This window comes from Homalodisca vitripennis, chromosome 2 (assembly GCF_021130785.1).
Source record: "Homalodisca vitripennis isolate AUS2020 chromosome 2, UT_GWSS_2.1, whole genome shotgun sequence".
Lineage (NCBI taxonomy): Eukaryota > Metazoa > Arthropoda > Insecta > Hemiptera > Cicadellidae > Homalodisca > Homalodisca vitripennis.
In genome coordinates this window covers 108,855,428-108,920,933 of record NC_060208.1, presented here as the reverse complement: position 1 = coordinate 108,920,933, position 65,506 = coordinate 108,855,428, and the positions used below count along the sequence as shown (strand labels likewise).

Genomic DNA, 65,506 nt, shown 5'->3' with positions numbered 1-65,506 from the left:
AGTAATGTAAACTATATTTTGGCTCTTGTTTTACAGTAATAGTAGAGTTTATTAATTTATGGTTAGGTGTAAGAGAGGACTTAATAGTCCTAACCTCGCCAATTGAATATGTTTTACGTTGTATTCAATAAAGACATTTTTCATTTCATTTCATTTCATCCTCCTATGTAAGTATACTGCCATCAAATTGTATAAACATTTGCCTTTGCACATTAATAGTCTTTATGTGAATAATTTTAAATTTTATATAAGAATTTTTTACGGTTAGTTGTTTTTTCTCTATTAACGAATAGTTAGCTTAACATTTTGTTATTTTCATATTTGACTCTGCATGTACAATATGTGTAACTATTAGTTTTAAAATTGTTATAGTTGGCGTAATTTTTTATAATATGCCTTAGACTTTTGACGTGTTCTGTACAATATATTATTGTTAATTGAATACACGAATTCTGATTCTGCTCTCTTTCACAGTTGGCTCAAAAACAAAAGATAGTACGGGGCTCTGCCTTCTATACTCCGCTGCTCAATATAAAAGGTCAATACTCATTAAACAAGTATTCATCGAGTTATACAGCCGAACTAATAGCAATTTTAAAAGGAATTGAATGTATAAATAATTTAGACTTCACTTTTTTTGTAATACGAGGGCTGTTTTTTTAAATAAGGGCCGTTCTCCCGTACACGGTAGTAGTTCGCGTTCCTGCCGTAACGAGCGTGCGCCCCGCCTCCCGGCATTCCTAGCGAACAACTTCATGTCAGTTGCAGCTCTGTAGCTAACCTGTATGCATTACTGTGGATCTTTAAAATGTTTAAGATTATCGAATCACCCGCCGCGTGTGAGATTCGGTCAGTGATACGATTTTTGACTGCAAGAAACATGTCGGCTGCTGACATTCACCGTCAGCTTTGTGAGGTGTATGGTGCCAAGGCAATGAGTGAAGGTAAAGTGCGGAAATGGGTCCGAGAATTTAAAGATGGCCGCGAAAATGTCCACGATGAAGATCGCTCAGGCCGGCCATCAGTAATCACGGGAGATTTGGTTACTGCAGTTGACGCAAAAATTCATGAGGACCGACGGTTCACAATAACCACTCTCTCTATGGAATTTCCTCAAGTGTCCAGGTCAGTACTGTACAAAATTATGTCAGAAAACCTAAACTTTAAAAAATTGTGCTCAAGATGGGTACCCAAACTCCTCACTGAGGATCACAAAAAAAGAGAATAAGCAGTTTTTTGACTTTCTTGACCCGCTACGACGAGGAAGGAGACGACATGTTGAGTCGAATTGTCACAGGAGATGAAACATGGGTATCCCATATCACTCCTGAATCAAAGCACAGGTCCATGGAATGGCGGCACACAACATCTCCAGTCAAAGTCAAAGCCAAGCAAACGCTGTCGCGGCGCAAAGTTATGGCAACTGTGTTCTGGGACAGGCGCGGTGTTTTGCTAGTGGACTTTATGCCGCGAGGAATGACGATTAACTCAGAAGCCTACTGCGCAACCCTGGCCAGTCTCCGACGCGCCATTCAGAACAAAAGACGCGGCATGCTGACAAAGGGAATTCTGCTCCTCCACGACAATGCAAGGCCTCACACCGCTGCTCGGACACAGGAAATGATCGACTCTTTTGGCTGGGAAGTTTTGAATCATCCGCCGTACAGCCCCGACCTTGCTCCGAGCGATTTCCACCTTTTTCGGTACTTGAAAAATCATCTTGGCGGGAAGCGCTACAATGACGACGAAGAAGTCAAGACGGCCGTGAACTCCTGGTTGTCAGAGCAGGCGGCAAATTTCTTTGAAGAGGAATTTCAAAACTTAGTTTTAAGATATGATAAGTGCCTTAAAAAACAAGGCAACTATGTAGAAAAATAAAAAAAGTATGTAGATTCTGAAAATAAATGTATTTTGAAAAAAATAATTGTTGTTTATTTAAAAGAAAAACGGCCCTTACTTAAAAAACAGCCCTCGTATTAACAGACGCGCAGGTAGCAGTAAGAACTATAGAAAACAGCTTCGAATAATTATTATAACGAAATCTAATATTCTAAATATTAGAATCGAAGAAACATATCGCTCTACAGTGGATTCCAAGTCATATAAGTATTGCAGGCAATGAAAAAATATAAATTAGCAAAAGAAGCAATCAAAGATGGTACTAAAATTTAACAATAATTGCGTATTTTACATAGACGATTTCAAAGCATACCAAAAGCAATTACAGGTATACGTCTCATAATGCAACAACGATCTGCTATTCACATCTGGGATTTCGTAGACAAAACAGTGTGTTTATATTGAGTGTTTTCTAATCTTGCGTTTAGTGTTTATATTTTTAGTTATTTTTTGTTTTAAAATAGTATTTTGGTACCTTAGTATTATTCGGAGGCCACTATTTTTAGAAGGGTTTTTCTTACCAGGGCCCTAAATAACTAAATTATTATAAATAAAAAAAACTTTATCACAGATTACTGTGAAAATCACTTGTCATTATTACGATCGGTCCAGTTGTTTCTGCCTCCCGAAAGGAAGCGGTCAGCGAGAAGTAGGCCACTATGTCACCATCTATTTCTTGTTATTACGCGATATAAGTACGTTTATATTAGGTTATCATAAGTATTTTACTAGTTGTGCCAAAGTCATTAAGATAGTCGTTATGAGCGCACACCAAGATTTCATAGCTAGAATGGACAAAATTAAAATTCATTCTTTTAAAATTGGTAAAATAAAGGTGCTCATCATGATAAAAATAATTCCGTTACTAAAACAGGAAATAAGCTGATAGGTGAGAGCATAACGGGTACGGCAGCAAATGCTCTTATTAACTTGTCACACCTAGCTAAATTCAGTGTTTTTATTCCTGCTAACCGGGTAGAGATGATAGAAGATGTGAATATTAAACCCGATCATTAATATTAAAATTAATACTACAAAATAATACAATTTTGACATACCTAAATTTTGCAGAATGCAGAATGTCCTATTCCAATCAATGATGTTTTAAAGCTACGTTTTCCTAGACGCGCATTATACAACGCTGCGTATTTTCCTGCGCCGCGCATCTAAATGCGTTGTCGACATTCTGTGATCGCAGGAATTAAGTGTCTTCCTAGACGCGCAATATCGGGGCGCAGTGCAGCAGCCTGGTCCCAACCTCAAGTCATGTCGGACTATATACATGTGCGTGCCGCAGCTTTAATTCTTCTTCAAGAAGCCACTATAGACATGGAACTAGACTGTGCAGTTTTACATACGTTAATACCTAGCAGAGAATCATGCAGAGAAATGTTCAAAGAAAGAGATCACGAGGGAGCTTACACTATTTTAGTTAAAAGACATTTGCTTACTGATGACGTTAAATTTAAAGAATATTTTAGACTTACGCGTGGACAGTTTCACACATTACTGACCTCATACGTGAAGATGTAACCGTGCAGCCTTCTAATCGTGTGAAAAATCCCTTAACTGCTGAGGTGAAATCCCCAAATGTGAGAGTAGTATCACCTAATTCTTCCGGTAGCCTTTTTTACAACTTTAAAAATTTCTTTTCAACGGTTCTTTTTGCATTAGTCGATGCAAACTGTAAGTTCCTTATGGTGGATGTTGGTGCTTATGGCAACGAAGGAGATGCAGGAATATTCCAAAAATCAAAAATGGGCAAACTTATCAATGAAGGTACGGCACCACATCCAAAAACACTGCCTTCTGCGGATATGAAGCTTCCACATGTCATAGTAGGGGATGAAGCGTTCAGGTTAGACAGACATGTTATGAAACCTTATCCTCACAAACAGTCCCTAGAAGATAGGTATAAAAGACAATATAACTACGTTTTAAGCAGATGTAGAAGAGTCACGTAGAATGCTTTTGGCATTATGTGTTCAATTTTTAGAATATTCTTCACGCCTATCAACTTGAAACCAGACACCGTAGACTTAGTAATATTTGTATGTTGTTGCCTTCACAACATGTTAAGGGGTGACTTTTTGGCCTGTAATCCCCCTAACTCTGAAGATGTAGCCAATGTTAAGTGGGAGATGCCTGACAAGAACATGATACTTATAGCCTGGGTTGGTGGTTTCGCTAAAAGTGAAGGGTTTCAAGTAAGGAGCAGATTCACAGAGTATTTCAATTCTCAGTTCTATAAACAAAGATTAAGTACTGTACTGTCTGCCAAGAAGACAAGAAAAACAAAATAACTGATGTTTAAAACGAAAAATTGCAATTGCACCCATGATAAGTACAATGTTAAACTCGAATTATTTAATGCGGGCCCATTTGTTTAGATTTATTCTGTTTAAACGAACTTGGAAGTTTGAAAACATTGTTCTTATGATGAGAATCGCATTTCAACACAACTCAACAGTTCCGGATAATGAATTCTTAAAATTATGCCAGTTTTTAGAATCTATATGTGTGCATTTGTTTGTAATTTATAACAATTATTAATACAGTAACTGTATGTAGAACTTATAAACAAATATTTCTTAGATAGTTTCTTCCCTAATAACTCCCACTCCTTGTCCTTCTTCAACACACTCTTGTATTCTTTTTGTTGTAAACTCCACAATATAGGTCTTTCTTGAACTTCAAACACTAAAAGTTCTTCTTCCTCGGAAAACTTAGCCGATTTAGCACTGGACGGGATGGTCTCCATGGTGTTGCGCGGCGCAATGAAGGTGACTGACTGCTCTCGGAGCAGTGGTGTGGCGTCGTAGCGCGGCGCCGTATATCGCGCCGACGCAGTGACGCGCCTAGGAAAACAATTCCACTTAATTCTGTACAAACCAGTGCTCGGTTACGCGACGCAGTTAGATGCGCGGCGCAGGACAATACGCGGCGCTGTATAATGCGCGTCTAGGAAAACGTAGCTTTAGACTTAAGAATACATCAGGTCGTATAGAAATACATTGTAGGTTATAACTACATTTCAAGGAAATTTATTGCCTAAAGAAATTAAATTAAACTATATGGTTTTACCAGTAAAACAGTATATCTATCCTGTTTTGATCTGTTTCCGTAGCTTAAAGCATGGTCACGCAGGAGTGAGGTGCTCAAAACCTATAATTAGTAAGATATGTACTAAACATATCAAGTCATTCAGGATAAAGAAGAGCCGAACTGTTTACATTGTAAGGGGAAACATAATGCTGATGGTAGACCATTCTTGAATATACGAAACAGAGGAATATCAAGGAAAGAATGTCTGATGTCAATGAAAACTATATAACTGTGCATAATTTCTATCCCAAATTATACATGGGTATTACTTTAAGCGGAAAACCCAGCTCGAATGTTCAAGCTACGCTTGGACGAAGACATTCTAATAGACATGACAAACAAGCAATGTTTACTGAGAAAACATATGTAATACTTTTGATGTTATTGACCACGAAGAGGAAGTTACTACATGCAATAAATTCTCTTTAAGAACACTGAAATACAAAGAAGCATCGAAACAGAAATCGTTGGACATGTCAAGACAGAGACTGAGGATCTCAAAACAACAATCATTGATAGCTGGCGACTGTATTTCACCACCCTCGCAAAATATCTTTACTATGACCCATGAAAATAATGCTGAATCACAAGAAGAAATAATAGCACGCTAGAGACTACATGATTTGCTAAATGATGCTGTATTTAAAATAAAGTATAGTCAGTGGGTGCAAGATGTCATACACCAGGTAGTGCATGATACAAAGTACAAAGTCATTGGACTGGGGACCTGTTACAGCACCTCTTAACAGCCCTTTTGTTGAGAGTGTAGCAATAAAAGTAATTTTGAAAGACTGTAACAAATATAATTATTTAGAATTATTATTGTGGAGTTGCAATATCAGCCAGTACGTTTGGAATGATGATTTTTAAGGCCGATAATAACTTGGAACTGATTTCAGGAGATTTCAATGCTCATCATATTAATTAGACTTGTGCACATCTTGCTCTAGAGGAAGACAGATTTCTAACATCATAAGTAACAATAACTTTCTTAAAATAAATCAAGGTACTCTCAGTACAGTACCTACACCATTTCGAAATTCAATTGCACTTGATCTGGCTTTTGCAATGCCGCTTTTGTTTAATACTATATCATCTCGGAAAGTGCAATCGGATTCATTTGGGAGAGATAATTTTCCATTTCATATTGACATTGATCGTACAATTATAAACAGTACGATGGGAATAATTTATGCCCATGGAGGCTACAATGGAGGAATGAGATGAAACACGAATGAGGAGTGCGGACTGGTGTAAATATTAGAAGTCCCTCAGTGATTTAATCCTATATGCTTCTGATTTGTCCGGATGATACTCATCTTCTTTTGAAACGATTTCAGAGTATATTAGAAACCACGATAAATGAAGCCATTCCAAAATCCAGTACAAATCCAGTAAATTCTCATACAGTTTTAGCCAAAAACAAGGTGGACAAATGAATGCGGAGAGGCAGTGGCTGTGAGAAGGCTTGCTTTAAAAAGATTTAGGTTAAATATTACGCCTGAAACTATGAGGCTTTTAGGTTGTATGCCAACAAAGCCAAAGAAGCTAAAAGACTAAAACATTGCCATGGGTAACGTTGTGTTCTAATTTATGTAATCAAAATATATCTGATGCCTGGAAAATTATTAGAAGTGTTCAGGGGAAATATACGCAATAGCCTCATTCCTATTCTGTATAATAAAGCTTTGGCAGAGGCTTTCATGGACAGCATTATGCCAGCCAGCATTACCGAATGTAACGAAATATGTATTCCAATCGTGACTAACTCCATCACAGAAACTGAAAGAATAAGTCAACTTTTTAGCATGAGGGAGCTGAAAATCATTCTTGCAAGTAAGAACAAGGACACATCGCCAGGTCAGATGATATTTTATACTGAATGATGAAACACTTGCCGGAGAAAGTAAGATACTATTCTTACAACTATATAAGAGTATTTTGAAATCTGAAGATGCCATGTTGCCCAAGGCTTTGAAGAATCATATAATTTTATTATTTTCTTTTAAATCAGATAGTAATAAATATTCGTCTGATGGATTAAGGCCTCTCACGTTGAGTTCCTGCCTAGCTAAGATCTTGAACAGGGATATTAAACCAGATTAAAATGATTTGGGGACTCTACTAATTTTATTCCATCGACTCAGAGTGGTTTTCTGAAAGGCAGAAGTTGTCAAGACCATTTAGTTACTTTCTCCACAGAAGTTAACTAAAAATATGAATAAATTTTCAATCGCTGCATCTCTTGATGTTACTAAAGTATACGATGATGCACATATTCCTACTCTTTTATCAAAACTATATACTATAAATATTCCAGCTGTTTATTAAAAACTTGTAACTCTGGCTGATGGTAAGAACGTCATTAAGCTCAAAGTGAGTGGAAAGGGAATACAGGGGGTTACATCTAGAGTTATACTGCAAGACAGTGTAATTAGCCCATTGTTATTTTATCTCTATCTCTGTATTGTGCACATATTAACAAGTTTATGAATGAAGGGAAAAGGTCACCTTAGTATACCGATGATATTATGCTTCTCACGGAGTAAATAGGAGAGCTTGTGAAATACTACTAGAAGCACGAGGGAATGATCGATTTGATACAGAATTTTGCATTGTGGTTATGTATTAAGGTCTTGAAAACCACACCCATATTTGCAATATATAATAAGACCTCAATGTTTCCTCTCAGATTAAGGAGACAACTAGCTGAAAAATAGCTGTAAAAATTAATTGTCATAGACTCTTATACCCGGCTTATGAAAACGTGCTTGAATTAAACGTGTTAGGAAATTACCATCCTTACTGGCAAAAAAAAAAAAAAAAAAAAAAAAAAAAAAAAAAACACCTTTGATTATACAATGTTTCAATAATATCCAAGAATATACATGAGTACTGTTTGGGGATAACTAAGCATTCTCATTATTCAAATTAATAAATCCTATTTTTTTAGACCGGCCAGACATTAAAAATGTACTACTTTGAAATGTTCAAATATCAGTATACAGAACTTTAACGAAGTATTAATATATTAGTTTGGTCGCGAAATTATATTATAAGACTTTTACATTTTCTAATTTCTACTAAAAGGGTAACCACAGTACAAATTAAATAGTACGTTAAGGTGACATGGGATATCTCGAAGCCTATTAGTCTAGAGCTAAGAACTAGAGAAGAAAAAATAGAACAGCTGCTGAAAACTCTATTTTCTTTTGGTTTAAATGGTTTTGTTTATGATTTACGATTATTTCTGTTCTGTCATAGTGATTGCTGAATTACTTGCTATGGTTAACTTTTATATTTGTGAAAACTGTACCTGATAAAGTAATAATGTGTTACTATCAATAAATTCGTTTATATTGTCCTGCCGATTATTTTAACACAGGCTATTACAAGCAAATACGAATTCAAGAAATAAGTGAAAAATTGAAACATGTACTGCATTAAGGTTATTCATTTTATTGGCATTTTCATGTTGCTATACGTTCTTGAAAATGAGGTAAGCATATTTGCCTGGTAAAAAATGTAATTATAAACTTATAATAAAGTAACTCGAGGTATAGTATGATAAGTGGACCCGGTGTTTTATACCAATTGATTGTACTTAATATTGTATCGAATATGCTTTATAATCATATCAACATATCTAGTCATTATCACAATCATATTTTCAATTAAAATAACGGTACTTTGGGATTATACCGACCACACCCAGACATGAATCGTTATTTCACATTTCGTTTCTACTGATTACTAGATTAGCGTAGAACAATATTTCGTCAATATAAAACAGGAATTGTCTTATCGCAAACACCTCCCCATCCTCAGACAGAGGTCAAAGTCGAGCGTCTAGTAGATAACGTGATTGCAGAGTCTCGCCGCCCGTTCAGCTGGTGCATCGCTTTGTTGTACTTCCGTGTTTTACCTCTACATTTCTCCAAACACAAAAATTCAACAAAAACAAACATTTACCAAACTAAACTTTTTATTAAAAAAACACTCAAAACTTGTTTTTATTCTTGATCACATTCCGCCACCCAAAATGCGAGTGCCTCCGGCCATCAGCGCGGGCATTCGACAGCACCTTCGGTGCTGCCCCGCGCTGATGTCGACGAAAGAAAAACATCCCTCGAGATAGTACCTATCAGTAAAATATCAAATTCTAGAGGGGCTAATCAGAAATATAAATTGAATTGTAATGGAAAGGCAATGATGTACCGTGCAAATCACGTGATGCCGCGCGGCCTGCCGTAATCAGGATTCTCGAGAAAGATAAGATAACAGCGACAACAATATCGATCACAATACCTGGAAATGCTTGTAAGTTTGTAATTTTGTAATTGAAGAGTTGTTTTTTCGTTCTATCATGTTTGTTTCTATAAATTTCTATTTTTGTGTTCTTCATACTGGTGTGGTCGGTATAATCCCAAAGTACCAAAATAACTTATATAATGCACGTAGTGATAATCTTATAAATAATAAATGAGCTCTAACGATCAAACAAACAACTAGAACTGGAAATAGGAAAAAGTCATAAATAATAATGAAATAACAACATAAGGATAGAGTATGATAAGCGTACCTGGTTTTTATATCGATTAGTACAATCATCGATACTTAATATTCATTTATCGAATGCGTGTTTAAAAATCATACCAACATCTAGGCCTATAGTCATAATACCAATCATATTTTAAATTAAAATACTTAATATAGGCCTAATGCTAATAGTGATAATCTTATAAATAATTAATGATAACAAACGATTAGTGGTCTACTGGAAATAGGAAAAATTCTTAAATAATAATTAAATTATAACAATATAAATACATTTATAACAGGAAATACAGAATATGCTCAATTATTTATATATTTTCCCCTGAGTAGCAATGATTAACCGTTTTCAAGAAGGTGTTGAACCATCTTTGTAGAAAACCATAATTCTCCTCTGGACTACAGTATAATAAGCGGCCACCAACACAATCGGATTATGATTAAATCGATATTCATGACCATCCAAAAGACTGAAAGCAAAATGTCAGAACAAGTAACGTAATAGATATTTTGAAGAACACTATGATTTTGCTAGTTTTCAATCAGAAATTAATGTATAAATATTAATATAATTTACAAATTATAATATAAATTACCACAAAACATTTACTTACTTCATGTATTTTCAAGGATAAACGTGACTGCTTGTGAAACAAAGAAGACAAGTGTCACTGTTCTAGCCGCCATTAGTCAAAACACATGATTTAATTTTTAATTTATTTCTAAACACGATTTTACTTTGAACTAATTTTGAGTGATAATGTGGAACTGAATTAAGTTTTAGGCTTTTAAAATTGTATTATAGTAAAGCTATACTTTTATATGTAAAATAAATGTGGTACTTTGGGATTATACCGACCACACTAGTATGAAGAACACAAAAATAGAAATTTATAGAAACAAACATGATAGAACGAAAAAACAACTCTTCAATTACAAAATTACAAACTTACAAGCATTTCCAGGTATTGTGATCGCTGTTATCTTATCTTTCTCGAGAATCCTGATTACGGCAGGCCGCGCGGCATCACGTGATTTGCACGGTACATAATTGCCTTTCCATTACAATTCAATTTATATTTCTGATTAGCCCCTCTAGAATTTGATATTTTACTGATAGGTACTATCTCGAGGGATGTTTTTCTTTCGTCGACATCAGCGCGGGGCAGCACCGAAGGTGCTGTCAATGCCCGCGCTGATGGCCGGAGGCACTCGCATTTTGGGTGGCGGAATGTGATCAAGAATAAAAACAAGTTTTTAGTGTTTTTTTAATAAAGAGTTTAGTTTGGTAAATGATTGTTTTTGTTGAATTTTTGTGTTTGGAGAAATGTAGAGGTAAAACACGGAAGTACAACAAAGCGATGCACCAGCTGAACGGGCGGCGAGACTGCAATCACGTTATCTACTAGACGCTCGACTTTGACCTCTGTCTGAGGATGGGGAGGGGTTTGCGATAAGACAATTCTGTTTTATATTGACGAAATATTGTTCTACGCTAATCTAGTAATCAGTAGAAACGAAATGTGAAATAACGATTCATGTCTGGGTGTGGTCGGTATAATCCCAAAGTACCATAAATGTATTTGTTTCAGATTACATAAAATAATTAAACTTTATTCAAACGACGTTTGAGCGGCGTAGTACTTACGATTACTTTAGCCAATCTGAAATGGTATTTCTGCAAGTACTGATGCCGTCAAAAGTACATCCATTAATAAAAAAGAATAGTTTGTTTGATTTAAACTAAAATAGTACACAATTTTTCATTTTATGCATAATACCAAATTTAGAATGTTCAAAACGACTTCTCAAGATCGTTAAATACAAAAGTATTTAATTATACATGTGGTGTTTCTGATAAAGAATGCACATTTGACCAAATAATTGTTTAATTTCACTCAACCAAATTGAATACAAATAGTCAATTTTTAAGTTATGTTATGAATAGGGTACTACCAGCAGTTTATTAGCAGGATACAATTATATTTGGAACAAATTACTGTAGAAAAATACTTGATATGGACTTATATTTGAATAATTGCAAATGTATAATTTAGTATTTTTATTTATAGGCTGCACACACCAACAACTGGGCAGTTTTAGTTGACACTTCTCGATTCTGGTTCAACTACAGACATGTTGCCAATGTATTGTCCATATATCGCAGTGTAAAGAGACTAGGTATTCCTGACAGGTAAGCTGTAATTTAAGCCTGAGTTTGCTTATGATTGTGTTGAAGTTGATATGAGTTCCCATTTGGTCTTTATTTAAATACATTTAATATTTAGTTGTATGTATATTTATTTTATGTTACATTCCCACAGCAAAAAAATGTTAGTATGGTTGTTGATTTTCTTTTTACAGTAAGTTACCACTAAACTATAATCAAATTATTTTCTTAAATAAACAAGATAGGATCGCCACTTTACAAGTTACATTCGCGTAACAAGCTTCACTGTGTTGCATGCAAAATTTCAATCATATAGCTCATATCATTCTTGAGACGTCCTGCAGATAAACATAATCTTTACTATATAGTCAACTGTAGTCTAATATATTCATACATGTAGTCTAACTTTCCCAACATATTCAACATCATCTATTAGTGACTTGGGCGTTGAATTTTATTCATAGAGTGAAAAGAAAAAAATAAGGCAATGTCAAACATTGGTAACAAGATTTGATTCCAGCAAATTTTTGCATTGTATTACACTCTCTACCTCACAGGAAATTTTGATTATTTAAATATTGCTATGAAACTCAATTAATAAAATATAAATGTATCATGTGGCAAGATATTGTAAGAAACATTTCATCTATAGACATTAAATTTTGTCTGGAACTTTCTTTCTACATAGACAAGAATTAATTTTATGATGGTGTATGTCTAATTACGGAATTTCGCTGAGCATTATTGAAGCCTATCACTCAGTATGCTGACACATTTTCTCCTTTTTCTACCAGGGTAATGTAGATTTAAATGGAGATTACTGTACGATTTATTTTTTTTTCCGCAGGACATCTTGAGAGTGAAGTGGCCTATAGACTTGTAATTTCGCATGCAATATCAGCGGAGCTTGTTATGTGACATTTGATGTGGTGTAATCCTACCTTGTTTTATGGTGACTGGAATGAATTAAATGAAATGATTTACTAGCCCAATAGAACATCACACTTTTATAAGGCTCATAAATTTATAATTCAGCATGTGTAGAAAATGTAAGTGTAGGTGATCGGAAGTTGTAGCAAGGAATTTTTACCTCACTGCACCTCCTTCATGCTAGATGACTGTTTGTTAGTGTATTAATATGCAGTACCTGAATTTGGATTTGAACTACTCAGGTATAAGTGATGACTTTTTTCACCCATTTGTATATTCCCTTGTGCTAAAAAACATACAATTCCAGAGATATAGCTTTCCAAAAGTAAATAATTAATTTTGTTTACAAGTTTACATTGTTTTATCAATATTTACAACTTAAAAATTCAAAAATAATATTTTGTCGTTAATTGGTTTAAATTTAAAACATTTCTGGAAAGAGGATGAAATTTACATCTAGGATTTGGCATTGTTGAACTAATTTTGAATTGTATCTTGATTTTATTCGTCATATTTTGTAATGTGGACTCTATTATTTGTACTTGAGGAACGTTCTCAAAAATTATAGATGCAGTGTTGTAAAGAAATTAATTAACTTTTTCAGCCAAATAATCTTGATGGTGGCTGATGATATGGCCTGCAATCCCAGGAACCCTCGGCCTGCGACTGTGTTTAATAATGCCAATCAACACATCAATGTGTACGGTGATGATGTTGAGGTTGACTACAGAGGCTATGAGGTATGTGTCAACTTAGATTAATCTGCAAATGTTGCAGTTTCTTTTCAAGGAAATTTGATATTACTTTGCAAACTAATACCAAGGTTGAGATGACATTGTCATTCAGCTTTGCATTGAGATTTTGCTTCCTTCAAATGTTTTTTTTTTTTTAACAAGAGTCTAATTTTTTAAATCCTACTTCCTATATTTTTGTTAATCTGCTAAAAGCAAAATGTTGATGCCACTGACCAATAATTAATTATGAAGCCTTTGTATTTGCTATTAGCTAATTCCACACTATGTCACTAATTCTTTACAACTATAGTTAACTGTGCATTAGTCATGCATGGTCTCTGATTTCATGAATTGGGAAATGATTACACTAAATTTTTAAGGGCTGTAAACCTGCATAGCTCAGAAAGAATTTCCTTACCTCACTATGAGTGAAAATAGTGTTTTAAAGAATCATATAAGTCAGAGAATGGATTTTCTGTTTGCTCAGTTTCTCCTAAGATGTATTAATCAATCTCTTACCAATCAAACTGTTCTGTATTGTTCCTCTTGTAGATCAAGGTTAAGCTTATTGTACATTGAGATGAAGAGATGATAAGAACCATCTCAAACGCTTTTGTACCATAACCAGTGACAAGGCTGTTCCTCTCTCTTGTGCTGTGGAAATAGTATGAATAGTAATAAATTGTTCCTCATGTACGTTTATGCCTCAAACCCCATCAGCTCTACCACTGTTATGATTCCATACATGTAAAAAAGGGGCATAAACAACTGCATCACATACACCTGCCCATTCATTTTATATCTGGATATGAAATACTGAAATTTTGTAGTTTTAATACTTAATAAACAGCCTTTATGCTAATTATGATAGTAAAATTTGTGTTTTATGAAATGAAATGAAAAATGCCTTTATTAAAGAGGCGGAGTTGGGATTATCAAGCCCTCTCTACCACTCAACCTCATATTATATACAGTAAATTTACAGTAGTTTGATAAAATTGTGGTAAATTAGTAACTTACTCTTTAAATAAAACATAACAAACATGTTTAACCTATATAAAATTAAATGAACTTGAAATAAAAATCTGTATATTGAAATGAATTCAACACTTAAAATACAAAGGAAGAACTTTGTACATGTTATGATAAAAATACAAAAAAAGTCCAAATGAAGAGCAAGAAGCAAAGAAACATTCAATCACTCTAACACACTTGATTAACCACATGACCGCAACAAGCAGCACCATCTGTCATCCCCACAGGCCTCCCAGCAGCAAGCCCCTAACCCCCACCTCAAAGAGAACAATGTCCTCAATACATCTGTATCATCGAGGAGAACGTTTCAAAGGCAACAAGCCTGACATTAAAGGACGTATTAAAAATTGTTGAACGATGAATTGGAATTGATAGTAATGTGGCTTCCCTACAATGTAGGTTGTTCACTAATATCAGAAATAAAGTTGAAATGATTGGACTGATAAACAGGATATTTGGTTTTGATAATTAAATGTAGAATAGAAAGAAGGTGGAATTTATATAGTTGATGAAGGTTAATGAGTGACAATTGCTGAAAATATTATGTAACATGCTCATGGCATCTGAGATTAAAAATAAATCTAACACTGCAGTTCTGGTCATGCTGGAGTCTGCCTGATTGCTCAACGGTTATGTCACTCATCACAACATCACAGTAGTCAAAGTGTGATAGTATAAGAGTCTTAATGAACATCACCTTATCACTGGAATGGCAGGTACAAGGCAAACTGCTTTCAAACCGTGTATGCTAGCAAAGACTCTTCTGCACGTTACCGTGACTTGGTCAGTCCATTTGAGATCATTTTAATTTTCAATGTAATGATTAAAAATTATATTTTGGATGTATTTTATTATCATTTAAATTTAAAACTTGTATCAGTATTTTTACATTTAAAATACAATTTCTTACTATCCTCATTAAAAACATATTAATGTTACTTTAAGACAGTGTGAATTAAAAATATTCATTTTTATGTACAAAAATTAGTTTTTTTCTGTTTTCCAGGGATTATGCCATTTCTCTGAGGCTTTGTCTGACTGATGATGTTTCAAACTGACAGTGACTAATAACAGTGTCAGATTACCAATGGATTTTATAGTAGTTGCATCCTCCCCCTCTTCCAAATGTAAACATTAAATTAGATACTTCAAAATGAATAGCTTAACCCTAATCAATTCATTATTCTTTATTTATTGTTTTAAAGAGGAAACAATATACCTTTCTGTTTGGTCGTAAAGTAATTATACCAGGTGGTCCAAAGTAACGTGCCAGATTTCTAAATGAAATAAAGTTGCACAAAATAATACTTAAAGTTTATTTAAGTAGTCATAGTTATGCCATTTTCATTCTTGGAATATAACATCACGTAAATGTTCCCTACCAACATCCACACATGTCTGTAATCTTTCCTGAAAATTTGCCATTATGCCATTTGCCTTGGCGTTCCATGGACATTTATATTGCAACAACCTCATTTCTTATGCAGTACTTTAAATCGGTAAAGGTTCTTAGGCTTTGTAACAATAACTTTGCTGTTAATGTAGCCCTACATACAAAAATTGCAAGCAGTAAGATCCGGAGACTGGACAGGCCATGAGACATCGTCAAAACGTAAAATGAGATGTCCCGGGAACAGTTCACACATTTTCAACATTGTCTGGAGTACGTACAGATCTAGGCCTACCGAATGGTTTCACTTTTAATGCAAAAACACAATATCTGAAATTGTTCACTCACCTTTTAATAGTATTCGTACAAGGAACAGCTCCGTGACGAGGAACATGGAATTTGTTATGAAATAACTGTTGAGTAGCAGTCATGGACTCATTATTTTTAAAGAAAGCTTCAATAACAAAAGCATGATGTTGAACTGTACACTGCTCCCTGGTTATAGAAATGGCATCAGCTGTGTTTTAAATTGTTGCGACAATAAAGACTCTAAACATGATAACAGCGGAGAAACAGCTGTTAAAAAAGTGTCAGGTTTTATTGGACCACCCATTATTTAATACTAAAAGATTAAGTAAAAATTAATATATTCATAAATATAATAATTACTCTCTCAACTTAAGTAAATGTACAATAAAACTCAAAGCTGAGAATCATTTATAAAAATAAGAACCAATTGTGCATTATATCCACAGAAGCTATTATGTGATGTCAGTTCAAGTTTAGGCATTCGTGGTTAGTCCTCCACTAGGCTATCATCTCTGCCAGTGTTAGTTGTGTGGATCAATAATACTATTTGTTGAGAAGTGTGTTTTGTTATTTGGTTTCTGAACACAAAAATTATATTCCTGCTGAAATACATTGACAGTTTCTTAAGTTTATGGTAGAGTAATGAACGATGGTAATGTGCATAATGATTTTTTTCTGAATGAAGTAAGGACAAATGTTCATGGTAAGGAATAGTCTGGACAGTCTACTGTCATGAATGAAGATTTGAAATAAAAAGCTTATGAAGGAATTCTGTGAAACAATTCTGCATTATTAAGAAGCTTAATCAGAAATTTTAAGATTATTAGTTTTAAAAATAAAACCGACAAATTTTACTGTAAAATCTGTGCGTGATGGGTGCCAAAAATTTTAACAGGATACAAAATGATGCGTTTAGCACATTCTCTTTCTTCACATCACTACGACAAAGGTGGTGATCAGTTCTTGAGTCAATTTACGTCCAAAGATGAAATGTGGATTGTGCACTACATTCCAGAAATCAAACAAAAACCCAGCGAATGGCATCATTCAAATTCCCCGAAGAAACCACAAAAGTCACAAATTACAAATTTCCTGGGTGGCAGGCCATTTTTGTACTTCATAAATTCTTTATAACAAATGCTTTACGTAACCAAACCTTTTAGTGTCATATGTTTCTAATTATGGGTTTTCACTGAATATAATTTATGAAAAATATGTGTACAATCTATAAAATACAAATTTTGCTACATTCAAATACTGATTTATTTTACAAATTTTAAAACTTGATAGCTATAAAAAATACTTCATTAAAACAACAAACAAAATATAAAAGTTTATAGATTTTATTTTCTTTATGCAGAAATGTAACAAATTATGAAATACTTGTTACATGTTTACGCCTTGGGTGATTTGGAAAGAAACTTGTACAATTATCTAAAACTGAGATATCTATTTCATCTGCATTTCTTGATTTCAAATTTGGTTTTGTAATTTTCCGGTTCCACAGAGAGATTCCTGGCTTCTTTCCGGTTTTTTAGATTCCCGGGGTTTTTGGTTAAGTGACCACTCTGTACTACATTCATTTTTTATACAGGTGAAAACATTCTTGAACTGATACCTTTCAAGATTTACTTGTAAGTTAGGATCTTTAAGAGGGAGACTTGTAATACATGCATTACATATATACTGTATTTTCTGACCATGTTGGACCTAGTATACAATAACTGTCTCCCAAGATCTTATAAATGAATAAAACCACCTTTAATCACGTCACCATCATTTGTCTATCCCACATTTTCTACTTACTAGCCAAGCCAAATGGTGAAAATAATGTGATGTTATATATTTTTAGAGACAATTTTGTGAAAAATTGTTATACTCACATTAGGAATATCCCTTGTTAGGATTAATTATAAACAGCTGTTCTTCACAAATCTTTTTTCCATGACATTTACTAGTCTTCAGTGGTTACTGATGTTCAGCCTAATGGTGATTCATCATACTTATTTTCCTACATTGTAAGCTCTCACTCCAACTTATACACTTTGTATTGAGTTCGTACACTTCACTTATTTATTAATGAATTTCTGCTGTTGTCAAAGGTGGAATATGTATCATTACTGTAAAAAAACCGAACCACTGAGCATATTTCACAACCATTGATTTGTCAATTTTTGAACTTTTATACTGTGTAAAAAGCATACTGAATCTGCACCAATGAAAAAAGCATTGTTTACCGCATAATGCATGCCAGAAATCAATGCACATGCACTTTTTGATGTTCACATTCAAAATAAAAATTTTGTTGTATGGTGATTTGGAATAACTTAATTACCAAACACAACCTTCATACAACGTGTAATATTTTAATTGTAAAAATACAACAAATTATTAAAGTTACATATATAATTAAATTTAATCCTGCAAGTTACATAATGAAGACTACTTATATTTTTACAAATAATTGATTTCTATATTAGAACATATACAATCTGTTCTTCGAGGTATTATAATTGATGTGCAGGTGACAGTTGAGAACTTTGTCCGCCTGTTGACTGGCCGCCTGCCACCCGACACACCACGCTCCAAGCAGTTGCTGACTGATGAAGGCAGTAATGTGCTGGTCTATCTGACTGGTCATGGTGGTGATGGTTTCCTCAAGTTCCAAGACAATGAGGAAGTGACCAGCCAGGAGCTGGCCGATGCCTTGGAGCAGATGTGGCAAAAGAGGAGGTGAATAGAATGTTAGCATCGAGTCCAATAGCCTGTATAAGTTTAAATATTGGAATTTAATAATTTATCTAATATTATTAAATGCCTACATTATATTACCATTATTTTTTAAATTCCAACTTATTGCATAAATGAAAGCAATGTCCACTGAAAAATTGTCAATTGTACAAATTGTAACTGCATTGCTACAGGTCTGCTGTTGTGAGCTGTATAAAGAGTTCAGTTTTTATGTGCTATCTCCAACATTTTACAGCGGCAAGTACAAGTCTACAGTAATCTCATGCCTAACCTATTTAAATAAATATATTGCATCAGTAAATAAAATATTTACTATTTTGTTTGATTTAAAGTACATAGGCACAAGAAATATCTTTAAAACTAAAACCCCAATTCATTATTAAGGTATGTTTTAAGTTGTTAAGGTGACACAAGCAGTTGGTCCTGTGATAAAACCCATTCCATAACTGTGGAAGTGCGTTCACTCAAAGAAACCAATGTCACATTTAAAATTGCCATGCGTTGGATTTACATAAAAATTACCTAAAAATATTCAATTTTGATTTAATGTAAACACAATTGAAATTATATGGAGAAATTTAATCTCAGTGTGGAAGTGTCTGCTGGTGTTGAAACCGTGAATAACAGTGTTTGGTATGTAAGAGGAGGAGTTTGGCACTGACAATACCATTTGTTTCAATGTTACAGATATCACGAGATATTTTTCATGATCGACACTTGTCAAGCAGCATCAATGTATGAGAAATTCTACTCACCAAACATCCTTGCAGTTGCCAGTAGTCTAGTCGGAGAAGATTCACTTTCGGTTGGTTGGAAATATATATACAGCATTTTTCTGTAATTTTGAATTAGTCTTTATTTAGATACACTTCCTAACAAATGTTAAAAAAGAATTTATGAAAGATTAAAATAAGTGCGTATCTGACCTTTAGTTTTGTTAATAAAAATTTAAGGATAGGGTGGAAAGATCAGGATTTTCTCCCTTCTCTCTGTGTGATCTTTTATGGTAGTTAGTTTTTAACTGGGTGATTATTATTAGGAAATTAAAAAATGTTTTAAATGCTTGTAAAATTACCCAAACTTCTAACATGTGTTCTCTTTAATTAGTGTTTGTACAAAAAATCTAGTTTTTAGGTGTTGTATATTCGAAGGTCTTCAAAATTGTGAAAAAGTGGTAACTATGATAAAATATAAAGAGAAATACTAAAGATAATTTACACCCATTTTTCTGAAAGCGATTTACTGTTAGTTTCCTAAGAACACAATTATGAAGCCTGAAAATTTAACCCTTTGCACTCGAATGGTCGTTTTAGAAATAGTTACCGTCAGCTCGAATGGCCAGCAGCGCTGGGCCACTAATGGCGTTGTGTCAGCTTGTCTCAGTATTCATAGCGCCTTGACGGTCAGGTCGAATGGCCAGCTCAGCTGGCCACTACTAAAATCCTCAACAGGTCGAATGGTCAGCATAGGTGACCAATATGTGCCTTTTTTTATAACTTTTGTAAATCTAATAATACAGTGTGTAAATACGATGTTTGATTAGTGGTGAAACCTACTGGATAAATGTAGAACTGTTTAAAAAAAATTTGTTTTTGGCAAAGTTTGTAGCATTGTAAAACGCCATATTCACAGTTTATTTGTGCTCCTGATTGTGCAATACTCGTATTGTGTTTTCCTGTTTATAGTTTTCAGTTTTATGTTTATTATTGTGGGTATATAGTGTATAGTATTTTTATATTAACCTGTTCATTGTCTTTTTTTCTGTGTAAAATGGATAACCAGTATTGTGATAACTCTGATAAAATTAAGAAATGAACTAGATAGGTTAGACAGTGGACTCTGTGGTAGACAGTGAGCATGAAAAGTGACATTGGTTCTGAGACTGAGATAGTTGAAGAATTTGAACAACAGATTGAAACTGAGTTAGAATTAGATATAGATGCCGAAGAAATCGATGAAATGATTTATCACTAGACCAAAGTGAAAATGGACAACATACTGTTCTTCAAAAACAACACTCAAGAGGTAGAAGAAAATACGCCTATAGCTGATGACGCTGGTTGGATAGAGTGGTCTGACACGGACGTAAGTTTATCTAAATTTTGTTTATTCAAATGACAGTGGGTTTAAGCCCCCTAGAGGTCCAGTGCCACAGACAGAACTTGAGTTTTTTAGAGTTGTTTTTTACAGATACCCTAATAACAGAGATTATCAATGAAACCAACAGATTACGCAATTGAAAAAAATACAAAAAAATACTCCATTGAGGAAGCGTTCTATGTGGTGGTCATGGCAACCAATAACTGTAGAAGAAATGAAGGCTTTTTTAGGCTTATTAATAAACATGGGTTTGAACCCAAAACCCGAGATAGAAGACTATTTCTCTAATGAAGAAGTTGACTACCAAACCTTTTTTTAAAAGCATTATGTCAAAACAAAGATTTTTACAAATCTTTTGGTCCCTGCATGTGTAGGCCCACCTCACAATGGGCCTCCGGGAGGTATTTTTATCACGCTCAGTAAAGTACGGAGAGTTGTCCAATATCTGGACAAAAAAGTTTAGACAGTACTATGTTCCTACACAAAACATTAGTGTAGATGAAAGTACAGTAGGATTTAAAGGCAAAATTGTTTTTTAAAGTTTATAACAAGGACAAACCTATTCGATGGGGAATTAAGGTTTTTGTAGCCTCCGAGTCCAGCACTGGATATATTTGTGCAATAGAACCCTATTTTGGAAAACCAACAACTCAGAACATGGATCGTCAAGATCTAGGGGTTACTAGCAGAATAGTTTTACACCTGGTAAAGAAACTGCAAGATGATTATGGTAGCATTGAAGGAATGCACATTTTCACCGACCGTTTTTACACAAATGTTGACTTGGCAGAGGCTCTGTACGACATGAAAGTCCATATTACTGGAACTGTAATGAGAAACAGGACAAGATTACCTCAACAAATAAGACCATCAGAAAGAACAAAAAAACAGGCCGAACAACACAACCGGCATTCAAGCCTCTCAAGCTAAAACGGGGCCAAATAAAAAGTTTCAGAAAAGACAATAAGTATAATGCTTTGATTTGGAGAGATACCAACGAAGTGGACAATGCTCTCAAGTTATTACGACAACTCGGTGGAGACCGTGAGAAGATTAAAAAAAAAAAGGTGTTGTAGAAAATGTAATAAAACCAACTGTAGTCTGTAGGTACAACGACAATATGGGAGGTGTTGATACAGCAGACCACTACATATCCTCTTACCCTTTCGTAAGAAAATCTTTGAAGTGGTGGAGGAAAGTTTTTTTTTGGCTTTTTGAGACAGCCATTGTAAATGCATTTATATTATTCAACTCACAGCAACCCCACAACAAGAAAATAAGACAAAGGAACTTCAGGAAAAAGCTTGTGAAACAATTGGTAGGGAATGTAAGGAATGTTCATAAAAGAGCCCGGCAATCTAGTATGACAGATGACCAGAGATTGAATGGAAAACTTCATCTTATGCACCCACTTGATGATAGAAAAACAAAAGACTGTGTTGTCTGTAGTGACCGCGGTGCAGGGGGAGTCCGGAAAAGGAGCAAATTTGTTTGCAAGACATGTACCAATCAGCCAGGACTGTGTGCTGGACTGTGTTTTGAAAAATACCATACGCTGAATGACTTTAAAAAGCCTAGTTTCATAAGAAAAAAAAACAATTATTGAAATATTAGCTATAGTAAACAGTTGTTATTTTTGTCTACATTTATTATTAATTAATTTAGTATTAGTATGTTTTTCCATTAATAAGTAAAACTTCAATGGTTATTTTATCGTATTGTAATAATATTTAAATAATTTACTACTTCATTGGTATTTCACACTAAGTTTCTTAAGAAAATCCATTCTTGTAAATTGTAGGAATTCATGTATGTCTTTATTTAATGTTAAGTATTTTATTATTTATTTCATTATTTAGCTCACTTTTTTTGTTATTGTTTTCATAATTTTAACAATCTTTCTTTAAAATGCATTTCCATTGATATTTCAGTTTATTATCATGCAAAAAAACATTGTTGTAAAAAAATAGTAGCTATAGTAACCACATTTTTTTGTCTACATTTATTGCTTAGTATTTTATTATGTTTTTTTGTTATTTGACAAACTAACAATGAAATTGGTTTTGTAATTTTGTAAGCTACCAACAAAAAAAATACAACATCATTGGCATTTAAAACTATATGGCTTTTAAATCTTTAAAAACCCCAGTCCCTGTTACATTTCCAGATTGTAACAATAAATAGTAAACAAGCTGGTGGGAGCAAGCATGGCTAAAAAGAAGGTCAAGCTGGCACGGAATCCGCCATGGCCAGCAGCGCTGGCCGTTCGACCTGAGCGTCATGGCGCTAGGAAAACTGTCACAAGCTGACATAGCGCCATTAGTGGCCAGCACTGCTGGCCATTCGAGTGCAAAGGGTTAAGTATCATCCATCATCCTAATTTTAGAATTATTAGTAACTGTGTTAAAATGATGACTCAGGGTTAAATTATACAAGTTGTTTGTTATTTACTGTTACAGAAGTATTTAGTAATAGTAATCGCACCAATAATTTTAAAAAGTTCACCAGTTAAGCATGTTTATGAATTGTTTATTTTTTATATTCAGGTCAGTTGAAACGAGACTCTTAAGTTGTAAATGCTACTATACTGTTATCTTCATCCCTTTAATGTATTGCTCAATTCATTGATACATTCTTCATTAAAGTTTAATAGTTTCCATGAATGTTTCAGCACCATGTAGACCCTGCTATAGGAGTCTACATCATTGATCGTTACACGTATTACGCTCTTGCGTTCCTGGAAAGGGTGCAACCTGACAGTGCCCAGACAATGGGAGAGTTTGTAAGTAGTTGTAATGTAATGTATTTGTATTTGTTTTAAACAGATTTAAAAATTTGTACATAACATTATTGTGTTTGTTGCTCAGTGGAAAGTTCAGTTCGGACAAATAACTTTTATTCTCCTATAATATTTAATAATAATACATATATCCAGTTTTCAATGTAAACTAATTTAGAAATAATACATTAAACAAATGTCTGTAATAATAATATACACAACATGAATTTTCATAAAATTATCTATACTTTTAACAGTATAATATAGTGTTAGAACTGTCCAAATATATTTTGCAGGAAATTTGTACCCAGTTATTTTTAATTAAAACTCAAATCTCTCCTGAGGTACTCAGGTAAAACTCACTTTAAAAATTTCTTTAGACAATAGTTTATTATTGAAATAATTGGATAATATATTAAAATTTCCTTTCCGTGATTTCATTACAAAAGCTAATTGATAAATATTAGAAACAGCTGAAGCGCAAGCACATACAAGTCATCAATGTTTGTCATCAACTGTTATCTAATTCTGGTGTGTAACATCCAAGGATTTAAACTGTTTCATATTAAAATTATTTCACCAGTTAGTTACGAGAGTTTGTCAGATATCTGGACAGAACAGCGCATCATTTGGCTTGGCTAGTAGAAAATGCGGGATAGACAACTTATGGTAACATGATTGGAGGTAACCAATGATGTAAAATACATTTATAAGATTTTTGAAGTTAGTTATTGTAAGTTTCAAAGCGACAAAAACCACACAAAGAACACTATAAAAATGCTTCAAAATTAAATCAAAATAATCATAACACTGATGACTGATAAATATTGAAAATGTATCCATTTACAAACCATTGTTTGGAGAAAATTTCGTATTAAAGAAAGGCCTAACCTTTTCCCTTACACCACACAAATTTAATCACATTAACTTCATAACTGATGCTTTAGAATTTTTTCAAGAAACATAAGAATAAAATATTATTTTAGTCAAAACCATTGATGATAAATAAAACTGCTCAATGTTTACTAAAATTCAAAGACCGTTCAGGATAGCAACCTCCACCACTTCCACTAGAGCACCCTGTTGAGCAATTCGTAAGTTTAATTTTGGCAAATATTTCAAATCCTAATCTATCAGGCAGTCTTCCTAAATTCAAAAACATATCTCATGCTGAAAAAAAGCAATTAGGTCACTTCAAAATAATGATTAAGTTATGATTTTGCCTTCGGACAAAAGCTATGCTATTGTAATTTTAATAAGGCTGATGACATAAAAGTCAGAAAGACAGCTAAGTGATAGTTATACGTACAAACTAACTGATGAAAAACTAACATCTACATTTAACTAAAAATTCCGTGATTACCTTACTCAAGAGGCAGATAATGGGGATCTTTCAGATGAGATGCTAAATAGCATCTCTGCTATTGTCCCAATAGCATTGAAAACACCAACTTTCTACCATTTACAAAAAACACATAAACCATCGAGACCACCTCCTGGCAGACCTATCGTAGCAAGCATTGGTTCTCCTACAGAGCGAATCTCAGCATAATAACCAGCAACCCCTGGTGAGAAATCTTCCATCCGACACCGGATACTTTTTATCAAGCCACTTCCTAATGAGACAATTCTTGTAATGATAGATTTAGAATCGCTTTACAGGAACATTCCACATCAAGGTGGTCTGGAAGGTGCCAGAAATTTTCTCGAAACAAGGCCAAATTAACACTAAACCTTTCAACTAAACCAACAAACTTTCTAACGTCACCAATTCATTTAATTTTAACAATGAACAATTTCAAATTCATGGATCAGAATTATCTCCAAATTAAAGAAACAGTGATGGGTACTCAAATGGCCCCATCATCCACCAACCATTTTATGTAATTTGCAGAACAAACTTTTCTTAAAATTCAAAATTTTCTTCCTCTGTTGTGGCTCAGATTTATAAATGGCATTTTTGTAGTCTGGAATCATGGATTAGAGAAACTTCATCATTTCCTTGATAATTTAAGTAACTTTTCATGTCTAAACTTTATTTGGAATATTAATCACAAAATTGCCACTTTTTTTGGATGTTGAAGTTTTTCTAGAAAATCATATTTTAAAAACAAAAATACATGTTAAGGGTACTAATAAAATGAATTACCTACATTACAGTAGCTGCCATCCAAATTATGTCAAAAAGTCTATACCCACAAGTCTTTCCATTAGAGCCAAATCGTTACGTACAAACACTTCAGATTTCAAAATTTACAAAAGCAAACTTACTAAAGCTCTTACTATCAAGGGGTACCCTAAAAAACTTTTGGCAGTTTCCACCGGCAGCTCAGACAACCTAAACAGGTTACAAATATTCCAAATCACTTCCAAAATGATCCTAAATTTATAACAAAATGTTATCCTGGTTTGAAGAAATTCAATAGTTATGGAAATTGGCTACGAAAGTTTAATAAACTCACCCTTAACTAACAAATTATTGTCCAGGCCACTAAGAATAGTATTTAAGAGACTTCAAAATTTGAAGAATATGGTTGTAAAGCCCAAAATTCATGTTGGACAAAATTCTCAAAATTTATCTTTAGGCTGTGTAGTGTTTTCTTTTTCAAAATTATGGTTAAGACCGATCAATTCAAAAGTAGCATCACTAAGGAAACTTATCCAATAACTGGTAAATTGGACTGTACTTCCAACAATTCAATTTATTAGCTAACCTGTAGGTTTTGTCCCAAGGACTACATTGGGCAGACCTCAAATTCTTTGCGGTTAAGAATGACCGGTCACCATTTTTCAATTAATAACAAAGAAAAAAAACCAGTAGCCTTACACGCTATTCACCCATAGCAAAAGCTTTATGGATTCCTATAAACTCGAAGCTATAAGCAAAATTAAACCTTGTGAAAATAGCTCTCGAAATGATTTGAATCTAAGGAATTATGAATTGACACACCAACTCATATGAAAATTGAAACAACCATACGGACTTAAAATTTGCTAAATTATTGTTTTCCTTAGAATCCTCAGATTCTGATCTACAAAATTTACCTAAATTAAAAACTACATAATGTTATATTATTTTTTTAAATCAACAAGTAATCAAAATTTGTTTGAATGTCAAAACTATTATTTACATTCAGAAAGTTTATTATCACGTGTTCCTTCTATTGTTTGTTTATTTTTTTATTCAGTGTACAAACACGCGCACGCACATGCAAACGCGCACACACACACACCTCTTTAAGATCTTAACTTACAAGTAAATCTTGAATGCCAAGTACATCAGTTCATGAAAGTTTTCATCTGTATGGAAAATTAACATAGTACAAGGGTGTTTACCTGACCAGAAAACCCAGGAATGTCTCTGTGAAACCAGGAAAATGTCAAATAAAAATTTTCTGTCTGTGAGTACTTGTGAAATCGAGAAACTATTTGACAGCTCCATAAATTAATCATAAAGATGATAGTTTATGTGACGTTATCAGTGAAAATGTTATTAAAGATTAAGAACTTGTGGTTAATGATGTCGCCAAATTCTTTACTTACAGAGTGTGTGAGCAGCGCTTTTTAAAAATGAATGATAAAAGTTGGCCAATTGACAAGTTTGTTAATCTGTGAACAATTAATTACTCCTTACACGTTTTGATTGGTTATTAGGTCACATAGGTTAAAAGAAAGAAAGTGAGGTTATGGTTTGGTATCACAGTTAAATCCAACCTTAACTGAACTAATATTGTCGCCAATCTGCAGACGGCCAGCTGTATTCTCCATACATGTATAAGTAACATATATGAGCTTGTCTGTAAGCCTTATAACCCGACTATATGACACTTCTCTCTTCTTCAGTAATAAAAATCTCATTCATCTTTGTAGGACCATAAAGGCAGGTGAAATTGAATTTGTTTTCCTCACAAAAAAATTGCACTATAACCAAGATATTATATTAAGCTTATGAGCTCTTTAGGAGGTTTAATCAATGATTTAGATAGGTTCAAAATTAAATTCACATAATCAGTATTATCACATTAGGAGCTGCGCTATAGCATTTCTAGTAATAGTTTTGCCGTATCTGGAAATTGAGATGCATTATTTTTGCAAAGTATTTAAGAACAGCATATTTTGGTTTATTTCAATTTCATATATCATATTCTGTGAGAGTGATGTTTTTTGAGCAAAAGAGTCATAAGACCTATTTTTAAAGTAGTTTCTTTTCATCATTGCTGAACAAGTAGAAATATTGACATCGATCTTTATATTGGTTGTATGAAGAAGTATATACAAAATCTAACCAACGCTTTTTCATCAGCAGGAAAGAAATATATATATCCAATTTATCAGGTAAAAACTGTGAATTACAATTCAAATAAATTACAGAAACTATATCTCTTACTATAATTAAACATACATGGTTTTTAAGTAATTAATTGTATCAAATTAATGAATTTTTCAACTTTCAAATTCAAATTCAAATTCAAATTCAAATTCTTTTATTCAGCATGTAGACAGAGTTAACAATGTATATGCTAAGTCAACAAATCATAACAAAATATAATAATGTCTCTCAATAAAATAATTTTACTTTTTCAAGTTTACACTATCTTATCAGCTAAAAAGTCCTTAACAGAATAGTAAGCCTTCTCGATCAAACAACCATTTCAATTTTTTTCTAAAAAACTGTGTAATCTTGGACTAATCTTAAGCTTAATGGAAGACTGTTTAAAAAAGAATTACTGCTGAATATTTTAAATGATTTTCAAAAAATGAGGTGGTGGTGGCGGGATATTCATAATGCATCTGGGTTTACTTCTTGTTCCATACATGTGAGTCGGAAAAAATCTATTAAAAAGGTGAAAGTTTTTATGAAGAAATGATATGGTTTCCAGAATATAAATGGAAAGGAAAAGTTAAAAGTTTGTTGGAGGAAAAAAGGTTAGCACATGAGGTTCTGGATGGGACATGACAAATTATTCTTAAAGCTTTCTTTTGAAGCCTAAACCACAGACTTAGTTTTGGTGCTTTCAGAAACCCCAAATGGAAACCCGTAAGATATGAATGGATAGATGATGCCATAATAAGTAGCAGTAAGAATTTCAGTTGATGCGAAACGAGCCAGATTTCTGAGCACAAAAATACCCTGACTCAGCTTCCTACATACATGCTCTATGTGGAGATGGAAAGACAAATTGCAGTCAATAATAAGGCCAAGAAATTTTACGGAGCATTCTGAGAAAACAGCTTCATCACCCAAAATGAATACTGAGCAAACTTTTGCTTGAATGGCTGTTAATTGAAAATTCAATGAGTGTAGTTTTTGAGACATTTACCTGAAGACTGTTTTGCTCAAGCCAATTAACAAGTGCATTCCCTTCTAAGAATGTGTCGAGTTCCAGGTGATCTCTGGAGGAATTAGAAAACGTTAGTGACGTGTCATCTGCATATAGGCACAAGTTTGGCACAGTTAAGCCCTTACAAAGATCGTTGATAAAGATTAAAAAAAAGGACAGGGCCCAAAATTGAACCTTGGGGCACGCCCTTGCTGATAGTTCCTTTCGTGGAAAAACTATTGCAGATGTTATTTGACGCATCAATAGAACTCACCTTAACCAAACTGTGCCCTTTTGACCAGATTTGATTGAAACCACTGAAGTGCGACACCTCTAATCCCCATGATAGACAATTTATTTAGAAAGAAGAACGTGATCAACTAATCAAAGGCTTTAGTTAAATCAAAAAATAAGCCACTAGACCGGTTACCCGAAGTCAATAGTAATCAAACAATGTTCTGCACGACACAGAACATTGCGTCAACAGTACTTTTCCCTTGGGTGAACCCATATTGATGTTGAAACATCAGCTTGTTGTGCTGTAGGAAAACTCCAAAGCCTTTTTAATACTATTTTCTCTATAACTTTAGAGAAGGTTGAAACTTACAGAAATTCGGCCCTGTAATTTGAACAGTCCAGATTGCAGCCTTTCTTGTACAAAGGGGTGACCATAGCGAGTTTCAAACAGTCAGGAAATATACCCATTGAAAATGAATGATTAATCAATTCACTGAGTGGCTCTGCCAGCTCTAAGACTACGTTTTTTCAACAAAGCAGATGATATTCCATCTGAACCAGCGGAATTCTTTGATTTTAGGCTGCGAACTGACTCAGCAATCTCCATAGGATTAGTAGGCGACAAGAAAAAACGAATTCAGAGGACATGTGCTCAAGGCAGAAGAGCTTAATATTAGGCGGAACCTTGTTGGACTTATCACCCACATTAAGAAAATAATCATTGAAAATATTACACACTTCTGAGGGATCATTGACAACCTCTCCTAAATTATTCCTGATTTTTGGTTTTTTTGAGGTACTTTTTAAAGTCATGTGAACCTCGACTCTGATTAACGATCATCCAAAGTGTTTTGGTTTTATTAGATGACGTTCTGAGCCGCTTAGCCACACTATCAGACTTGAGTTTCAGAATAAGCTTACGATACAACTTCTTGAGGCCAAGATATCTTTGCCTAAGGGGTGGACAGAAGGCAAATCTTTCGATTCCAAGTAAGAGGATTTAACTGTTCCCTAACCCTTATTGCCTCACCATCTAGCTTAATCCTACACTTGTCCCTCTACTCTCTGAAGGGACCTTTCTCCTGACCAAGGGGAAACAAACGTTGAAATAATTAGTCAATGTGACTCAAGAACAGCTCAAAACTTTGCATTTAAGTCAGTCAATGAATACAAATCAGCCCAGTTTTCCTTATTCAAGTAATATTTGAAGAGACTAATGTTTTCCTCTGAGAAAACACGGGTTGTAGCGGAAAAGAGCTGGGGATGACTTTGAAGATGATTGAGGGCCAACAATTGCAGAAACAATTCAAGATGGTGGACATATAACACAACTAGTGTAAGTGCTCCTCATTTAAGTGAAGTTTTGAACGGGTAAAACAACATATTCCCAATCAAACTGCACACCACATCAAACTGTAAGTTGTAGTAATATTCACTTACCTCAAGAAAGAAATTATACTATCATAAAAACAAAAATTACTTACTTCAAGAAACCCAAGCAAATGTGAACACTAAGAACTCTTATGAACACTCATGTAACCATTGTCAAGCAAAACAATACAATATATATGTATATTTAACACATTTAACAACTCACTACTGACTAAGGGGACACTCTGATTAAATTAATAACAATATATTGAGAACTGCCTGGTACCATATGGTGACAAACTGGAAGTAGTGCAGTCAGTGCTGAACATATCACATTCCACACCTGACAAAGCCGTCAGCAGTCAGCAAACAGATCAACTGCCACAACAACTGTCGACCAGACTGCAGTACAATAGTGCTGTTCTACTTCATTCATTTGACAGGGATTGAAATCAAGCACAACTATACATTCTCTGTCTTAAATGGACTTTTATTTTAAATTGATTGACGTCTTTTATAAGCATCCAGACTACACTTTGATGACTTAAGCAGCCTGTCAAAGCTTGAATAAAAAACAGTATTTCACTACAATATTATTAATTGATTAAGAATTTTATTATTATCCAGACCACACTTAATGACATAAGGAGCCTGCCAAAGCTTGAATAAAAAACAGTATTTCACTACAATATTTATTAATTGATTAAGAATTTTTATTATTATCCAGACCACACTTAATGACATAAGCAGCCTGCCAAAGCTTGAATAAAAAACAGTATTTCACTTCAATATTATTAACTGATCAAGAATTTTTATTATTTTTATCCAGACCACACTTTAATGACATAAGCAGCCTGCCAAAGCTTGAATAAAAACAGTATATTTACTGCAAATCTACCCAGTAAAAAAACGTTCTCATTTCTACTGTATCTTCGACAATTACAAGGATAACCCAGTGAATCAGTCAAAACACTGCTAGACAAAAAACTGCCTTTACCATATTAGCATACTACTATTACTTGCTAACTGTCTCAATCTTTTACATCTTTTATTTCCAATTTTATTTTATAATAAAATCTGACAAACTGCCTCAATCTTTTAATAAAGTAGGTCTTCTCTGCTAAATAGTCCACAAAATGACGAGCTTCTCAGTAGGAGACCTGGTCTTCGCCAAGCTAAAGGGCTATAGACATTGGCCTGCAGTTTATCACTGAGATAATAAAATGCGATGGCAAAAATCTATCCTAAATTTAACATCATGTTCTATGGAGACCACAAAACAGCAAAAGTAAAAGCCACAGAACTATTTTCCTATTCGGGAAATGTGCATTTATACGGGACCCAACAAGCAGACAACCACAAGAACAAAAAAACTCAACGAAGCATTAAGAGAAGCAGAATCAATTTGGACGAACCACCCATTTACACACCCTCACTCTCCCCCCTACAGCAGGGAAGTGCATCCTCACTGAAACACCACACAGGGTGGCTGCCCTTTTATCTATACCCTCCCAAGAAGTCACGAATTGCTCCTCAGCTGTAAATAAGTATTCAGAAACACCCTCCTAACGACAGCCACATACTGAACAACTCAATCAGAGGATTGGAATTAAGTATTCTTGGAGATGATCCAATAAACAGCGCCACAGAACAGGAACAGCTGATTATAGCAGCAAAAATAGGGTCTGCACTCCTAGAAGAAAATAATCAGCTAAAAAGGGAAAATAGTGCGTTGACTATAAAGCTTGATAATATGGAGGCCATTGTAGAAGATCTACTAACCAAAGAAGAATCTCATTTTAGTGAGAATTGAAAAACAGTTGGAATTTAAAACTAATTGAATCGGACAACTCCCTTGAAAAAGGAAAAGACCAACAAAGGAAGCTTCAAAGTGTCTTTGAGGAACATGACAGGGAACAAAACTCAAATTATGAATGCACATTTTACAAGAAATAGAAGAACTGAAGCAATATATAACCAAAATAAAAAGGGCCAGTAGCAAAACTGAGAACGCTAACAAACAGGTAAAATGCATGGCCACCCAAACACTGTCTCCCCTCAAACACAGTGACCTGCTCCTCACAACAACCCCTCAATTGTGACCAAGCTTGCTGAAACTGCAGAACAGCCTGAACATCCTTGGACTCTAGATTTCAGTCACTGGAAAGTAAAAAAGACACAAAAGGCCTTGAAAAACAACAACAATATAAAGCCATCACATAAAAAACTTGGCCACAAAAAAACTGACTTTCCCACAAGAGGAAACAACAAAAACCTATTTCTTGTGTCAAGAACTTCAAATGTAGACAAAATGGCAGACTTGAACCTATACCGTGATAACCCAGAAATGGACAATAATGTGATTAACATAGATAACACATTTCTCATGTACCCTTGAGCAACAAGAGCTTAGTGACTCAGAAGACACAGACACATGTCAAACCAGATCAGTTGCACGAAAAATAATACGCAATACTGCAGTAAATACAAATACCGGCCGCATTTCATTCTTAAACATACAAGATACAAACAGGATTAGTAACCTGAAAACTGTAGCTTTTGTGCCTGAACATACGCCCCTTGTGACATCACAACTACACTTTGACCTTGACTGGGAGAGGGCCTGCGGTATTGGCTTTTACGACAAAGATACATCCATCTGCTCCCTCACGCTGCCTTCAGAAACTTTAGCAGAGCTGAAAGGCAGAGTCACAAGCAAGAAATTATCATACAACAATTTTGCCACCATAATACATGACAAGAAACCATTACAGCATAATCTGTTTACTCCTCACAACACAACAACTGGAAATCAAAGCTCTTCAAATTCATGGAAACGGTAAATGACTGCATAAAAATTTCCAATACTTTTCACCATCAGCATAAACGAACTGTGGCATCCAATAATGCCAAATAAAGCCAGCACAGAAGAAATACTACAAGTTGTACTTCAATTCAATTAGTAATGCCTACCTGCACAGATATAGAATCTATACAAGTGACAAAAAAATAAAGAAAACCATTGACTCCATACTAGATACCTTGCTTTAAACACCAACTCAGCCTTTCAAGAATAGCCAGCGAAAATGACCCAACCATATACAGCACATGGAGAAGAAGAGGCGCAAACTTCAACAATGACAAATTGCCTGCGACTACAAATACTACAGCTAAAGATCAAAATCTAGAAATTACTGAAACACAAGCCTTCATTAAAGCAGCAATGGAGGAACAAAAAAATGCCTGGAGACAAGCAGAAGGGGCCTTACTAAAATCCTTTGCTGAATTCTATAAGGCCAACTCCTTGGAACAAAGGCCCTCTCTCTCTCTCAATACAAGCACTAGAAACAAAGATCGCAGCGTCAAAAATAGCTTATGACATAATTGACCTCAGTACCGGTCAACCTCTGCTGCGCCTAAAAACCAACAAAACAGTACTGCTACGGCTTTTGACGGCACTCGATTTATTAAACTAACTTACAACAACTCAAAATACACAGTCGATGCCAACACAAGGCCAGCAAACAAAATAATTCTGGTCTCAGGAGAAACCGAGGTGATGAATCAGTTGGCGCTCTATGGTGGCATAAAAAATGTTGACATAGACAAGAACACTGACATAAAACTCCAACTTGTCCAAGGCGTGCCCGGATGTGGCAAAACAACGTTTATTATAAACAACTACTCAAAAAAATGACCTGGTCCTTTTCCCAACCAGGGAGGGAGCAAATGACTTTAGAAATCGGCTAAAATTAAAACAAAATACCCAACCACACAATAATAAGCATATCAAAGACTCATGCAGAACAGTGCACTCCTTCATAATAAATCTAACAGACCACATAAAAAAAAGGAGGAAGATACAACAGGGTAATTATAGATGAAGCCTTAATGCTCCATGCTGGAGAAATCCTCTTTGCTTGTGCGATTGCCGGAGTAAAAAGAGGCACTACTGGTGGGAGATAAACAACAAATACCTTTCATAAACAGGACAAACTACAACATGACATACTATGACATCACAAGAGTGGCTGAGGTGACACAAGTCCTAAGTTTCTCATATAGATGTACTAACAGTATCACCACCCTCTTAGCATCTTATTATGAACAAGGAATGGTAACCTGCAACCCTGTGAAAAACGAGACGAGCCCTTAAAGTACCTGGAAGACATAAAAGAGCTGCAATTGGACAAAGACCTTTATAAAGTCCTTGTATTCAAACAGGCTGAAAAACGAGCACTTAATAACCTAGGCTTTAATGTGTCAACAGTGCATGAATTTCAAGGCAAACAAGCAGGGCATGTAGCAGTCATACGAACATCAAGGAAAAAAAGAAGACATATATGACTCCCTACCACACTGTATTGTTGCCATCTCCAGACACACTCAATCTTTTATCTATTTCACCCCCCACTGGAGATGACACGCTGAGCAAGTGGATAAGACTGATGAACTCGCACGCAAGCCAGGACCTAGCTGACCACTTTCAACCTCCACACACGGAAAACACCTCAAAACCGCAACAAGCAGAATTGAAAAAAAAACTCACCCCCAAACCTTGTTGATACAGAACCCCTCACCCCCTTTGACATTCGAGAAAGGGAAACACCTCACCAACCATGAACTGAAGGAACCAGAAGAGTCCACTCAAAAGTCTGCAACACCACCCTTCCGCCACATCCGACATCGCCATTCAAACAAACAGCCCCCAAACAACATAATAGTATTACCTGAAATACACAAATACGATGATGGAAGCGAACCAGAGCTTCCAGTCTTCTTGAAAAGGAAATTTCCTGTAAGGGAGATAAAAACCCAAGTAGAGGATCCCAATGAAATAGTAATATCTGAATATCACAATCAAGCCTCCCCAGAACCAGATCATTTATTGGAACTTAAAGACCACTCGGATAAATCCTCAGAGACTGGAAATACTACAAAAGATAAGGACACTAAACAGAGACACGCAACTCTGCAAATTAACACAAACAAAACCTCTTTTTTTAGATTGCACTCGAAGGACAAGGGACAAAGAAAAAACCATTTTTGTAACAAGGACGTTCATAAACTCCGAAAGGAAAAGAAAATAGCAACATGTACAGAACTAACAACCCACAAAGACACAGAACTCAACATCGAGGAAAATTCAGCACCTTATACAAAACACAAAATTAAAATCATGCACCAAAAATGTAAATTGGCTATCCAACAAAATTGACAGACTTACTCATTTCATAAGCGAGGAAAACCCGGACCTTATAATAGTAACTGAACACGGCTCTTGACCAAAGAAAACCTGGAAAACACCCGCATTGATGGCTATACACTTGTAGGTGGCTTTGCCAGGAAAAACCATATCAAAGGAGGGGTGGCAGGATACATAAAAGATGACCTCAAACAGCACACTAATCTCATATACACAAGTGGAGATGAGAGCGAGCTTATTTGCGAGACAGCTCTCTTCGAGATAAAAAACAAAGAAAACAAGCCTACGAATACTCGGAGTCTACAGACCTCCCAACGCAAACTTAGACCAAGGGTATTGACATACTTACAGAACAACTCGACAGATCTCTAGAGTCACACAAAAAGATCGTGCTTGTAGGAGACATCAATGTGGACAGCCTGACTGAAAGCAATGACAAATCCAAACTCGAAGAGCTCCTAACATCTTATCAGATAACAAGAATGAACCTACCACCCACACGTATCACCAGAGATACCTCTAATCAATAGACTGGATATGCACTAACATTGACCAACAATTGATAAACACATCGGTTATCTCATCCGGACTTTCTGACCATACAGCCCAATCAGCCACAATAATCACATCAAAAATAAAAGAAAGCTTCAAAGAAAGAAAAAGAATTTTTCAGCAAGAAAACAATAGAACTTTTCAAATCCAGACTGCAAACCCAAAACTGGGTCATTCTCCATGCTCAAGAGGACATAAACGATTGTATGACACCTTCCACACTATCACACAATCTATTCTAGATGAAACCTGCCCATTAAAAAACTGCGCAACCAGACATAAACAAAGGCTTAAGGCAGTGCTGGGACACGGAATGTGCCAAATTAAAAAGTGAATACATAAAAGCTTTGGAAAAGGAACAATTGCACAGGAAGAGCAGAAGACAAAATGGAGACGGCTGCAAGGAAAAAGAGTTACGACACTAAACTAAAATCGCTACGTAAAGAATATATGGCAGAATATATAAACAAAGCTGACAACAGGTCCAGAGCGTTATGGCAAGTGGTAAATAACCAGCGTAAGGCTAAAACTGACAACAAACACAGAATTGCTCCTCCTCATGGACAACACCATTATACACACAACCAGCAGAAGTGGCAAAACTGTTTTCAACACATTTTTCTCAACTGTGGCACACAGAAACACTCCAAAACTCTGATCTTAATCCGAACCCAGACCCAGATGACTATGAACCACCTCCACCTATAAAGCAGAACTTACACTTCAAACCAGCAACAACTAATGAAATCTTAAAAATCATAGACTCCCTAAAACCAAAAACCTCATCTGGAGCAGATCACATATCAGCTAAACTTGTAAAAGCATGTAAAAACGAACTGTTAAGACCACTCACCCTTATATAACTAACAAATCTCTTTCACAAGGAATTTTCCCCAACCAATTAAAAATAGCTAAAGTCTACCCAAAGTACAAAGCCGGACACATAATGACACAAACAGCTATCGACCTATTTCACTCATTTCTACTTTTTCAAAAATTTTAGAAAAAGTTGTCTTACACAGACTCCTAAACTACCTTGAGGAAAACAAACTTCTTACTTACCAACAACACGGATTCCTAAAGGGCAGATCAACATCCACAGCCTTAATACAATTCATAGAATACATTATAGATCAACTGGAAGAAGGCTGCACAGCAACCTGTCTCTTCCTAGACTTCAGTAAGGCTTTTGATTGCCTAAATCACGAACAACTACTCCAAAAACTAGGAAACCTTGGTATAAGAGGAAAAGCTCAAAGCTGGTTCCGTAGCTACCTGACTGATAGAAAGATGTTTGTGGAAGTAAATTACACTGAAAACAACATACTACAGAAATGTCAATCAAAAACCACTGACACACAAAGGGGCGTACCACAAGGATCGGTTTCTGGGGCCAGTCTTGTTCCTCCTACTTACAAATGACATGCCCAACTGGCTAGGAGACATCTGTCATACCGTCATGTATGCAGACGACACAGCACTAACAATAGCAAATAAATCAATAGCAATACTCCAGAGAAACACAACTGCCACTTTCAATAAAACAAAACTATTCTGTACCAGAAATGACCTTGTCTTAAAATAATAAAAAAAACAGTTCAGATGACATTCAGCAATCTACGCAGAGACCTTAACTTGACGCTCCCAGACCTAGAAATAAAAAACACCACCAGACACCTTGGTATCATAATTGATGATAAACTGTCATGGAAGCCACAAATAGATCAACTGTGCAAAAAACTATCTGCAGGAAACTATGTTATACGTAGAATAAAACAAATAAGTGGCACAGACACGGCCAAGGTAGCTTACTTTGCTCTCTTCGAATCACACCTGAGATATGGCATTGCCACTTGGGAGAGGAACATCCAAAACCAACCTTGAGAGAGTTCTGATCAACCAGAAGAGGGCAATTAGATGCCTCGCAGGCCTTAACTACCGTGACAGCTGCCGAGAACACTTCAAAAATTTTAAAATATTGACAGTCGTATCACTCTACATAAGAGAAGTAATCTTCCACACACTGTAAAAACATCACAGCCAAGACACTCAGATCTGCACCAGCACAAACACTAGACATGCCTCGGACTTCGCATTGCCCCCACACCATCTGAGCCTATACAAGAGGAAACCATCCTATAAAGGAGCCGCCTACTTCAACCACCTTCCAGAGCACTTAAAGAACCAACCACCTCACCGCTTCAAGAAACAACTGACTCTGTGGCTCCAAGAGAGACCTTTTTACACAGAAGAAGAATTTACAAACAGCTAAAAATTGTTACCTTATACCTGTATAACTGACGCTATGTACTGTTCTCAAAGAACATGTCAATAAAGTATATTGTCTATTGTCTATTGTCTATTGTCTATTGCAGCCTGTGCATGATGGTCACTTAAGTATGACACTATAACAGAGCTCGAAAAACAGGGTTCAGGTATATCTGTGTATATGATCAATCAGGGTCCTAGACTTCTTAAACTCTCGTGTATACAAACGAATGGTTTGGCGAAGACCAAAGGACAGCATATCGTTTAGTATAGTTTTGGAGTCGTTGGAAGAACCCGCTAAATCAATATTGAAATCGCCCAGGACAATTGTATTTGCACTCCCTTTCATAACCTGTGAAAGACAATCATAAATATTTTTGTAGAAGACCTCCTTGCAATTAAGGGGGGGTCTATATACCCCAACTATATAAAGTTTTCCACTGCCTAGCTCAACAGAAATGGCCACCAATTCACAGAAACCTTCAACGCAGTAGTTAGAGACATCAATAAGGGAAAAGGAAGCATCTGGTTTAATGAAGAGAGCAACTCCACCCTTTTCCATTCCGGATCTACAGAACGAACTTGCCATCACATAACCATCCAATTGCAAAATGCCGAATTGGTTAACGTGATGCTCACTAATACACACCACCATTGGATTTTCTTCCTGAATGAAAAGCTGGAGAGTTTCATAATTAGAATTTAAACCCCGTATATTCTGATGAAGGAAGGACCTTCAGGGAGTTATTATGAAAGCCGTTTGCGTACCTCACCTGGACTGAAGTCCAAGGCAGAAGCAACGGGGGAAAAGTCACGTAGTGCTAAGATGGGGGATTGGGATGAGGCGTTGAATCGTTTCCCCGACGTGAGAGCAGGAGTATCTGGTTCGGTTCAGGTGTATAAGGTTTAGTTTCAGGAGCAGTAGGAGTATCAGGTTCAGGTGTACCTGGTTCAAAGGATTGTGTTTCGTCCTTATGAGCATTTATCTTATAAAGAATCTGATGCATTATGAAACCCAGTAGAAAATTACCCTCCTTATTCAGATGTCTACCATCCCTTGCAAGGTGACGCAGTCTTAAGCAAAAGTTTAAATCAACATACTGTACTCCAAAGTTGAAACACATCAACTCTATCTGCTCATTCAACATGCACAGAGTACCATACTTCAAATCACGCCTTATTGGAATACAATTTAAAAATACCTTAGAAGTAGAGAACTTAGTTTTAACAGTATACAAAAGAACTGCCATAGAATCTAGAATTAAACGTTTGCCACACACCCCCCGTTATAACCAGATCCACCATTATAGCACAAGGGTACATCATTAGTGCCAACATTTAAATAAATAACCTTAGGCTTTTCATTTAGATAAGACATAAAGTTTTTGCTTAATTGTACGTATTCTGGCTCCAGGATTCATATCAATTGTAGCACCTGAGTCGGAAACACTGCTTGCCCGAGTATCTCAATAAACGAATCACCAATTAATCAAACATGATTTTAAAGGTAACTCATTACAACTTAGGTTTTCATTACATGAAATATCATTAACAGTCAAGGGGGCTATCGCTAACATTACTTTTATTTGCATGTATGTTTTTCTCTTTTGGCTGATTTCGATCTGTTTACAGAGACAGAGGAATGAGATATCACTGAGAGCTCCTTAGCTGGCTTAGAAGTCCCGCATACACCAGGGGTCGTGTTTAACTCTGTACAGTCGTCAACATCAATATCACTCAGGACAGCATATTTATTCCCACACTCGATTGACACTTCTTGCCGAGGAAGTTTTTGTTTTGTTTAGATCGTTTACGCTTTGAATTTGATTTTACAAGTTTCCACTTGTCACCTTTACATCTAACAAGTTTTACAGTGTCAACTTTACAGCTAGTAGTATGAGTATTGTTATCTAACTGAGGAGGGGATGATTGCGACTGGTTGTGAGAAGGAAGTGCTCGAAGGTATGACAGAGTTGAGGGCAGGTGATGGACAGTCAGGTAAAGTTACAACATTACAATAGAACCAATCAGTGAATTCTTCCTTACGTCTAGGAGAACAATAGTAATTAACAATGAATTTTGCATTGACAATTACATTGAGACCACATTCAAAATCATTCGCCTGCTGTTGACATTTGATCTCTACTAGACTAGATTGAGGTACATTTAAATTTCTTAAAATGTTTACTGCTGAGCTCAAATTTACACCCAAAACAGAGTCAATGTGGTAAGCCCTTACATACACCTCGATCAATAAATAAAAGGGACCAGTGTGTTCCAGAGTCAGCTCTCTGCTTATCAACACTGTTATTTACACAAAGAAATACATACTTGGCATTATTGAAAGTGGAGTTGGACAAAGTGTCATTAATCGCCTCAGGTGTACCAACTTTTAACAAATGAGAAACAGCTGGGTTAAACAATAAAATTTCATCTCTACCCTTCACACTATTAGCAATAGCTGAAAAATAATCCGAAATAATATGCTCCTCAACCCATTTGTAAGAAACTACATTTTTTGTCACTAATACTATTTACACTGAGTTCAGCAGTTAATAAATCTAACTTATAACTGAGATTTTTTATAGTTAAATCGTTTTTTTCATTGGACTCAGACGACAACAAAAGCTTGGCTTTTAATACTGCGAACCATCGTCAGACAAGGTGTTGTTCTCGGCGATGAGCGTTGAGATGTGAAGCTCTCGCTGCCCGTAGTTCGTCAAGCCAACGATTGGACTTGTTTTTTAAGGTCGACAATCTCAACGTTCGATTCGTCCAGGATTTTAAAAGAGTTGTTCATTTCGTTCCTTCTCTGTTCCTTTTCTAAGTCAAGCTTCGTTGAAAGTAACTGAAGTTCATTACTTGAATGAGTGAGATCACTTAGGCAGCATTTATTAATCACTTTACTCTTTATTAATTTATTTCATGTTGAGCTCTGATATAACTCTTGTATGATTGTACTTTGATGTTTTATCAATTTAATTTATTAAATGTTTCATACATGCAAATGTGATCAGGAAAATTTTGGTTTCCAGCTTGCAGTTTGTCCGAAGCGTGTTTGTATTTCAACTGTAGGAGTGAGGAAGGATTTGTTTGCTAGAGACCCACATAAAGTGCCCATCACTGACTTCTTTGGGGCCCTACGGCCCGTGGAGATCATCTCTTCTGACAGCTCCATCAACTTGACCCTCCCAACTGACTTGAAGAGGTGAGTGATTACTGTTGGTTTGTTTGTATTATAAAACTGCAAGCTGACATGAATGGTTATATTCCATTCATTATATTGTATGTTACAAACTAGGAACCTAGACACCTCCATGTTCTTAACTATAAAAATGGTATAGTCATGTTCCAACTTTTCAGGATTCAAGTATCTTGTATGAATGGCTAAAGATAGTGTTTTTCTGTCTTTTAATGTCTATAGCCATGCAGGGAAATAGCATAAGTAGGTAATGTAATTAAAATACATCAGTTGTTTTAAGCCCTTCATCCATGTTATAGCTTTTTAATGAATATGAATAAAAATGCTTGTAAGGAAATGGTTATAAAATTATCTGAAAATTGTGTTTATGGATTTCAATATAATTTCTTCTTAAACTGGAGGAATGAGAGGGAGATCTTATTTAAGAAGACCTTATTAAAAGACACCTGATGTCAAAATACTTGTAGTACAAAAACCAATTATAGTGATAACATTTATTTTTAAACCCTACCTTAAGAGGGAGTGCTAATTAACTGCTACCCACACATCTTAGACTCCGCTTTTTAACGTAGAGCTAAAGTTTAAAACCTTAATAAAATTAGAAATTTGTCTCAAATCCAGAAATGTTTCATTTTAAAAACTTAGATTTTTGTGTCTCAACACTAATGAAAGGTAAAAATAGAATTATATGTTGATACTAATTTTTACATGAGAAATTTTATATTAAATATAAAATATAAAACAGCGTTAACAAATAGTTATAAATCATCTTGGCATTAAAAAAAATAACTGACACATTTGTACACACAATTTTTGTTATAGTATTATTTCTACAACCAAACCATATATTTTTCAGATAGTGTGTGACAAACAGTTCTACTCTACTGTATAAAGTGCTGAAAATCCTAAAACAAACATCAGAATAGGTCTAAAATAAATAGTGCACTATATAGAAATATTTCAGAAAAAGTCTTGCTAACTCGATTAAACAAAAATGTGTTTATTGTATATGATTGATTTTATCATATCTTTAGAAACCTGAAATGTCAAAGAACCCAATTTTTCTCCTGACTCACATTTTATTTTTCACAACGATTGTAACCTAATTTTGTTTTTTCCAGTGTCGAAGAACCTGAAATACCAAAGAAAAAATACGCTTATGCTTCACAATTTCCTACAATAGTGAAACAGAAGATTGAGCTGTAAAAGTGTAGATACTGCAACTGAATTTGTGTTCTTTCATTAATTTCATTCATTATGTCCATCAGAACTACTTACATTTTTTATATCTGTGATTTTGTACAAAAAATATAATTGTATTATTAGTATTTGTTAATGCAGGAATTAAACCATTATAACTTAATCCTAACATATGATGATTTATATGTTTTACAAACCTTGTGATGAATTTACATGTAGCTATAGAATTTATTAGTACAAGGATTATTCAAACCTCTGCCATTGTTAAGTGTAACAGAAACACTGTGTCTACAGGGCATGATACACTACATGAGGTCCAGGGCTGCACCTAGAATAGCAGGTGCTCAGAGAGTCTTTAAACTAAAACCTTAATCCTTACAACTCTTATACCAGACGATATCTGGCATGGCAATAAGGTTATAGTTATATCTAGTCAGGTTGCAATGTTACTGTACTGTGATCACAAGGCAATCTTAGGAATTAGTAAACTGGTGACTTTCAGAGGTATTAAAAAAACAGTTTCAGTCTACAACTTCATGGTTCCATCTTTAACCCTAGAGGTGGCAGGGTATTTTAGGCCAACTGTTTGTGAATTTTTCAAAAACATTATAACCTCAACCAATGCTCCAAACTTAACATATACATAACTTTTTTCATAAAAGAACACAGAAAAATGTAATATACACACAAGAAAAACTTTTGTTATCATGCATTTTTGACGCAACAAAAACCATACAATAAAAATTCATCCTTTGATTTCGTTTTGTACTTTAAGCACATAAAAAAACAATTCTAATATCTACATTTTATCTAAAATTGATTGGCGATTTCATAAATATATAGTTTATATGACTTTAAATACATATCTACAATTTTTATGTATATTTACATAAATGTAAATTAAAATTAAATACCAACGCACTTATTTCTAATGCATAGGCAATAGACTTAAAACCATTATGCTTGTATACATTTTGAAATATGTATACAAGCATCCATATGTATGTGTTGTTTTGTTGCATTCAAGACCCTAAAACAAATTTTATGAATAATTTTGATTGATTATAAGTCACAAAAATTAAAATATAAAAATCATTGATGCAACATACCTATATTTACAATATATACAAGTGTAGAATTTAGCTCTACTCTCTGTTGCTGTTGGATGAACTCCACCTCTTCCTACCTGCTGTTGGTCTGTAGAAGTGCTGTAAGAAGAGTTATCAGTTCTGGTGTATTCCACCATTGCATCTCGGACACCACTAACTTGTTTTTTTTTTCTTTATTTTCTGCTTTTCTTAACACACCATACATAACCGATTGTTTTTTCCGGGAAGCAAAGCAAGTTGGTGCACTGGATAAAGAACATCACCTTCTGTTGGCGGTTGCCTTTTTGATTTGGGTCTATATTTAGTTCATCAACTAAACTAACCATAAGTCTCTTCAACTCAAAGGCTTATCTGTATTACTTTTGTAAAGGATATAAACATTATGTAAGGATATATCCAGGAACTTTGAAAAAATATTCTTGCAGTATCTTCTTGTTGGTCTGCTGCAGGTTGCATGGTATATACATGTGTCCTTTACATTCACCCCTCCCATGAATGAATTGTATTTGGCTATCAGAACAGGTTTTTCTACCTCAGTATCTCTTTTTCTTTCAGCATGTACAACAGTAGATAAACAGTAAACTGGATTGGGGTTTGATTTGGGTCTATATTTAGTTCATCAACTAAACTAACCATAAGTCTCTTCAACTCAAAGGCTTATCTGTATTACTTTTGTAAAGGATATAAACATTATGTAAGGATATATCCAGGAACTTTGAAAAAATATTCTTGCAGTATCTTCTTGTTGGTCTGCTGCAGGTTGCATGGTATATACATGTGTCCTTTACATTCACCCCTCCCATGAATGAATTGTATTTGGCTATCAGAACAGGTTTTTCTACCTCAGTATCTCTTTTTCTTTCAGCATGTACAACAGTAGATAAACAGTAAACTGGATTCCTTTATTCTTTTTCCTCTGAAAGTAACAAAATAACTTTTCTAAAATATATATAGTGTATTATGGTTTTATATCTTTATTTGCTTGTTGTTTGTATTGTAGGCCTACACGCAGCTTGGAGCTCATTGGCTAAGTCAGTGTTATGCTCACGGCTCCATTCATTAATTTTGTCACTATAAGGTTGATAATCATCTTCACTATTAGAGGAAAAATCGGTTAACTATCACTAAAATCGCTTTGATAATCAACATTGAAGTCAGATTCCTCTCCTTCATCACTTGAAATAGATTCACACACTAGCAGTTCTCTCAAGTCACTTGATCTATCTCTAAAGTGTTCGCTTATTTTATCACAAACTGTTATGTAGCTTATGATTAATAACTAGCTAAAATAAACTCCAAACTAAGCAATTGGAACAACAATAGAAAGAAAACAAATGTTGTGCAATAACTACCGACATCAGTCTTTTTTTATACCCATAGAGGAATCTAAAAATAGTATAAAACTTAATAAAACATGTAACGTTAATGCAAGGTACGTTATCAGGTCAGATTTCTGACGTGGCCATTTAGACGATGGCTGACCGTGCCGTATATCAGTCGCCTGACTTCTAGAGTTAAACTTAAATCTAAAATGGATCAAGAGGTTGGAGTATCTTTCAGTGACTATCGTTGAATCTCAGGACTGTTTGCAATGCCATTAAAAAAGAATATGCTCATGGTGTTCATGTTTTTCAAAATGAGATTTGCGTGCAAAGCCGCAGGTAACTGCTAGTTAATATCTATAGTATAAGTACGCTTAATACTATGAGTATTTCTAATATAATATTTTTTCTTTCCATAAATAATACCTAGTTAAATTTTAAACTTGAGTAATAGATAAATCAATAGTGGTTTAATGAATTTTTGAAATTATTCTAGTAAAAGTCAAAGTCAAGTTTAAAATAGTGGTTAAATTAATTAAACATATGGTTGTGCTGTCATAAAACAATGTTTACACAGAACAATTGATTACATTTAACAGGCTCTTTCAATTAATAATGTTTGTTATGATTTCACGTGTAAACTATTCAACCAATTGTACTGAAATTTTACATGGACATTCTTAGGGTCTTTGGTGAACATGTATGCTTTTCCTTATTTCAAAACTCCCTATGTGCCATGCCCCACTGGTCTCTAAAGTTGCATTACAGCAAGCAAACATTATTGATTGAAATAACCTGTTAAATGTAATCAACTGTTTTGTGTAAACATTGTTTTATGTCATCACAAACATATGTTTAATTAATTTAACCACTATTTTCAATTTGTTTACATTTATGGTGTGAAAGCATAGAGTAGGCTAGATACAACACTTCTTATTTTTCAGTCTTTTCTGCAACCACTGTTGAGCAGAGTAGGAATATATCCAGATTAGAAAAATTAAAAGTTTTAGTAAAAAAATTTAATTAATTGTACATTTTAGTAACTATTAAGTGTTAAGTATGCAATGCTCCCATACTTAACACAATTTATTACTAGCTATTATTGCGTTGAGTACTGTAATACAGATATAAAAGACAAAGCAACAATCTAATTTTTACTATAAACTTAAAGTCTGTTACTAAACCAATCTTTGTTTGTTTTGAAAAAAGTAGGCTTATCAGATCTGTGTATGTATATATATTTTCTAGATCGGGAAAACATGCAAAATCAACTACAGAACAAATAATACGAAGAATGGAGTAAAATTACAACAGTCATAAATGTACACTTTTTACACATTTTCTTGATCATGGCAACTAGGCAAACTCAACGTTGGTGTCAGAAATATAATTCACTTGAAAGAGAAGTGCTTATAAACGTGCAAAGCCTACAAAATTGCCTGGGAAGGCGCGGGTAACTGCTAGTATTTTTATAACTTGACAGAGCCTTAACTGTTCACAGATCCAATAAAAATGGTGAGATAGAATTTTGTTGTAATATGAAGTATTCAATTATGTTAATTATAAAGCTCATTGAATACAAACTGGAAAATTTTTGAATTAGACAAGTTTTTGGTAGGCACATATTTATTATTAACACTCCATCAGGCGCTTAAAATTAGAAACACCATCAGGCGCTCACGGAGGTTTCCTCCAGGTTAGCGAATAATAGATATCATAGTCGTTTAAAAAACGGTTTTTTATTTGTTTAAATATTCATACTGATTTAATTACAATGTAATATATTCATTTTTAGAAATTAAATAAAAATTACTCTCTTATGTAGTGAATTTTTCAAATAAGAAATTCAAAATCTTAAAAAATGTTATTGTATAATAACAACATGATTTATTTTAAGAAATAATGCAATTAATTATAAAAATGTTTAACCTACTGTAATAATATATGGAAATTAACTTAGTTTTTAACTTCTTACAAAAACAACTTACTTCAATTCTTAAGATATTATACAATTGTAATTTCGATTATTACTCTGAAATCAAAATTTATTCTTTACTATAAATCTTTTTCCACACTACACAAAGTTTAAAAACATTTTCTTTCTGATTCTTATAACGACAATGATCACTCCATAAACAGTACTGAAATGTTCCCTAGCACACGGGTACTGTACTGACAAGTCTCTCGTCTTCATTCTCCATTTCACAAAATTCAAATAAAATATATTGTAAAACTTAAAAAGAAACCATCACAGGCCACACATGTAGGCGCACAAGGATTATTACTCCATAAAAACTAAACACAATAAGGCGCTCACGGAGATTTCGTCCAAACACAACATCGGGTGCTCACGGAGGAATCGTCCGGTCTCCCACGGAAGTAGACCTCATACTGACAGATTTTGACAAAGATAAGCGGGAGGCTATTGTTTCGCTTCCCCGAAAGATGCTCGTGAAGTACACTGCGGGAAACTACTGCCAACATCAGAAAAGTAGTACTATTTTTAATAATAAAAAATACACGGAGGAAAACTCCGTTAAGCGCCCGATGTAGGGTTAAGAGTAAAAAAACTAAAAATATTACTAATATGAATAAGTTTGTATGTAAACATCTTTTAAGAATTTTGAATGGCTTTACTTGTATCTAACAGAAAATGGAATTTCGTAGGAGGATTAGTCCCACATAGCCTGGGTAATGCCGTTGCTCACAATCTTCTCTCTTTTTGACTGACAAACAACAAACATTTTGGAGCATTATGTTAAAAGGAAAATATCTTGATTATAAACAGGGAATCCAATTACAGAATATTTTCCAAACATTCTTAAAGAAATTCCAGTCTTTGGTTTTGAAAAAAAGAATACAATGGTACAAGTATAATTTATTTTAATAATCATTAATTAAAGGTAAATTGGGGGGGGGGGGGGTGGGGGGGGGGGGGGGTGGGGGGGGGGGGGGGTGGGGGGGGGGGGGGGTGGGGGGGGGGGGGGGTGGGGGGGGGGGGGGGTGGGGGTATTAACCTATTGCTTATTGTCCTTCTGAACAAATCAATATTAAAGTTTTAGAGTATTAAAATGACAAATAATGAATTTAGAACATTCAAAGTGGTGGAAATACTTTTCTTGCATAGATTGTAGAAAGTATGGTTAGGTGAATTTACAATATTTGTTTGTTATAAAGTAGTCATGGTCAAGGCATTTCGTGATCAAATCTTTGTTTGAATTTTATTTTTTTACTGGATTTGTACTACCACGAGGGATGTTTTTCGCATATGTCACCATCATTGTGGATCAGAAGGTGTTGTCGCCTAGCCTGTGGTGTTGGCCGGATGCACTTGTGTCAGGCTATATGAAATTTTATTTCTTAGAAAATAATAAACTGGAATAAAATTAGCAGAAATTATTTCAAATACTTTTGAAAAAAACTGTTTAATTTATATGTTCTTATACTTATGTACATAAAAATTAAAATATGTTTTGTTGTTTAAGCATCCATTACCTGAATGATATTTGGTTCCAGTGTCTTTTGATTTGTTCCAAAAATGTTCATAATGATCCAAATTAGGTTTTTGATGAAAAGAAAAAAAAATGAAATATTCCAGAAATTCCTACTGAAAACGAAGAAATTTCTAGTGTATGTATCTGTATTTTGTAGTATACTTCAAAATTAGCGCAATAACAGGCAATAATATTATTCCAAGTTAGTATCAAAAGTTTAAACCAAAACAGAAAATCCAGTGCTCATGTTTTTTAATTTTCGAGTTCTCAGAACCCTTCATCAGAAACCACACTGAATTAATTAAAAACAGTTAGAAAATGACAAACCCAAACCAAGTAATTAAAACATAACCAAAAAAAATAATTTTAACAAATAAATATCATAAATCAAAGTCCTCCTCCATAGGACCTAATGGGTTATAGTCCCTCGGCTTTCTAACTGAAAGATGAGCTCTTCCTCTATACTATGTACAAAATAAGAGTTAAAATCCATATCACTAGCTTAGGATCAATGAGTAAATTTTTTTGTGGGTTTCATTTAACACTACTCATGAAAGGTAAAATGCAGAATTTAATGACGATTCCAGGAAGGTCTTAAACCTCCCCTTGTTATGAGTATTTTTCAAATTATTTTTGCCTATTGTAGTCAAGTTTTTGCATTTACACAAAGCAACTTTGTAACGTTTTGTTACAGAATACTTTTTATATACATTTGTGGATTTCACAGTATTATTAGTGTGCTTAACCAAGTTATAATAATGGTCACATTTCCTTGTTCAATGACACTAGATCATAAGATTGAACCCAGATTCTTATCCTTAAAATTACATTATTTATTCTAACCTTTGGTTTGTTTAACTGGCAAAAACAAGTGTATGAAAATATAAAAAAACATATTTAAAATTGCCAAAAGTGTAATTTTTGAATCTCTTGCTGAATATACATTAAAATTATGTTTTTTAAATTCGAACAATAGGTGAGCAACTGATGAATCATTAGACAATCTTACATATATCTATGCATTGCTGTTAATGTTCCTAGAATTGTTTTTGATTTTAAGTGTTACAAGTAGAGCAAAATGGATATTTAGATGTTCCAACACTCCCAATAATCCTTACAGACAGATGTTACGAAGTTGTCTATACAACTTCCACTTCTAAGTGAATGCCAGGTTATTTCTCTAGTATCAAGTTTCATACCAAAGCATGATATTATGGCACATATATTTCTAGTCAAAGTGTCTGTATCATTCCTACAATTAATATTAAAATTAGCACCTAGGACTATATTGGTTTTGAGGATATTACAAATACTGAACAGTTCACTCAATTTATTACAAAATATTTAATACTCAGAATCAGGTGTATGATAAAGGGAGACAATAATTAATGACAATAGAATTGACAAGGCACATACTTCAAAAATTTTATCCTCAGCAAGGAAATCAAATTTACTAAAATTTCTAACATCTAGATTGTTTTTTTAATTATAAATAGCTGAGCCTCCTCTGACACAGTTCTAACTACAGTAAGATGCTACTAGGTTATATTCTGCTAAGTTAATAGAAGAGAGCTAAGACTACGTACCAATGTTTCACCTAAGCATATAATGTATACATTTTCTTTGTTTAATGTTAAAATCAATTCAACTTTTTAAACAACATTTTGGGCGTTCCGAGTAACATATTTTAAATACTGAACTTGTACTTGATGTAGCTAACTGACCAGAATAATCCAAAACTACAGATTCTAACTTATTGTCTGTTCTAAAAGAATTCTCACTTATGTACATTCTCTGTACCCTTGTCATATTCTCAATATTTTCATGTGTAAATAATAACAGACAGCACCGTTTTTTTTTCTTCCAGGAACTGAAATCTGGTACAATTGTGAAGACAATAGACTTGTCGCAGCGCAGTTTCTGGGTGTTTGGGCGACTGGAGCACTGTGACATCCCTATGTTACACCCCACTATCTCCCGGTACCACGCAGTGCTGCAGTATAGAGTTACTGGCAGCGACAAGTTGTGACCCAGGGTTCTACATCCTAGACCCTTGATAGTTCACTGGGCACATTCGTTAACAAACAGAAGCTGCGGCCTCACAGCTACACTCGAGTCAAGGTGAGGGGCAGCAGTGCTGTAGCTCCAGTTACGTGTTCTATTGTACTTCAATAAAGATAAAAAACTCTTCAGTTAATATCCTCAGTTGTTATGGCGTCCTATATAAGATGTTCTCACACATTGTCATATAAAACCTAAACTTTTAATGGTTTATGGCTTATGGAGATTTCTCTTTTTGGTGTCCACTACCAAAAGAATCTGGACAAAATATTCTTAACTACAGTAAAGTTTTGATGATCTTGAAATTATGTTTACAGATTTTATGTGTATTGAACTGTATTAAATTTTTTAAGATGTACACAAAAATCAAACAGAGAAATCAACACACCACATCATCATAATTCATGGAATCATACTCAGACAGGCAGGTCAATTATTGAATTTAAAAAGCCGACATATTGAATAATATTGTCTATTTCAAATTACCCATCTATTATTAAATTTGAAGTAACTACATACATTTTTAAGAAAAGATTGAAAAATTGTCTAGTAGTACTGATGGAATTTACTTCAATAAATTTGTTATGGAACAGTTTTCGCAAAATTGTAGAACCCCATTAAGTTTTTGTTAGAAACAACATCATATACTTAATTTAGTTTTTTATTTAAGTTTTTAAGACACTATTTTTAAACTGATAATTAATATATAGAAATGAATCTCAACATATTAATATATTTGAAATGATATAAAGATGATGTGTTGAATTCAAATTAATAGACAGCCAGTATTGAAACTTGATATTTCGGCTTTTGAAAAAATAATAAAATGGTGTAGCTTTTCAAAATCCGTTTTATACTTCATTTTATTCAATGTCAATAATGAGCCCTAAACAAAAATTCACTGTGGTTATTTAAATGTTATCTTACTTTTGTCATCATCAATAATAATCAGTTGATTAATTGAACAAGATTCCATCTCAATAGGTCTTTAATCAGTCTTCAAAGTAACTGTTATGACTGGTCAGATTTTAAAGAAACTTAACCATTAGTATGTTTAATATTTGAAAATAGCCTCTATATTTTCTGGTAGTCTCACTTCATGTTTTAAATAAAAAAACTAACTTCAATGAAATATTATTTTCTCTGACTCCATCTATACTATATTTTTACAAGAAAATTATTTTTTTTTAACAAACTGATTAGTTTTAACAAAATATCTTAATTATAACATTTCATAAAATCACTGAACTATAAGAAATAAATATTGTTCATTTTTAACAGTATGAGTGTATAAAAAATCTAACACAGCTAAAGTGATCTACAAGCATATGATAGAAAATACCTGTGAGCTTTTTTTCTTTTCACATGAACTGTACATAAATCAAAGAAATAAATTTCATCTGTAAAGTAAAGTAAAGAAGTCTTATTTACCAAGTGAATTTAGGGCTAAGAAGCCACTTAACCTGGGGACCAACGGCTTTAAAGGTGACTTCCGAACCACCACCAACAGGCAGGCGGGCTGCTTTCAAGGACAAGATCGCTTAGCGGTCACCTATCCAAGAAGCAGCCACGCTCGATGTTGCTTGTCAAATAAGTTGCTGTACAACTACAATAAGAGTTTCAATTGAAACTTGGATGTACTTTTTTAAATTCATTTGATATGGGAAGAAGGTTAGCAACAAGTATGAAATGTATGTGTTGCAGGTAGGTTATGTGCTGAAGTTGGGGTGTAGCACTAGGAATGTTCATCCTTCAAGGCCCAGAGGAGGATGAAGAACCAGAATCAGATATGTCAGTGACAGAGCTGAAACAGAAATACCAGGAGAAGTTGACAGCTCTGGAAGCAGAACACAAACAGAAATTGCTAGAAGAAGAGGAACGGATCAAGAGGGAAGAGGAACGAGGAATTGACTGGGGCATGGGTGAGTCATTATCCTGATTCAGGGAAATAGTGCTGTGTTGAGAAAGGAGCTACCAGACGTTAGAACTACAATACTGGTCAGACAATTAACAGTAGAACAGTGGGACGCCAAAGCTTGGTTTGATTAGTTCCTCCATTAAACAAGCGTAGATTATACATGCTGTGCCATAGTGTTTGTTATATATGAGCACAACTCACCTTCCCCCACTAGCAGACCAGGTATGAGAAAGGAACCAGGTAGTTTAAGCTATTATAAAGTCTGAGACAGCAGATACAGAAACTGAGACTATTCAGCATAAAGAGTATGATGTGACATCAATATAACATAATAGCAATTCATTTTATTATGTCTGAGAGAACATACACAGAAACTTGTATTTTCAATGGTGTCTAAAACATTGAAATAGATTTATGATGTAACAAATTAAATAGATGGCACAATAGACTGACAGGCTTGTCCATTGTTTGCTAACCATAAGTAATCTGTCATTGTCGAATAAACAATTATTATTGCCTATATTTGGGTAAATTCAACATTCATATTCATATCTTCTAAAGGTGAGGATGCGGATGAAGAGACGGATCTGACAGAGAATCCATATGCTGTAACGCAGAATGAAGATCTGTACCTGGAAGATCCTAAGAAGACACTGAGAGGTTGGTTCGAACGGGAGGGAGAGGAGTTGGTGTATGATGTGGAGGAAAAGGGTTTCGGTCACTTTGTCTGCCGCATCGAGTAAGTGGCACCACATCAGAAATTAAATGAGAACAGAAGTTAGGGTGGTCCACATCAAAATAGTCTGTTTATGGTAACTGCTGATAGTTTTGAGAAAGATCAGCAATTTTCCATGTATGTAATTTGGCAACAGTGTAGGGGGGATTCAGATGCACCATCACTATCAGACTATTTTAATGTCGGCTACTCTAAGAGTTATTTCTAGATCACAATTACAGTTAATGAAACTGTGGTATTCAGTTTCTGGACTGATATAAAATATGCATTGTTTAGTATTGAGGCTACAGGTTCACCATTCCAGCCTGTCCTTTTCTGATTCATGGAACTTCCCTTAAATTAAATGTGTAGTCAAGGGGCTATGTGATACCATCCTGAAATCTACTACGTAATCAAGAAACATGCTCATTATTTCTTTCTTCAACTTATTATTGTGAAAGTAAAACTGTTGAAAAATACTTTCTTAAATTTAATGAATACTAAGTCTCTCTTTTCCCGGTGTACTTTAGAATGTGGGCTACTAGAACATTAATACTGTAAATGCTTAGTAATTTATTTTGAAACGTAAAATGTTTACCTTTAGGCGATTGACTTGTCTAGAGCAGGTTGCGCTGTAGACAATGGATGGAGGAGGAAAACTGGGTAGGCAGCAGGGCAGTGTCAAGGGCAAGAAAAGAAGAAGGGAGGCTGTGGTGCAAGCTCGCCTCTGGATAGCCTTGCAGGCTTTCTCGATAGGACAGGGCCTTCTCAGACAGGCTACGCATGGGGGGGGGGGTGGGGGGGGGGGGGGGTGGGGGGGGGGGGGGGTGGGGGGGGGGGGGGGTGGGGGGGGGGGGGGGTGGGGGGGGGGGGGGGTGGGGGGGGAAACAAAGTAAAATATTCTAAAATTTGATGGTATATATTTTTTATGCAAACATCTCGTTGGCCGCAATACCTCCTATTCTTTCCAACGAAAAGTGCACTAATTCGAATTAAAAAAAATCCAAAATAACGCGTTAAGCTTATGGGATCGTTAGAGTATATGTGTAGAAAGTTATTTTGATAACTTACTAACTTGTTAGTTATTGTCATATTACATCATTGATCTACAGATAAGAGAGTACATAGTAAAGAGAAAGAACAGTCATATTTAAAGGTTAATGTTGGAAGCCTGGTGAGTATTTTTTTACAGTAAAGTACAGAGTATCAAATTCCATATGTTTACCATCATAATGCATATTCTTTATATTGCGTCTATGCAGGACTAAACGGGAGAGGGTCTAATCTAATTACATGTAGTGTATTACATTTAAGGTAGTAATTGTATACTTGTGTGTACTCGTACATACATAGATGTCAAACAATCGAAAGCGGTGATTAACAAATTAATACACTTGTATTTTAATAACCCTAACTAATTTTGAAAATACCACTAACTTTAAACCTCCTTATAAAACATTATTATTCTATTGAATAGTTTTATATATTAGTTTTATATATTAATTTCATATATCTAGTTTTTCATTTTGTGTACTGAATTAAATACATCATAGTATTAATAAATAACTTATAGTTAAATCCGTTGTTTACCAAATAATTTGTCTTACTTTTTAGTACTATTCAGTAAATCTCAATTATTCACAGCTCAAAAACATTTTGTGGAGTAATTGCCTCCAATAAAAACACTTTAGTTCAAAATTAATACACTAGCAATAAATATGCGCTTAATCTTCTAACTTGGTAGTTTTAACAGCGCTATAATCTATTTTCGCAGTGTTCTGAATTATTTAATCATAATTACATATTGTGGCAAAGTTTCATGCTATGTATTGGTTTCATTTTATTTCTCAACAATAAAATGATTGTCATTTTTATCCATTTATTTGAAAAAAATGTTTGGCTTTATATTTTAAATTATAGTGTACGATTTAGAACTCAACATTGTTATGAAGGAATGCGAAAAGTGTTATTTCATTGTTTTTTAGAGTTCTAAATGGCCAGTAGCTTTCTCATATACAAAATCTTTTTGAACGGAAAAGTGCGTACAATCTATTTAATATTGTCTATATACCTTACCCGCTTAAAATGAAAATGTAACAGACGAGCCTGTCTGTGTATTGGTTGTAGTATAATATATTTACATGGATATGAGGACATACCTGTTACACAAACGACAATCAAGTAATGCACATACGGTAGGACGTTATAATCCAAATTAGTGGAACTCACCCTAGCATTGTGGCTCTCACTGTTTGTGTATTGGTTATAGTATAATATATTTACATGGATATGAGGACATACCTGTTACACAAACGACAATCAAGTAATGCACATACGGTAGGACGTTATAATCCAAATTAGTGGAACTCACCGTAGCATTGTGGCTCTCACTGTTTGTGTATTGGTTATAGTATAATATAATTTACATGGATATGAGGACATACCTGTTACACAAACGACAATCAAGTAATGCACATACGGTAGGACGTTATAATCCAAATTAGTGGAACTCACCCTAGCATTGTGGCTCTCACTGTTTGTGTATTGGTTATAGTATAATATATTTACATGGATATGAGGACATACCTGTTACACAAACGACAACCAAGTAATGCACATACGGTAGGAACGTTATAATTCAAATTAGTGGAACTCACCCTAGCATTGTGGCTCTCACTGTTTGTGTATTGGTTATAGTATAATATATCTTACATGGATATGAGGACATACCTGTTACACAAACGACAAACCAAGTAATGCACATACGGTAGGACGTTATAATCCAAATTAGTGGAACTCACCCTAGCATTGTGGCTCTCACTGTTTGTGGTTTGGTGGTTATTTTGTTATCTTTTTATAAATTTTAGAATATCATGAAAATTATTGACTAGATCCTGGTTTATCTATATACTTTTTAAAAATGTAGGTCACACCTACGATTTTTATACAGTACACTGCAAATTTGTATTTAAAATTACGATTGACGTTTCCATGAATTATGTTATTCATAGAGGTGAGCTTCAATATTAAATTTGAAGTATGTTTTCATTATTTTTATACAGGATTTGAAACTGTTTACTTGATGAAATAAGGTAAAGAAATTTACATGACAAAAACATCCAATATTTCTATTTAAATAAAAGTAGTAGACTTCCGCATTGCCCGAAAAGGATGTAACTTTCATTTTGAACCATAATTTTGCCTAACCTGCTTATTAATTTACATAATCAGATTTATATTACTCAAACTAGCTGTAAAATTGCTAGACCACATGTTTAATATCTTAACAATGGTTTTTGTTAAAATATAATGAAACACCTGCATTCCAATGTTTTGAACATGACGACAACGTTTTTAAAAAACTACAAACTCTCAGGTGGTTTTGCAAACAAACAGTAAACCGGAATTCGTCATTCAACATTTAATCAGTTTGAGACCAATCGGAAAATCGTTTCACTTCCCAAATCTAGATAAAAACTAGAAAATCGTCTACAATATATTTAACTTTTAAAATTCCCCTCAATCTTGATTTCATTTTCTTCTCTCGCCATCCGCTACACGGTGGCATATCGGTAACATGGTTTATGTTCGGTTTTTGGATAAATCCCTTGTACCTTGTACAGAGATTTTTTCCTCCTGTAGGTTTTAATACCAGAACGTTCCGGAGAAAACTTAAACTCCACATTCATTGACTGATATTGTTTATTCACTTTCAGACAGTGTACAAGGTATAGTTTTGGAATATATATGTAACTTTCATTTGAAGGTCAGTGAGAAAATACATGCGTTACTGGCTTTTTCAGCTTTATAGAACTTTATTAAAGGCAAATCCGTAATAATTCATAAAAGTTTGATTTTTATTATATACTTTTTAACCTTAATACTAGAAAGTTTAAAAGTGGTATTGTATACAAAAGCCATAATTTACAAAAACTATCATTATAATACAATTGTGTAAAAATTCAAACACCAAACAAGCCTTCTGGTATCCTCACTGCTAGAAGAAACTTAAAAACGTATTTCAATGGACTTGTTTAACATATGTCGAATCAGTCACCGTAATGTTTAAGAAGGAAGAAGTAGATCTGTCCACGGAGTTGCTTAACAACCGTCACAAAAGTTTCCTATGGTCGTCTTCTCGACACTCATCTTCTTCTCATAAAAGCTGTCTTGACCTATATGCTTTCAAAATATATAAACAGTTGCCGTGTAATCATTCATACACCATGATGAGCGAGTTACGATGGAATTGTGGCCAGATGAGGATCATGTATCACCATCAAACTCAATCTTACCTACGTAAAAATTGAGATTTATGCAAAACTTCATATCTGAAAGCTTAATTTGTTCCCAATATATCCTTGCGGACATACTGACTAACAAGCAGGCAGAAAAATAAAACGTTACCAATCCCGACTCCAATCCCTTGAGCGTCAATATGAGCAGATTCTAAAACCAGTATGCATTACTTTAATTAAACTACAGAAATAATATCAATATCATTTATTTCGTTATAATGAGGCATTACATTCTATCATGCGTGATTTTCAACCTGTAATAGTATTTGTTTTTTTTTATATATGACAGTATTATTTTCAGTGAAATTCCGTGTAATATTAATAATAAGGCATTCAAAGTAAACAAAAAAATTGTAATATTAAACACGTATTTATAACATTTCTCAAAACCAATATGTTTCTCATTTATAAACGATTAAACAAAAAAAAACGGTACACGTATAGAATTAAACTTATGTTTTACTAACATATTTTCTTAAATATGTAGCACACCGAATTGAATCTTAACGACTAAAATAAAGTTTTAACGAAAATCTACTCAATCTTTTTAAATAAATGTTTGCAGTCTGTTACTGGAAATGGGGTAAAACTATACTCTGCTGCACAGTGAGGAACGGCTTGCCAAATCAGCACAAAGTACCTCAGCAAAAAAAGTTTCCTCAACAGTACTGAACTGCTGACAGTTTTCTGACTGTAGACGTCTTTCTAACTCCCAGTTGTATCCCTTTAATGATGTTGAATTTATTTTATTACTTTTTCTTCTCCAGTTACATATATCATGTATAATCTACAAAATAGTGCTTCTACTTTGCGTTTCAAAATATACAATCAAATCCCCAACACATATAATAAATCCAAAAAAAATATAAACAAACAAACAATTTAGATTAAGATGTTGCTAAGAAACAAAATTCAGAGTTATAAAAAATCATGCATTGCGACATTTTATTCGAAACATATTTTCTATCGTCCAAATGTCACAAGAACAGATGAGTAAAAAACCCTTTTAGATTGGTTTGTCACCAAAAAAAATAAAATACATATTTGTTAATAATTTTAATTTAGAATAACAGAATACACAAAGAAAACTGCATTATACGAGTACAATACTGTTCATTAAAATATAATAAATAATATTGTTAAAATATTGAACCATTGTAATAAATCTATTGAAAACACACAGCCGAATTAGTGTTATTTTATATTATCCATTAGGTATTAATGTACCATTATGTCATACAATACATACCAGATGATTCCGTAGATTATTTTTTTAATACTCGGGCATTCTGGTAATTGTGTGTGTGACTTGTATTATTGTATAAGTTTGTATTATAACATAATAATAATAATTTAAAAGGGACAAAGATTTAAAGTTCTGATTTTGAAAATTGTTGTAAGTTATTGTATAAACAGTGTATGAGAGGCTGTCACGTGACCTAGCGACAACCTCAGGACTAAACATTCGTTGTATGTACAGGTAATTGTGATGAACTCAGACCTCGTCCCTGGACACGAGTCCTATGAGACTAATGGGAAACTGTCACGCCGTGACCCGACACAACACCTAGGACTAACATTCATTGTATGTACAGGTAATTGTGATGAACTCAGACCTCGTCCCTGGACACGAGTCTCTTGAGACTAATGGAAAACTGTCACGTGACCTAGCGACAACCTCAGGACTAAACATTCGTTGTATGTACAGGTAATTGTGATGAACTCAGACCTCGTCCCTGGACACGAGTCTCTGAGACTAATGAGGAAACTGTCACGTTGAACCCGACGACACCAGGACTAACATACATTGTGTACACAGATAATTGTGATGAACTCAGACCTCGTCCCTGGACACGAGTCTCTGAGACTAATGAGAAACTGTCACGTGACCCGACGACACCAGACTAAACATACATTGTGTACAAAGATAATTGTGATGAACTCAGACCTCGTCCCTGGACACGAGTCTCTGAGACTAATGAGAAACTGTCCACGTGACCCGACGACACCAGGACTAACATAACATTGTGTACAACAGATAATTGTGATGAACTCAGACCTCGTCCCTGGACACGAGTCTCTGAGACTAATGAAAAACTGTCACAGCAAGCCTCGAGGTAATCTTGTTTACCAGGTGGGGCTGTATGTGAACGACTTTGGTGAAAATATATATTGTCAAAGACTCACTCCTGTAATCTATACGCTTATCCATTCATCACATTAGACACTGCACTAAGGCGGAAGGTGAAATGGAGCTAAACTCAATATCTGCAATTGACTCAACCCTTCCCACCGTACCGTACACGTATGTGTACAATATCCTGTTTCCTTCAGCGTGCTTTGGGATCCGAATCTAAAACGTCGTATAGTGTACTCGATTGTACACCTAATATGACAATGTACACCTAATATGACAATGTACACCTAACATCCCTTCATCTAGATTACACTGGATTGTTGCTGGATATATCAGGACAGATCTCATTTATTCTAGGTGTCTCTGATGTCAAAACCATGCAAAGAGTTGGTTTTGGACGTCTTTGTTACCGATGTTTTAGGATCTCTTCAGACGGACAGTGACTTATTTTTTAAAGTATTTGATTTCAAGCACTGCAGTAAGTGGAAGGGCGATATGGAAACTAAATTTAGTAATTCGCATAACTACATGGCCTCGATACCATAATCTGTGTTGGACACAACATATACAATTGATAAATACTTTAAAATTACAGTTAAATACAAAATACTAGTAAAAAATAGAAGAAAAGGTCATAAATTTATAGTCGACGGTAGATTAGAATTACAAATAGCGGGGATGCTGGTCCTCCACAGACGACCCACGTTGCACTATTGATATTCCAATGCTGGAGTTCCGCAATAAAATTCTCAAATTGTATTATCATTAATGGATTTTATTATTTTCTGTCAATAACTTTTATTATTTAACGTATTTGAATACTCCCGTAAACGATTCGCTTTTACAAATCAAATTAAATAAAAAAAAATTATGGTTGCCTGTAAAGTCGGTTTTACGGGCGAAGAGTTTACGTGACAACGTCTTTTTCTTATTCTCGGTAGAATATTTATTGATATGAATATTATTAAATTGCACAATAGGAACAAGGAATTGAATGAAAATAAGAAATTGCACATATTTTAACTATAGAAATATATTTTTGTTTACTAAAACATTGTACATAATTTGAAAATTAATTAAAATTTTGTTATTGTAAATGGTAAAGTTGAATAAAAACATTTACTAAAATTGTAATTTGAAATTCTTGCTAAACACAGTTAAATTTCTAACTCCGCGCGTGGTGATTGGTCGGTTTAGTTCGTTTGTTTGGTCGCACTGTTATGACAGGTTAGAGGTTATAATTTGTTATTTTAAAATGTTTGACTAGCAATACGCGCTTGTTTCTTCTCATCGACCTGAATTACGATTGATTGCAGAGTGATTTAAACTAATAATTTACTTAACACTATCAACATTTGTCAATAGTAATGACATAACCTATAAACTCAGTTTCTCAACTTTTGTGTCAATCTAACAATTAATCAATCAATCATAGTTTACGATAATGAAATATCAGTGTACAATTATTTACCTTTATTGTTGTAGTTGTTTAAATGACGAATCTAAGCACTCCACATTTTCACGAATAAACATAGTTATCTGCTTTATTCCCGTGCGGGGCGGACCCACAGTTATCTGCTTTATCCCGTGCGGATCCCGTGCGGCGGGAACCCACTGGACGGGCATCGTAACGTTACCGGGCGTTAACTTTTTCATCGATGAGTGACTCCGAGCCGCAAACCTAATTTAAGACGTTGTCACGTCAAAAATTCTTTATTAGTGGAGCGTTTCTCTAAACAAGAAAGCTTATCAGAATAACTCCAGCCATCTAAAGTTTACTAATTGTAATTTATTAATTCAGAAATTAAACTATATAAAAATACTTAATATAACCTAATTGTGAATCGGCAACATTTCTTTTAATTGACTTTAAAAAGGGGCCTCCTTGAGTGATTTTATACCACGAGAGGGAGGGAGTTTTACAACTTGGGGAAAAAGTACGAAAAGTCTCTCCTCCCTATCTGGAACCTTACTCGAAGGAGGTGAAGTTTGTTTCATCCGTTCGGTTCTGCGATCAGCAACGTCGCCACAATACAAGAATTTTTTTCCAATTACCGTAACTTTCAGAAAATACAGGGCGCGCGGTGAATTATGTAGCAGGTTTTGCGCAGCTTGCATTACGTTTTTTAAAGACTACAATCCTGCAGCCCTTCTATGTAACGAAGTGGTTGTATTTATGTAAACTTCAAATAAAACAGGACAGCCATTTTCTGTACTTTGTTTAATTTTGCAAATATCTATCGTTACAATCGTGTTACCGTATGCATGATAACAATTAAAACGTGGATAAAATCAAAGATTGTGTCATGCGGTCTTTAAAATCACTGGTAAGATCAACCTGTGCCTCAACATCCCTCATAGCCTCCCAAGCGCACACTGAGTAGCATAGGAAGTAACGTGGTCAGAAAATCTGGGTCCACTGTCAAATATAAACAACCAATGTTTTCATCACATGGTTACAGGAAACCTCTAGCGCTTGGTCTCCAAGCTAAACATGTATGTTGTGCTCCCGTCATTATCTGTCTAATGTAAGGGGATGCGATGTGAAGTACTCAAATCAATCACTCAATCCTTATTGCAAAAGACATGATTTACATGTATAGGAAACGTCAATATTTAAAGTTCAGAGCTAAAATATTTGTTACTTCTCCTCCCCACATTAGGATCACATTCAAACAAACAAAAAATCCACAAACATTAATGCAACTTACATCATTTGCCATTATCCACTTACACCTGCCCGAAGTCGATCTCCCAGTCAAATGTCAAGAACTCGGGTCACATTATAAAATCCTTTGAGAGACGTTAAAAAGCGTTCCAAACGTTTTTTGCACATTGGGTGTTTTTGGGCATTCTTTATCTCATTGGGCAGCCTGTTGATGAAGGGTGAAGCCCTGCCTGTGAGGGCATATGTTCCTAAAAACCCACCATTCTGTGCATACCGGTTCATTAGTTTTTCCCCTGCTTCTGGTCTCATACAGAGTGAAATTTCTTGGCCAGTTTGTCATTTAGAAATACAGAACAAAGTTGTTTCAATAACGTAAATACTCGCAGAGTCAACAGCTGAAACTTCTTGAAGATTTCTCTGCAAGACTGCTCTGAAATTCAAATGAGCGATTATTTGAATCGCTTGTCCCCCCACAGAACCACTCCATACGTATTATCAAGCAAGGAGGTAAAATCAAGCAATAATAATCCGTCATCTGAACCTTAGCTTTGGCAATACTTGGCTAAAAGACCTCAAGACATAAATGCACTTTTTAGTGAAAGTCCATTCTCTTTGACCGCCTACATCCCGGTAAATAAATTTGTTTCCAAATTATATCAAGAGGATTTTTATTTTCTTTTACTATTTCCCATACACAGTATTCTAAGGCCATTTGATTAAAAAGTATTAACTTATAACCGAATGCAAATGCAAATTCCACTACGGAACGTCTCATGGAAATTCCAGTTCTCTTAAACGGAAGTGATAGTGTCCTAAGAGTGAAAAGTAAAAGATGTAAAATCCTCGACACGCGAGTACAGCATCGTGCGTGATCCTGAGAAAACGGCTACCACATCCAAGGAAGGCAGCAGGCGCACAAACTATCCTCTCTCGGGCAATGAAGATAGTGACTAAAAATAGCGATAAGGGACTCATTCGATGACTTAAACAATCATCAGAATCCGGACACAGCCTGATTAACAGTGAAAGTGAACAGCTTTTTTTTAAAATTCGAATGGTGTATGAATGAACGTTCTTAGTTAGTGTTGAGGATTTTTTCTTGTTAAATCCGATAATGAGCGAGACTCTAGCCTGCTAACTAGGCGTCTCCGGTATCTACTATACCTGTATTAATAGTGCTACCGTCGAATAAAACTTTGCTTAGAGTGCAGGCGGCTTCTAGCCGCACAAGACTGAGTAAAACAAGCCTGTGAAGCCCTTAGATGTCTTGGGCCGTTAGGGCGCTACACTAATAAAATCAGGATGTCTTTGCAGAACGAAAAGACCTCGGTAACCCGTCGATCCTTCCTCGTGCTATGGGTTGGGGGCTTGCAATCCGTTCCCACTCACGAACAACGAAATCCCCATAAAGCCGGCGGCGTCATGAAGTGATTTATATCGCTGCCCTGCCCTTTGTACAAACTGGACTGCCCCTTTTGATAATATCGATCTGAAGTGATTTAGTGAGGTCTTCGTGCGGAATGGTTTGGGGCGCGGCTGATTTATCCTCGTGCGTTCGTCGCGTTGGCCGATGTTGCAGGGAAAGATGGAAAAAAAAATTTTATTTTTTAAGGAAATGAAAAGCCACCTTAAAAAAGTTTCCGTAAGGAGTAGCACTCTGAGAAAAAACCCAATTAACGTTTGTAACTGTGGCGATGAGGTGTGTTCATTTTTTTTTTTTTTTTTTTTTTTTTTTTTTTTTTTTTTTTTTTTTTTTTTTTTTTACACCACTCGTAGCGTGCCCGTGCGGTTCTTCGATCACGCACCCCCACTGCAACCGCGACCTCGGAAACAGAACAAACAAGCAGCCAGCGGGAGTGGACTAGTTGGAAGTTATCGTAAGGCCGAGCACAGTTTTCACGGCTTACTTCAACGAGTTGACGAGCCGAACTGAAACATGTGGCTCTATCTACCGCACAAGTTGCTGAGGTCGAATTCTCTTTACATCATATTTGAGTAGCTCTTATACTTTCGAACACAAACGCGTATTACACGGGGACGGCGTATTTTGACATCGGATCATGTCACAGTGTTGGCGCGAGTAATCCGAAAATGTCCTAAGCCGTAAACATGAAACTGCAGATCAAACAAGTATTATCACGGCAGTGAGGAGACTCGTACGTACACAGCATCCCACAACGCACAATTGGATCTCGGAGGGACTCGTCAATCGGCTATTATGGTGGCATTTGAACATCATAAAAACTTTATGAAATGAGTGTTTTTGACGCTTATAAGTGTTTGGGGGGGCATTTTTTTCATAAAATTGGGAAAATCTAGTTGATTTAAATGAAGAACTTTGGAACTGCGAAAGCAAGTCCTCTTTAACATTAACGTTCGTAATGTCCTTCCAGTTATGGTAGTCTATCTCTAGCCTTCGAGTGTCGAACTTGGTTAGGGCACTAGTGATTGAACACAGCAGAAAAAAGTTGTTGTTTTAAAAATGTAGAGAGACTCGACAAGAACATATTCATTCAGTTGGCAGGTTTTTGAATGCTGACCCTAGTACGACTTCTGATTCCAATTTGGTAAATTGGCAATGCGAATCCCTTTTTTCAATTTAAATAGCCGTCAGAGTGAAAAGTAATCGCCTGCACAACTGCTCCCTACATTATATATATATGATTACCTT

The 65,506-nt window shown here is 34.8% G+C and overlaps 2 protein-coding genes across 2 annotated transcripts; both read left to right on the top strand.

Annotated features, from left to right (window-relative positions):
* Window positions 1-8,211: 8,211 nt before the first annotated feature.
* On the top strand, window positions 8,212-43,286 carry LOC124354558 (putative GPI-anchor transamidase). The gene is made up of 8 exons (XM_046805110.1): window positions 8,212-8,503; window positions 11,631-11,752; window positions 13,263-13,398; window positions 18,651-18,859; window positions 19,565-19,682; window positions 23,649-23,759; window positions 41,747-41,919; window positions 43,035-43,286. The coding sequence occupies exons 1-8, from the start codon at window positions 8,438-8,440 to the stop codon at window positions 43,117-43,119; spliced, it is 1,020 nt and encodes a 339-aa protein (XP_046661066.1). The 5' UTR covers window positions 8,212-8,437; the 3' UTR covers window positions 43,120-43,286.
* A 7,600-nt stretch (window positions 43,287-50,886) lies between these two features.
* Window positions 50,887-53,779, top strand: LOC124356320 (kanadaptin). The gene is made up of 3 exons (XM_046807505.1): window positions 50,887-51,159; window positions 52,804-53,021; window positions 53,579-53,779. Exons 2-3 carry the CDS (start codon window positions 52,841-52,843, stop codon window positions 53,758-53,760), a joined length of 363 nt encoding a protein of 120 aa, XP_046663461.1. The 5' UTR covers window positions 50,887-51,159; window positions 52,804-52,840; the 3' UTR covers window positions 53,761-53,779.
* Window positions 53,780-65,506: the final 11,727 nt, after the last annotated feature.

Excerpts from the sequence above, each read along its gene's own strand:
- LOC124354558 (XM_046805110.1), top strand. The coding sequence starts at position 8,438 with ATGTACTGCATTAAGGTTATTCATTTTATTGGCATTTTCATGTTGCTA. Across the intron at positions 8,504-11,630 it reads TATACGTTCTTGAAAATGAG|GCTGCACACACCAACAACTG; the intron begins GTAAGCATATTT and ends TTTTATTTATAG. Across the intron at positions 13,399-18,650 it reads TTGACTACAGAGGCTATGAG|GTGACAGTTGAGAACTTTGT; the intron begins GTATGTGTCAAC and ends ATTGATGTGCAG.
- LOC124356320 (XM_046807505.1), top strand. The coding sequence starts at position 52,841 with ATGTTCATCCTTCAAGGCCCAGAGGAGGATGAAGAACCAGAATCAGAT. Across the intron at positions 53,022-53,578 it reads AGGAATTGACTGGGGCATGG|GTGAGGATGCGGATGAAGAG; the intron begins GTGAGTCATTAT and ends TATCTTCTAAAG.